The sequence below is a fragment of the Budorcas taxicolor genome, chromosome 24 (assembly GCF_023091745.1).
Source record: "Budorcas taxicolor isolate Tak-1 chromosome 24, Takin1.1, whole genome shotgun sequence".
NCBI classification, from domain to species: Eukaryota; Metazoa; Chordata; class Mammalia; order Artiodactyla; family Bovidae; genus Budorcas; species Budorcas taxicolor.
This window is the reverse complement of record NC_068933.1, coordinates 21063922-21136010: the sequence shown is the minus strand read 5'-3', so window position 1 is coordinate 21136010 and position 72089 is coordinate 21063922.

Genomic DNA, 72089 nt, shown 5'->3' with positions numbered 1-72089 from the left:
ACTGGGATGACCCTGAGGGATGGGATGGGGACGGAGGTGGGAGAGGGGTTCAGGGTGGGTAACACAACTACACCCATGGCTGATTCATGTATGGCCAAAAACCACTACAGTATTGTAAAGTAATTAGCCTCCAATGAAATAAATTAAAAAAAGAAAAACCTATCCTAATTTTCATGTGGAATCTCAAAGGACTCCAAATAGTCAAATATCCTTAAAAAAGAACAAAATCAGAAAACTCACATTTTCTGATTTCAAAGCTATAAAAGTTTACAAAAGTAAAAAACAAAAACAGTATATAGCATAAGGACAAATACATCAATAGAATAAAACAGAGGCCCCAAAATAACCTCATATTTAAGGCCAGTTGATTTTCAACTAGGCTATCAAGGCCATTCAATGGGGAAAGGATAATATTTTCATCAAACCGATTTCTTTTTTTAAGGCTGAATAATATTATATATATATAATTAGATTATTAAAGCTGCAAGTGAAAGTCGTTCAGTCATGTCCAACTCTTTGTGACCCCATGGACTATACAGTCCATGGAATTCTCCAGGCCAGAATACTGGAGTGGGTATCCTTTTCCTTCTCCAGGGGATCTTCCCAGCCCAGGGATCAAACCCAGGTCTCCTGCACTGCAGACAGATTATTTATCAGCTGAGCCACAAGAGAAGCCCAAGAATACTGGAGTGGGTAGCCTTTCCCTTTTCCAGCTGATCTTCCCAACCCAGGAATCAAACCAGGGTCTCCTGCATTGTAGGCGGATTCTTTACCAGCTAAGCTATCAGGGAAACCATATATATATATATATATTTCATCACATATATATTCAGTTGTAAATATGCATATATGTATGTATATATGCATGCATGTGTGCTGTCACTTGTGTCTAACTTTTTGCAACCCCATGGACTGTAGCCCCTCAGGCTTCTCCAGGCAAGAATACTGGAATGGGTTGCCATGCCCTCCTCCCGGGGATCTGCCCACCCAGGAATGGAACCCGTGCCTCCTGCACATAATGCATTGAATGAAGGTGAATTCTTTATTCACTGAGCCACAGGGGAAGCCCATGTATATATGCATGTATATGAAATGTATATGCTGTATATGTAGATCACATTTTTTTCATCCGTTCATTTGTTAACAGATCCTTTAGATTGTCTGGTGACTATGAATAATTTTGCAGTGAACATGGGAATATAGATATCTCTGATATACAAATTTTATTTCCTTTTGGTATGATTGTTGGACCATATAGTAATTCTACTTCTAATTTTTGGAGGAAATTCCATACTATTTTCCACAATGGCTGTACCAAGTCACATTTTCTCCAACAATGCACAAATGTTCCCTCTGCTCCACATACTTACCAACATTTTTCTTTTGATTTTTGATAATAACTATCTTAACAGGAGGAGGTAATATCTTATTGTGATTTTGATTTGCATTTCCCTGATGATTTGTGATGTTTAACATCTTTTTTATGTCTTTTTGGCTATTTGTATGTCTTTTTTGAAAAAAAAAAAAAAAAAAAGGCCTGTTCATCTCCTTTGCCTATTTTTATTTTTTGGCTGGGTGTTTTACTATTTTTTTTTATATGTTTTGGACTTTAACCTTTAGTCAGATATATGGTTTACAAATATTTTCTTCCAAGAAATGCTTAACTCTAGATAAATTTATTATGATTTAAGCCTGAGATCTATTTGAAAGTGTAGACCTTCATATATGATTTGTCATTAATCTTGTTCAAATACTGTAGTTGTGTATAGGATGACTATATAAGTTACTGTGCAAGCTCTAGATACTTTATGAATGAAAGAGAGGACTATTAATAATTATGCCAAGACATCTGGCAACAACCACAACTGTCTTGAGCAAACTTAAATATCTAGTTACCTAGTCATGTATCACATCTGGCACAGGTCTTTTTCCTTAGAAGAGCAGTTTCTCTTTGAATTAAATTATCAAGACTCCTAGTATGACTGGTCTTCCTAGAAAAATAGTGAAAACAAAAAAATTTCAGTGCACAAATTTGCTTGCTTCTATCACATATATTACTTAAATGCAAATATTATGCTGACTGGTAAGATAGATGCATATTCTCTTGCAGTACGTCACTAAGAAAATATTTACGGAGAAGTTCTAAGGACACAATTTGCAATTAAAATCATAGAGCAAAAACATTATTACCTACGAGAAAGGCTTGCAAATGAGTGGAAATTTACTATGTGTTATTAATGTTTTAGTGTGTAAGAACAAATCTTGCAAACTAAGCAAGGTAGAGGCTGTCCAAATGAGCTATGAGAGCTTTATGGTAAAGCACAGTTTTGAGGACAAAGTTTTTTGTTTTTAAATAAATGTTCCAATGAAACACCACCTTTTAATATTGTACCTTAACAGAGCCATTTGCTAGGTAATTATCCCAGAAAAAAAGAATTTTTACAAATACATATTACATGTACTTAATCACCCCATAAGTACTTTCAGAGTGGAAGTTTATGGAAAGGTATAAACAAGCAGAGAGTAAAAAATAATTTACAAATCATTATTACTACTGTGTTCAATAGTTGTGGAATTAGAAATCTGAAGCAGGGCAGAAGTCAATATTAAAAAGAGATGTTTCTTGTTTCACTCCTGGATATATATCTTTTTAAAAACTTCACTAATTTGAAAAAGTATGTGCACCTCTGTGTTCAGAGCAGCATTATTTACAATTGCCAAGATAAGGAACCAACCAATCCGATACATACAATGGGATGCTTCTCAGCCATAAAAAAGAACAAAATCTTGCCACCTGCAGCAACGTGGATGGGCTTGGAGGGCATTGTGCTAAGTGAAGTAAGTCAGACAGAGAAAGACAAATACGGTGATATCATTTATATGTGGAATCTACAAAATACAAGAAACTAGTGAGGATAATAAAAAAGAAGCAGACTCTCACATATATTGAGAACAAACCAGTGGTTTCCATTGGGAGAGGGATTGGAGGGGCAACACAGGTGCAGGGGAGTAAGAGGCAGGCTACGAGGATATATTATACAATACAACCAATGTAGCCAATATTTACAGTTCCTCAAAAATGGAAGAGCAGAATTTTAGTCACAAAAGAAAGAACTAAAAGATTCCCCCCTCAATCTTTTTTTTTTTGCTTTAATTTTTATTTTTTAATATAAATTTATTTATTTTAACTGGAGGTTAATTACTTTACAATATTGTATTGGTTTTGCCATACATCAACATGAATCCGCCACAGGTATACACATGTTCCCCATCCTGAACCCCCTCCCTCCTCCCTGCCCATAGCATCCCTCTGGGTCATCCCAGTGCACCAGCCCCAAGCATCCAGTATCACACATCGAGCCTGGACTGGTGATTCATTTCATATATGATATTATACATGTTTCAATGCCATTCTTCCAAATCATCCCACCCTTTCCCTCTCTCACAGAGTCCAAAAGACTGTTCTATACATCTGTGTCTCTTTTGCTATCTCGCATACAGGGTTATCATTACCATCTTTCTAAATTCCATATATATGCGTTAGTATACTGTCTTGGTGTTTTTCTTTCTGGCTTACTTCACTCTGTATAATCGGCTCCAGTTTCATCCACCTCATTAGAACTGATTCAAATGTATTCTTTTTAATGGCCGAGTAATACTCCATTGTGTATCTGTACCACAGCTTTCTTATCCATTCATCTGCTGATGGACATCTAGGTTGTTTCCATGTCCTGGCTATTATAAACAGTGTTGCAATGAACATTGGGGTACACGTGTCTCTTTCAATTCTGGTTTCCTCGGTGTGTATGCCCAGCAGTTGGATTGCTTGGTCATAAGGTAGTTCTATTTCCAGTTTTTTAAGGAATCTCCACACTGTTCTCCATAGTGGCTGTACTAGTTTGCATTCCCACCAACAGTGTAAGAGGGTTCCCTTTTCTCCACACCCTCCTCCCTCAATCTTAAGAGCATTTGTGGCCATCCTTACAGATATAGATACAAAAGTTCAAAAGTTCCTTTTGCCTTGAAAGTTCTTCAGCAGTTCTTCAGATAATTTTTTCAGCAAATGTTACTATCTAGAAGACTTACTTTTAATACCACAGTATAAAATAACTTCCTATGAAATTAAGAAATTTTCTAAACCAGCTTTATTTGGCAGCTTTTATGCTTCCAGAATATTTTTATTTTTTATCATTTGGTGAGTATTTAAAAACGTAATCTGTGGAAATGGGTATGGTCCATAAATAGAAGAAATTGACTAAAAAATAAATAATGGTTTATTGCATTTTAAAATCAAATAGATAATTGCTTGAATAAGTTCTATTTCGTGTAAAGTCTGCTACTGTTCTATTCCTCATTTGGAAACACTGAAGAGATAATTATAATTACCTCAAATATAATTTTTATGTAAAGAAATGAGGGTATGTTTCTTGATAGATTTGACATATTTATTAATAACCAAGGTTAAATGAATATGGACTATTGGTTAAATTCATTTAACCAAGGTTAAATAAATATGAACAAGAAGTTTTAGAGACAGATTCTCATTTATTTGTGTTCTTCACTCTTAAAAATAAAAATAATCAAAATAAGATCAGCAAGTGAAGTGTTTTTTAAATAAAATTTTTATAGACTATGCATCATTATAGGGCTTACAGAAAAAGAAAATTTGTGAAAATTTGAGTAGATGACATTTTTACTTAGGGAAGGGATTCTATTTTGGATAATAGATTTGGATATTGGAAAAGCAAAAGTGGAAAGAATATTATCATCTGGCTTTTCTTTAATTTGGGGTCCTAACACCCAAATACTTGTCCTTTGCTTCAGTTACCACATTTAAGTTAGAAATAATCCTGAGAAGATCTCAGGTCGTCTTTTCATCACATCATGATACTATATATGCTGTTTTTCTCTCCTTGTATTCCTCTTGTCACTTAATAAACTTCAACTTCCATATCACAGTAAAAACAAAGTTGAAAAACACCATAAGATAATTTGGGTATGTGGGGAGGCATACTTATCATAAATCAAGCTTTAATTACAGACTTAACATATCCAAGCCTAAGCTTAAGTGGGATACTATGTCATTTAACTAAATGCTGTCATGTTCTAAAATTTTTTCTGTTCTCTGAGAAATGATAGAACACCATAATTTTATCCCTAAGCCTGTCAATGCATCCAAATTCTGATTTAAAGACTTTCAAATAACAAATGAATTGAATTGTGAGTAGGTTTGAAATAGTGTTCTTTTATTTGATTGCATTAGAGCATCCCTTAGCAACCTATATGTACGACATTAGCAGAGTAAATTCTGCTCAGGCTAATGTCTGAGGTTTATTCTTTTTGTGTGCTTTCACATATATTATTTGGCTCAATTTAGATGTTAAGTATTCCTACTTATTCCTGAAGTACACACAGCAAGACTGTATTTAACCAAGTTTGCATAACTCTATATACATAAAGTTATGTATTAACTTACCCAAAACTTTTAAAAATTCTTTTTCCTTTTATAACTATATGCCTTATGAAACCCTTGATGTGGAAATAAACAAATAACGAACGTAATGTGAAATTATATATAATTGTCACTGAGCCTACAGGAGAAAAATTCTTTGCTGGTTATATCACTCACATGATGTGACTAACCACATAACAAATATCAAGCTATCTAATTATCAGATTATTGAGTATTTTCCTGATTTCTCTTTTATTTCCTAAAAGAAGGAAATGGTTGCCTTTCATGGGTGGCATTTCAAAAACAATCAAATAATCTCCAACTCATTGTGCTCTGGGATCTAAAATACTATTTCAGCGGGGCTCTTGGCATGTAGCATTGCCTCAGTTTTCATTTCATTTGTTTATTTATTCAACAGCCACTTATCAGATGGTTAACATATAAAAAGAAGCAATAAGAAACAACCCTTGCCCTTGATAAATTTACCGTTGATATACTGGGGTGGGGTGGGGGTTATGCAGAAATGATTTCTCTATTAGCAGCAGAACCAACAAACTGTGGTTCTTTCTGCTTCCTGCCAGATAGCATAATTCACATCAGTGGAATATATAAAGCCCTGTATGTCTTCCTTCCACTTCAGTGGACATAGGTGTGATAAAGAGAAACCTGAAATATCAAAGTCTTGCTGCTAAAGAGTAAAGTCTGAAACAATTGACTTTTTTTTCCTTTTGTTAAGTAGAGCACATTAGTTATTTTTTGGCTGTGTGATGTGAAACCCTTAACCAAGTAAGTGACAGAGGCAAAATTTAATTTTTATGAAGATGGAAAGGCAGGATTTTCTAAGATCTTGAGCATTGCAGATGAAATGGTTCAGGCTAACCTTCCTGTTGTAATTAGTACAGACAATATATCTTGAACAAATCAGGCATTAGAATAGATAACCCAGAGCAGTAAACCCAGCATTTGGAGCTGTTTTTCCTCCAGATAGTTCTATTGAATTTGAAGCAGATACCAAGAGACTAGACATGGACCTTAGATTTCAGAAGACCCATGGAACTATAAGAAGAAAAAGTAAATTTTAGCGTCACCAAAAAGATTTTGGTAAACCCAACAAGGCAGATGTTTAAGAAAAACAGATCTGGAAATTCAATAAGCAGAAATTTAAAGCTAATTTTGAAGCAATCACTTCAAGTATTGATTGGATTAAGATTATGTTGCAACTGTCCCTCAAGTAACAGTCAACCAGAAACAAACTCTGTTCCTCTCTGGAGAAAGATTACATCAACAAGAGCCTCAAATTATTTCAATTTTTTTTTCTTGTACCATGTTCAGCCCTCAATTAAAAATACTAGGCATATAAGATGATGAGATCGTGTTAGTGAAAACCAAAGGGAACAACAACATGACATATAATTGCATCTATACGCAGATGCAGATTTTGAGACAGTCTTGCTTGATATAACCAAGGGATTAAAATATGTGATTAAGAATTTTGACAGAGCACTGAAAGCTACAAAACTATAAAAACAAACCAAGGGTAAACTCAAAACTGAGAAATGTAAAAACTGAAATTAAAAGCTCATGGATAGGTTTAGTAGAAGGTTAGACAACTGAAGAGAAATTACGTTAACTGGAAGATTTATAAGATAAGCATATACAGAGTGAAACACAAAGAACAGAAATGATGCAAAAGATAGGAAGTATTTGAGTCATCTATGGATATGGTAAAAATGTCTTACCAATGTGCAGTTGGAGTCCCAGATTGAGGAAAAAGGTAAAAGATCAGAAATATTTGAAGAGAATGGCTTAGAATGTATTACATTTGACAAATCATTAAATTATAGTTTCAGGAGGTAACTTCACATCCCAACTAGAAAACACAACATATAAACAAATACAAACTCATTCTTAGAAACTGAATTATTTTCCTAGAACTGTCATTTAAAAATTACCACAAACTTAGTGTCTTCTGCCAACATAAATTTATTATCTCAGTCCAGCAGTGTGAAGTCAAGGTATCAGTAGGGCTATGCTCCATCTGAAGACCCTCTGGAAGAATCTCCCTCACCATTTCTTAGCTTCTAATGTCTCCCAGAAATTCTTGACATTCCTTAGCTCATAGCTTCATCATTACAATCTTTATCTCTGTTTTACATGGCCTTCTCTCTGCCTCTATATATCCTTTCTATTATAAGGACATTCTCATTAGATTTAGGGCCTACCCTGATCCATATGGGGCTTCCTATGTAGAACAGTGATAAAGAATCCATCTGCCAATGCAGGAGGCAAAGGAGATGTGAGTTTGAACCCTGGGTCAGGAAGATCTACAAATCAATAAGAAAAAAACAGACACACTGATAGAGGCATGGACAAGAGACAGGAACAGGCACTCCAAGTGGGCAGTGCTGCTACTGCTGCTAAGTCACGTCAGTCGTGTCCAACTCTGTGTGACCCCATAGACGGCAGCCCACCAGGCTCCCCAGTTCCTGGGATTCTCCAGGCAAGAACATTGGAGTGGGTTGCCATTTCCTTCTCCAATGCATGAAAGTGAAAAGTGAAAGTGAAGTTGCTCAGTCATGTCCGACTCTTAGCGACCACATGGACGACAGCCCACCAGGCTCCTCCATCCATGGGATTTTCCAGGCAAGAGTACTGCAGTGGGGTGCCATTGCCTTCTCCACAAGTGGACAATAAATACATGAAAAGCTACTCAGCCTCATTCGTTATCAGTCAGTCAGTCAGTTCAGTTCCTCAGTTGTGTCCAACTCTTTGTGACCCCATGAACTGTAGCACGCCAGGCCTCCCTGTCCACTATCAGTTGCCGGAGTCCAGCCAAACCCATGTCCATCGAGTTGGTGATGCCATCCAACCGTCTCATGCTCTGTCGTCCCCTTCTGCTCCTGCCCTCAATCTTTCCCAGCATCAGGGTCTTTTCAAATGAGTCAGCTCTTTGCATCAGGTGGCCAAAGTATTGGAGTTTCAGCTTCAACATCAGTCCTTCCAATAAACACCCAGGACTGATCTCCTTTAGAATGGACTGGTTGGATCTCCTTGCAGTCCAAGGGACTCTCAAGAGTCTTCTCAACACCACAGTTCAAAAGCATCAGTTCTTCGGCCCTCAGCATTTGTTATCAGGAATATACAAATTAAAACCACAAAGAGATACTACTGTATGCACCCTCACCCCAGAATAAATAAAGATGTTTGGGGAAATGCAGAGCAACTGGAAATCTCATCCATTATTGACAGGAGTAAACTTGTACAATGGCTTTGGGAACTGTTTAGTATTAGCTAAAACATATGAACCTGTACATACCATGTTGTCGCTGTTGTTGTTCAGTTGCCCAGCCGTGTGCTACTCTTTGCAACCCCATGGACCCACATGCCAGGCCTCTCTGTCCCTCACCATCTCCCAAAGTTTGACCAAGTTCATGTCCATTGCATCAGTGATGCCATCCAGCCATCTCATGTCCTTTTCTCCTTCTCCATATATACCAACTGGTCCAGGAATTCCATTTCTGAACTGAATTGCATGCATATGTGCACAAAAAGGGCTTCCCTGACAGCTCAGTTGGTAAAGAATCCACCTGCAATGCAGGAGACCTCAGTTCAATTCCTGGGTAGGGAAGATCTGCTGGAGAAGGGATAGGCTACCCACTCCAGTATTCTTGGGCTTCCACTGTTACTCAGCTGGTAAAGAATCCGACTGCAATGTGGGAGACCTGGGTTTGATCCCTGGGTTGGGAAGATCCCTTAGAGAAGGGAAAGATTACCCACTCCAGTGTTCTGGCCTGGAGAATTCCATGGACTATATAGTCCATGGGGTCACAAAGAGTTGGACACAACTGAGCGACTTTCACTTCACTCACATGCACCAAAAGATATGAAAATGAATGTCCACGTGTCTGTGGACTTCATAAAAGTTCTAAAGTGGCAACTACCCTAATATCTATCAACCGTGTAATGACTAAATAAATTATGTTTAGCAAAGAAAATGAAAGAACTAGAGCTGGTCAACAAAGAAAATGAAAGAACTACAACTTTGTAAAAAAGCATGGAATTATCTCACCAAAAGTATTGACCAAATCAATCCAGACACAACAGAATACAAAGTGGTGACTTCGGTATGACAAAGTAACAAGGGTAAATAAACGGATAAATCTTCCACAGGGGAGGAGGAAGGGTGGGGAACTTGAATATAATGAGGGCTTTCAGGGACTGATTACATTTTGGTTTTTCCCTTAAGTGGTGGTCACACAGATGTGTTCCTTTCCTGGTAACCTATTGAGCTATACTTTAAAGAACTATGCTGTTTTCTATATATTATATAGTACTTCAGTATTTTTAAAATTATGACTAAAATCAGACGTTGGGAAAAATTTTTAGAGGAAGTGCTTGTAGGATTCGGCCTGAAGGTACGTGTGTTAGTTGCTCAGTCGTGCCCGACTCTGCGACCCCATGGTCTGCAGCCCACCAGGCTCCTCTGTCTATGGGATTTTCCAGGCAAGAATACTGGAGTGGATTGCCATTTCCTTCTCCCTGAAGGTATGAGAACTTGAGAAGGCAGAAAGACCAGAAAGGATGTAAGGAAATTTATCTCAAAGTAAATTCCATTTAACAGAAACACCCAAAGGAGTTTTAAGAAGAGCAATAATGAATCTTCACTTTAAATTGGTTGGGCGTGACTTACCTATAAGTTAGTTCTAAAATCTGCTTTATGAAACTGCTTTGTGACTGTGATTTTGTGAAAATCAAAGAAATACATCCTTGCTCATCTGCCTCCACTTAGCAGAGTGAGAGCATAACACCAGGTGAAATACTTAACAGCCAGAGAATTCAGCATGAATAGGATACCAGAATAAAATGGAACTAGGGAAAATGTACTGCCAATGAGATTCCTAAGAGTTAGTGGCAAAAAAAAAAAAAAAAAAAATGCTAGGTTTCAGACCATATGTGTGAAGAGGAATCAGGATATTTTCATCTAAATGGAAAAGTGAAGATGTTCTAAATAAAGCTATAAAGAACCTAAGGACAAACACGTGGGTTACAGTTAGTCACATGCAGAGAAAAATTTTCTAGTAAGTTCAAAGTCAAATTTTGAAGTGACAAGTGAGTATAGACAAGCCAAAAAAAAAAATTTTTTTTTAAGGTGAGAAAGCTAGGATAGGCATTCAAAACAGTATGTCGGTTTGAATAAGTGCAAATAATGAATACAGAAAAATAACTAGAATGTAGAATGTGGTAAAGAAGGCTGAGCACTGAAGAACTGATGCTTTTGAACTATGATGTTGGGGAAGACTCTTGAGAGTCCCTTGGACTGCAAGGAGATCCAACCAGTCCATCCTAAAGGAAATCAATCCTGAATATTCATTGGAAGGACTGATGATGAAGCTGAAATCCCAATACTTTGGCCACCTTATGCAAAGAGCCAACTTACTGGAAAAGACCCTGATGCTGGGAAAGATTGAAGGCAGGAGGAGAAGGGGATGACAGAGGATGAGATGGTTGGATGGCATCCCCGACTCAATGGACATGAGTTTGAGCAAGGTCCAGGTGATGGTGAAGGACAGGGAAGTCTGGCGTGCTTCGGTCCATGGGGTCGCAAAGAGTTGGACACGAGTGAGTGACTGAACTGCCAAATTCAAATGGCCATAAAGAAGCCCCCAGTGTCTGAAAAACAATTGTATAGATTTCCCTGTTGAAATGGAGATTCAGAAATTTGAAAACAAAGATATATTGCATACCTCCAAGTCTCTATGAAATCATAGTGACTGTTAAATATTGCTAAGGAATTTTATAAATTATAGTAAATTATTTGCAAGATATACAAATAGTTATTTCTGACATATTGTTTAATATAGGCTGTGGATTTATACATCTTAATTTTATTGTGATAAAATATACATTTTAAATTTACCATCTTGATAATTTTTAAGTGTGTAGTTCGATAGTGTTTAGTATATTCACATTGTTACAACAGATTTGCAGAACCTTTTCATGTTGATAAACCTATACCTGTTTAGAACAGCTCTTCATTTTCCCCTTGTGTAGCCTCAGGAAACCCCCATTTTGCATTTTGTTTCTGATAATTTGACTATACTAGATAACTCATATAAGTGAAATCATATAATATTTCTGTGTGACTGGCTTTTTTAGCTCAGTTTAATGTCCTCAGGTTTCATCCATATTGTACCAGGTGTCAGAATCCCCTTCCTTTTTAAGGATGAATAATAGTCTTCATGTGTATATAACACATTTTGTCCATCAGTGGAAACTTGGGTAGCTCTTTCCTTTTGGATGTTGTATCTAATGCTTCTGTGAAGAAAGCTTTGCAAATATCTCTTTCAGTTCCTTTCCATACAATCCAGAAATGGAATTGCTAGGTCATACAATAACTCTATTTTTAATTTTTTGAAGAACTGCCGTAACTTTTCAATAGCAGCAGCACAATTTTACATTTCCAGCAGTACACAAATGTTCAATTATCCCACATCCTTGTCAACATTTGTTATTTTCTGTTTTTTTTAATAGCAGTTATGCAAATAGAAGTGAAGTAATATTCATTGTGATTTTGATTTGTATTTCCATAATGATTAGTAACCCTGAGCATCTTTTCATATGCTTGTTGACCATTTGTATGTCTTTTTCAGAGGAAAAAAAAAATCAGTTGATAATTTTTTACAAGGGATATTTGCTTTTGTTGTTGTTGAGTTATAGAAGTTCTATATATATTCAGGATATTAACTCCTTGTCAGGTACAGGAGTTATATGGAAGCAAATATGTCTCCCATTCTATAGATTTCCTTTCCACTCTGTTGATGGACCTTTGATTCACAGATTTTTTGTTTTGTTTTGTTTTGATGCAGTCCAGTTTATGTATTTTCACCTTTGTTGCCTGTGCTTTTGTGTCATATCCAAGAAATCATTAAAAATCCAATGTCATGAAGCTTTCTCCTATGTTTTTCCAAGAGTTTTATAGTTTTAGATTTTACCTTTGCATCTTTGATTCAGTTTTTGGTTAATTTTTATATAAGATAAGAGATAAATTTTTTTCCCCACATTTATATCTCATTTTCCTAGAACTACTTGTTGAAATGACTGCCCTTTCCTGCTGAATGATTTTGGCACCCTTGCCAAGACAGCTCTTGACCACGTATGTGAGGCTTTATCTAAGCTCTTAATTTTATTCTATTGTTCCGTATGTCTGTCTTTATGTTAGTTCCACACTTTTTTGATTACTGTAGATCTGTAATAAATTTTGGATTCAGGAAATGCGAAACTCTCAACTTTATACATCTTTTTCTAGATTGTTTTGGCTACTCAGGGTATCTTTGGATGGCATATGAAATTTAGAATAGATTTTTTCATGTCTATGAAAAAGGCCATTGGCATTTTATTATGGATTGCATTAAATCTGTGGGTTACTTTTGAAAGTATCAACAAGTTGACAGTATTAAGCTTTCTAATCCATGAGCATATAATGTCTTTACATTTGTGATGTCTTTCAGCAAAGTTTGTAGTTTTCAGTGTACAAGTCTTTTGTTTGTTGGCTAAAGCTTATTCTTCAGTAATTTATTATTTTTGATATTATAAATGGATGTCTTCTCTTAATTTCCTTTTAAGATTGCTCATTGCTAGTGTACAAAAATATAGTGAATTCAAGTGTGTTAACTTTGAACTCTGTTACTTTGTTGAATTTATTTATTAGTTCTAACAGTTTGTGTGTGTGTGATCTTGGATTTTCTACATGTAAGGCAATGTTATCTATGAATAGAAATAATTTTAATGCTTTTCCAATTTAGAATACATTTTTTTCTTCTCTAATTGTTCTGGTTAGGACCTCCAAATATTATGTAGAATAGAAGTGGCAAAAACAAAGATCTGTATATTCTTCCTGAAAGCTTTCAGTCTTTCACCATTGAGTATGATGTTAGTGGTAGACTTTTAATATATGGCATTTACTATGTTGAAGTAGTTTCTTTCTATTGCTAGTTTGTTGAGCACTCTTATCATGGAATACTGTTGAATTTTGTCAAATGCTTTATTTACATCAATTGAGGTGATCTTTTTTAAATTATTCTCTTAATGTGGTAATTTCATTGATTGATTTTTATATGTTGACCTATCCTTGCGTTCTGTCAATAAATCCCACTCATCATGGTGTATAATCCTTTTAATGGGTTATTGAGTTCAGTTTGCTAGTATTTTTGTTGAGGATTTTTGCATCATTTGTTCATAGGGATTTTGTTGTAGACTCTCTTCTGACTTTGTGCTCAGTCACTCAGTAGTGTTCAACTCTTTGTAATCCCATGAGCTATATAGCCTGCCATGCAGGCTCCTCTGTCCATGCAATTTTCCAGGCAAGAATACTAGACTGGGTTGCTATTTCCTATTGCAGGGGATCTTCCCGACTGAGGGATTGAACCTATGCCTCTTTCATCTCCTGCATTTGCAGGTGAATTCTTTACCACTGTGCCACCAAGGAAGCCCTTTTGGGCTTTAGAGGATAACTCTAGCTTCATAGAATGTGATTGTAAATATTCTCCACTTCAATTTATTGGGAGAGTTTGGGGAGGATTAGTAGTAATTCTTATTTATAAGCTTCATCTAGGTTATTTAATTTGGCATATGTTATTTCATAGTATTTCCTTATGATCCTTTACATTTCTCTAAAAAATCAACTGTAAAGGCACTATCTTTAATTTCTGATTTATTTTAGTCTGCTTTTTTTCTTAGTTAATGTAGTTAAATGTTTGTAGATATTTTCAAAAAATGACTCCTTGTTTTTGTTATTTTTTCTCTGTTGTTTATACTTTTTCTATTTTATTCATCTTAGCTCTATTATTTATTATGCCCTTCCTCTAAAAGCTCTGGGCTTAGTTTTTTTCTTCACAACTATTTTAAGATGTAAAGCTAGTTTGTTGATTTGAGACCTTTATTAATTCTTAATGTAATCATTTGCAGTTATAAATTTCCCTCTTGGCACTGCAGTCATTGCATTTTATGTTTTGATATGTTTCATATCATTTGTCTCAAGATATTTTCTAATTTCCTTTGTGATTTCTCCTTTCACCCAGTTATTGTTTGAGTGTGTATTGTATAATTTCCACATATTCATGGATTTTTCAGTTTTATTTCTCCCATTGATTTCTAGTTTCAATGCATTGTGATCAGGAAGGAAAGCTTACATGTTTTAGTGTCTTGAAGAATATTTCCTGTGCACTTGAGAAGACTGTATTCTGATGTTTTGTGAAGTGTTCTGTATATGTCTGTTGAGACTGAATTTGTCAAATCGATTTTCTTATCAATCTTCTGTCTGATTATTCTATCTATTTTGAAAGTGTAGCATTAAACTCTCTTACTATTATTGTGTTGCTGTCTATTTCTCCCTTCAATTATCTCAATGTTTGCCTCATATATTTAGAAACTCTAATGTTTGATACATACAGAGTTATAATTGTTATATCCTGTTTGTTAAGTGTCCCCTTTTCATTATATCATGTCCAGTCTATTGTAACAGTGTTTGACCATAAGTCCATGTTGTCTGATATTTGTATAGCCTCCCCTGCTCTCTTTTGGTTAATGTTTGCATGAAATATCATTTTCTGCCCTTTCACTTTCAACCTATGTGTATCCTTAGGTGTCAGGTGACTCCCTATAGAAAGCATTTAGTTAAATTCTGTTTTTGTAATTCATTTACTGAATGTTTAGTTTCTGACTGAGAACTTAAATCCACTTACATGTTAAGTTACTGCTAATAGGAAGGACTTGTGATAAATAAATATATGTGTGTTTTTTCTTGTGGTTTTCAGCTACTATGTATATTCTCTTGGGAATAAAAAAAAAGCTGCAGCTTTTTAACTGGTATCTAGAGCCCTCATAAAGGTGTTTTAGTCCATTTATTATTGTTCATTTAGAGTCTTCATGTGGGAACAACGGCCTGGAGCCTCCTACTTCACCATACAATTTTTTTTTAAGAAGATAAGGCTGAGTTTACATGAAACGTGTATCAAACTTATAAAATAAAGGCAATATTTAGAAAATAAGACAAAATTATTTTTAAATGCATTGTATTTGAAACAGAACATGATAAGGTTTCAATATATCAATGATTCTCAAGCAGCATGCTGTGGAATCCTAGGTTTTCCTGAAAATTCTCCATGAGTGACCCTAGGAGACAAACAGACCTGTTGATTCCCAATCTTAGATTCAGTTAGAGAAGCAATCTTATCCATTCCAATTTAGATATTCAGTTTTACCTTAAATATAACTTGGAAAAAATGAAGAATCAAAGACATTTCAATATTTTTTAATTCATACAATGTTTCCATAATTATAAAAATTAAAATAACTTGGGTTTTTAGTTATGTAAGGGAACCAATGATTTATTGATTATATGAGTTACTGACATTTTTATTCAGGTAGTCAGAAGGTAGTCAGAGTCCTCAATTTATTAAACCTAGAGAGACTCCTAATAAAAATCATGATAGATTTATGAAAGTATAATCACATTGAATAATAGTTTTACATCCCTAACTGCACGTTTCTCAATAACATGGATTTTCAATTATATAGAAAGAGTTTTTCTGAAGAATAATTTGGTACAACCAATAAATATGATTGTAGAGCTATTCACAGGATGCTATGAAAATATATGGGAGGAACACTCGTCTAAAAAGATCAGTGTCTTCCTGGAGAGGATGACATCTAAAAGGAAGAGTAAGAGGTGTCTAAGCACAGAGTTAGTAGAAAGGGAGCTGCAGATAGTGAACACCAGGGCAAGGATTTTAAAGTAGTATTGAACAAGAACTACTGACATTTCTCTTTTATTGAAGCGTGCAATATGAGAGAGTAGTTGTAAAGAGCCTTTTGGAATCTGCGTGTGGAAGTATGCCATGTGTAGAAGACTGAGCTTGATATTACAGAGATGTAGGAAAGGAAATGACATTTTTATGATTTGTATTTTAAATAGTGGCCCAGAGGTAAAGAATCTGCCTGTAGTGCCAGAGAAGTGGGTTCTTTCTCTGGGCCAGGAAGATCCCTTGCAAGAGGAAATGGCAACCCACTCCAGTACTTTTGACTAGGAAGTTCCATGGACAGAGGAGCCTGGCACGCTACAGTCCACAGGGTCACAAACAGTCAGACGTGACTTGGTGACCAAACAAAAACAACTCTATCAATACTTTTAGTGGTCGGTTTGCAGATGAAGACTGGATTTAGAAAGAACAGATAGGAAGCTATTGCATTACACAAGATGAAGTAAGATAACATCTAGCTAGCAGAATAGGAGAATAGGGGTTAACAACTTGCTGAGGAGATGAAAATAGATACGACCTAATTGTGTGTACCTGGAGGAAAGTAGAAGGAAGAATCTAGGATGACTTTCATTATCTAGATTGGCTGTGTTCATTAGCCTCTAGGACCCTCAATTTCCTGGTCTGTAAGATCAGATAATATTGTAGACACATCAAAGGATTAAACAATATTTCATATGCAAATCCCTTAGTGGTACCCTGGGATATACTAAGCAAAGATAAAGTAGTTTCCCTTTGCTTCATCTGTCTTCAAAAATATAAAAGTGAACATTGAAGATGTCTTTCTGGACGTTTATAGGCGTTTTCCTTTGTGTCTCAGTCTTACGGAAGGTAAGTTACAGGGAGATTACCGATTAGAGGCAAATGAGTGTGTGCATGCTCAGTCGTATCCAGCTCTTTGTGACCCCATGGACAGTAGCCCGCCAGACTCCTCTGTTCTTGGGATTTTCCAAGAATACTGGAGTGGGTTGCCATTTCCTCCTCCAGGGGATCTTCCCAAGCCAGGATCGAACTCTCGTCTCCTGCATTGGCAGGTGGATTCTTTACTACAGCACCACTGATATACTCCACTAAAGTTATTGAATTTACTGAAAATATCTCATTAATAAGTTAATACATATAGTCATTATTATCATTTAAATTGTATTGTGTAAAAAAAGGAACTTGTTGAGCACTCTTATTAAATGCTAAAATATGCGGGCCTCTTCTAGTGAGAGAAGGAATTGAGCCAAATTACTTTCCAACGAGTCTACACAAGAATTCCCAAATGTGTAATCCCAAGTATAATGCCTTTTTGTTATATCTCTGCACTTTGTTACTACCATGGTAAATATGTTAGGATTTAATTGCCAATTAGTTCATAGAATTTTATACAGCTTTGTTCTGAAGCTATTGTAAGTTTATAGAAAAATAATTTTTAAACATACAACTTAAAGTGCAAATGTGTCTTAAATAAAATAGCAGAATTATTGAGAGCTTTGCAAGAAACTCTTAAAATGAGAACATTATGTTAGCATTATAGTACAGCAATAACATCTCTATATTGTCCCTACAAAAGAAATATGTACATTTATAAGTTGCACTTTCTTCTCAGATTATACATTACCGGCATCTCGAATGGTTTGTATTCAAAATCATATTACATGTTGATAGTATGGTTATAATCTCCTATGATAACAACTTCTTGCAGTGTGTATATAAACTTTCTTTTGAATATGCCTATTGTAAATTTATTATTGTGTGATGAACATACAGTATTTTTAAATAAATCAAAGATTAAATCTCACGCTTTGGAAATAAGTACTTGTAAAATTTCTATTTATTACTAGTCTAAATTTTGTCTTTCTTTACTTAAGATCCAGTGTTTCCATATTCTTAAGCTTGCTCTTTAGTGTTATTTTTTTTGAAAAGGTGTTTCCAAATTTTATAAAATTACATATTTTTTATCCTTCTATTTTGCCCTACAAGCATGCAAGGAACAAATTATAAATAGTTAAAAGTTTAGTGCCTGTGTTACTTAGTTGTAGTTAAATAACCAGTAACTATTGAATTTAATCTAATTTGCATGAGCTTGTCTCACTGCAAACCAGTCATGAGTCTGTTTTTAAAAGAAAATGGAAACAGAAATGCAATCAGAAAAAAATAGAGAATTTTTTTATTTTGGGTTTCCTCGGAGGCTCAGAAGTAAAGAATCCACTTACCAATGCAGGAGATGCAAGAAATGGGGGTTGGATCCCTCAGTCAGTAAGATCCCCTGGAGAAGGAAATGACAACCCACTCCAGTTTCCTTGCCTAGGAAATCCCACGGACAGAGGAGTCTGGTGGGCTACTGTCCATGGGGTCGCAAAGGGTCAGACATGACTGAGTGACTAAACAGCAACCACCACAAAAATGATTTACTCATTTTTTTTTTAAGATAGAAAGTAGTTTTGCAACATTTAACAGGATTCCTGTTAAGATGATGAGCTGGGAACAAGCCTTCTTTCTCTCCGCACAGACATTTCTTTGCATTCTAGGGTAGTAAATCTAGACATGCCTCTCCTCCCGTTCCCTTAGAGCATATTTTCTTACAGTCCAAGGTATTGATTAATACTTTCCTCTCTCAGCCCCAGAAATCATTAGGGTCTGCCAATTTTAGGCCTTCTCCCCTAAACCTGGTATATCATATTACCCTGATGGGTATTAGAACTTGATAATTTGATGCAAGCTGTTGCTCTGCTGCTATTTTTGTTGTGAGTAATCATGGTCTTTTTCTCTGTATACTGAGGATAAACATGCCAAGAAGATAACTTTTAACTAAATCATCAATATATTTGCAGAAATCCTCCAAGCAGGATTTGCAATTTATTCATTCCTTCAAGCGGCCAAACATAGGTATAAATTATTCCCTTTTTAGAAAAAAGAATATTTTAATGCATTTAAAGATACTTATCATCACTTCACTCCTGTTTTGTACTATAATATTCCTTTTATTTTTCAATGTTTTTTGAAACTGGCACAGTTAGATAGTCACGTTCAAAATGAAAAAGACTTCATTGTTTATATTTGTTTCCAGCCATTATTATTTCTGCTTTTATTTCACTAGTATTGCTAAAATAATTTGTTGAGTAATAAAAAGGGTATATACAGTTTATCTGTTGCTGCATAACAAAGGATCCTGGAGTTTAGAAGCTTAAAAACATTAAGAATTTATCATCTCACAAAGTTTCAGAGTCAGAAATCCAGGCCCTGCTTCGTTGGTTGGTTCTAGTTCATGGTTTCTCACAAGGCTGCCTTGAAGCTGCTGGACTGGGCAGAGTCTCCGATAATCAGATTGGCTCTGGAGAATCTCATTCCAATCTCACTTCCAGGGCGCTTGGCAGGAGGCTCCAGTTTCCTCCCAGGTGGACCACTTCTTAGGATGCTCACGGCATGCCTTTTCCCAGAGCAAGTGCTCTACAACAAAGAGAATGTCCAAAACAGAAGCCTTTTATTTTTTTCACAAACTGATCTTAAACAGTGACTGCAGCCACAAAATTAAGAGACTTTCTCCTTGAAAGAAAAGGTACGACAAACCTAGACAGCATATTAAAAAGCAGAGACATCCCTTTGCCAACAAAGGTCCACAGAGACAAAGCTATGATTTTCCCAGTGGTTATATATGGATGACAGAGTTGGACCATAAAGAAGGCTGAGTGTCAAAGAATTAATGCTTTTGAATTGTGGTGTTGGAAGAGACTCCTGAGAGTCCCTTGGACAGCAAGGAGATCAAACCAGCCCATCCTAAAGGAAATCAGTCCTGAATATTCATTGGAAGGACTGATGCTGAAGCTGAACCTCCAGTACGTTGGCCACATGATGTGAAGACCTGACTCACTGAAAAAGACCCTGATGCTGGGAAAGACTGAGGGCCAGAAGAGAAGGGGATGACAGAGGATGAGATGGTTGGATGGCATCACCGACTCAATGGACATGAGTTTGAGTAAACTCCGAGAGATAGTGAAGGACAGGGAAGCCTGGCATGCTGCAGTACATGGGGTTGAAAATAGTCAGACATGACTTTAGCAACTGAACAACAGAAACAATCTTAGACATATATAACATCACTTCTATCATGTTCTACCGGTCACATGGACCATCCCTGGTACAAATAGGAGATTACACAGTGTATGAACACCAGGAGGGAGTGATTATTTATCTTACAGGCTGCCTACCATATGACAAATGCTGGCAAGTTATCTGCTCTGGGTTTCAAAATCCTAGGTATTTCACTGATTTATATTGTCTGGAATAATTACACGTTAGTTATCAACATTAGTAATTATTAGTACTTTTATCCTCCACTTTCCATTCTACGTTCCATTTGTCTTCAATTGCCATCATCTCTTCCAGTCAGTGTTGTTTCACAGAGTAACTCAAAATTTTATTTCTAAAAAATGTGAATTTGGGGCAGATTTGCTTGCTTGTGATTGTTCTAATTTTCATTCCCTGGGCATGAAAAATTAAAAAGCGACCCAGAGGATGCACTGCAACTAGACAGATGCCTTTCATTTCCCGTTATATAGACTCAAACCTATTTCTTTCTGCTAGTCAGAATTATACTCTTTGTTCTTCGTTCATTTAGTGCACAAGGGAGTCATCAAAGACATGGGGGTGGTAAGCATCCAATTCCCTGGACTGTTGTTGTGTAGCTGATGACAGTGTTCCTTTCTAGGAAATAAAGTCAGAGACCCCAGAAGAGTACAGGGCTGCAGGGAGAGAAAACAAAAATTCCCAATTAGCATATTTCTTATCAAGTGAGAGATGCCATTCACATGTATATCCCTTGTAAGCTTGTGTAAACATTGCTGCCCTTCCATCTATGACGCTTTCAAAAGTTGGTGGAAGTGAAAACTTCAGTGGGAGCCAGGGTGATCAAGAGGGCTCCAAAAGCAAAAACAGAAGAATGAAGTCTTCTGGATCCTCTGAAGGACAGCCGCAAATGCACCCCATGGCTCAAAAGAGAAAGTGTTTCTTGCTTAGGTGATGATTAATTTTCCAATTTAGGGGCACAGGAAAAAATTGCGTACGTGTCCTATACTAAAAGAAAATTATTCCCATGGGTCAAAAATAAGTCAAGAATACTGGCCCCTTTTACATTATTGCTTTTCTTAGGTTCCTGGGGAAAAGTAAGGACAGCATTAAATATCTTCTTTTTAAAGTCTCTGTTCAGTTCTCTGATACAGGTGTTTTTCCACTTTTTACCTCATTCCTTCACTATTTGAGAAGAATTCTAGGTCTATGATGAGACAGGAAAGAGACACTTGAAATCTAGCACACTCCCGGAGTTAACTTTGAATAGCTGCTTCTGTATCACTATCAGGGTCTTGGATTTATGATGTCTTTTCCACGTCAGTTCATTAATTATATGTTTAACAGCGTTTAGTGTTCTTATTTCTTTTCTCAACCAATTTTCTCTTGTTACGCAATTGCTTCCTTAGTGAACACACAGGATTACACTCTAAATTCATAACAACAGTGAAGACTAACTAGGGGTCAGTTCTTGTTAAAAACATTGATAAAAATCACATTTCTATTTAATTTCTTTTTTTTTCTATAAGGACTACATGAACTTATAAGTTTAAACCAGTGAGTAAATATAGTTCCAAAAGATAAAGTCACTAGTTCATTGTTCTTAGGGAATTTTGGCAGGCAGGAAAAAAAGCTGTTACCTCTAACAGAATACACAAATCTCCAGAAAACGTGGGGTGGGGCAGGGAGGACTTCCTGGGAGTTTAATCACTCAGAAGTTGATCAAAAAAATTATTGATTAAATTAAGTCATCTAGTCCCTGATAAAATGGCTTATTATCAAGTGGCTTCCCTGGTGTTGGTAAAGAATCTGCCCACAATGCAGGAGACCTGGGCTTGATCCCTGGGTCGGGAAGATCCCCTGGAGAAGGAAATGGCTACCCACTCCAGTATTTTTGCCTGGAGAATCCCATGGATGAGCCTGGTGGGCTCACAAAGAGTCAGACACAACAAAGTGACTAACTTTCACTTTTTCTTTCAGTCCCTGATAAAGAATAGCCTCCCCTTACCTGGAAATCTCAACATATAGCAAATATCTCAGGACATAACGCTTATCCTCCTCAGCGTCTGCTCCCAGCATTCCTCACTGCCTCTAGGAAAGTGACCAAGGTCAGGGCTCAGCATAGCCTGAGCAGGAAAACAATTTATAGTAGAGGAGGAAATGTTTATAACATGAAAGAAACATGGTAGTGGTGTTTAATCGCTAAGCATGGACTGTAGCCCACCAGGCTCCTCTGTCCACGGGACTCTCCAGGGAAGAATATTGCAGTCAGCTGCCATTTCCTTCTCCAGGGGGGATCTTCTTGACTCAGGGCTTGAATCTGCCTCTGCTGATTGCAGGCAGATTCTTAACCACTGAGCACCAGGGAAGCCCGATAGAAACATAGGATCTGGCTAATACATGCCAGCAGGATTCTTGGAAATGTATGTGAGATGGCTTTGAACTCGGAAGGTGTAGGATTTAGGATGGTTAATTGAAATAACTCAGTGTTCAACCTTACAGCAGGAATGCTTGCAGCATAGCCTAGTACACTGCTGCTGTGGCTTTTTGAACTTGGACGTGACAATGGGCTGTAGTAAATGATATAGAAGTTAGAGAATTGCTTAGCAGAGCTCTAAGAAACAAGTCAAGTCTTAGAGTGGTGGGGTTGTGAGAAGGGATTTATTATATGAAAGTGATGGAGTCTTCCTTCACTTATGTTTTGTGGGATGGCCCTTTGGTTGGGCAAAAGAAAAACTTATACTGGTCAAGTGGACACCAGTCTCTTTGAGATTCCAATAGGATATATGGTCATGAGACTGGACTCCCTAGAATCATTGGGGAGATCAGTCCTTGGAATGGGGAGATCATTCCAACTCCTTAAAGTCAAAATTTATTTGTATATCTTTTAATTTAGAAATAATTTTGTACTTACAGAAAAAGTGAAAATACCACAGGGAAATCTTTTCCACAAATGGCATTGGAACAATTGGATATCCACATGCAAAAGAATTAAATTGAACCCTTACTTCACACAATATATAAGAATTAACTTAAAATGAATTTCTGATCTAAATGTAATAGCTAAAACTATGGCACCCCACTCCAGTACTCTTGCCTAGAAAATCCCATGGACGGCAGAGCCTGGTAGGCTGCAGTCCATGGGGTCGCTAAGAGTCAGACACGACAGAGTGACTTCACTTTCACTTTTCACTTTCATGCATTGGAGAAGGAAATGGCAGCCCACTCCAATGTTCTTGCCTGGAGAATCCCAGTGGCGAGGGAGCCTGGTAGGCTGCCGTCTATGCGGTCGCACAGAGTCAGACACGACTGAAGTGACTTAACAGTAGGAGTATAAAACATTTAGGAGAAAACATAAAAGTATAGCCAGGACATGGAAACAACCTAGATGTCCATCAGCAGATGAATGGATAAGAAAGCTGTGGTACATATACACAATGGAGTATTACTCAGCCATTAAAAAGAATACATTTGAATCAGTTCTAATGAGATGGATGAAACTGGAGCCAATTATACAGAGTGAAGTAAAGCAGAAAGAAAAACACCAATACAGTATACTAACACATATATATGGAATTTAGAAAGATGGTAATGATGACCCTGTATGCGAGACAGCAAAAGAGACACAGATGTGTAGAGCGGACTTTTGGACTCTGAGGGAGAGGGAGAGGGTGGGATGATTTGGGAGAATGGCATTGAAACATGTATAATATCATGTAAGAAATGAATTGCCAGTCTATGTTTGATGCAGGATACAGGATGCTTGGGGCTGGTGCATGGGGATGATCCAGAGAGATGATATGGGGTGGGAGGTGGAAGGGGGGCTCATGTTTGGGAGGTCATGTACACCCGTGGTGGATTCATGTCAATGTTTTGCAAAACCAATACAGTATTGTAAAGTAAAATAAAGTAAAAATTAAAATTAAAATAAATAAATAAAACATGAAACAAACAAAAAAAGTAAATCTGCCTGACCTTGGATTAAGCAAATTTTTTAATATGACACCAAAATTCAAGTGAAAAAAAGGATAAATTAACATCAAAAATTAAAAACTTGTGTGATTCAAAAGGCATCATTAAGACAATTTTAGAAATTCACAGGAGAGAAAATATTTACAAGTCATATATCAGATAAAGAACTTTTGCTTTGAATATATAACAAATCCTTACAACTCAAAAACAGAAACATAAGTAATCCAGTTTTCTCTCTCTCTCTCTCTCTCTCTTTTGGCTGTGCTAGGTCTCCATCGCAGTGCGCAGGGCCGTCTTTCTGGTTGTGGCTCAGGGGCTTACTCGCCTCATGGCATGTGAGGCCTTCGTTCCCCAACCAGGGATCAAACCCATGTTCCCTGCATCGGAAGGCTAATTCCCAACCGCTGGACCACCAGGGAAGTCCCCAGTAATCCAGTTTTAAAATGGGCAAATGATTTAATAGCCATTACTCCATAAAAGATATGTACAAGGCCAAGAAGTACATGAAAAGATCATCATCATTAATCACTAGGGAAATGCAAGTCAAACCAACAATAAGACACCACTTCATACCCACTAGGATGGTTAAAATTAAAAAGAGAAAATAACAAATGCTTGGGAGGGTATTTAGAAATTGGCACTGCCATATTGCTGATGGAAATATGAAAATGAAGCCATTCTGGAATTGTTTGAAAGTTCTTCAAAGCATTAAACATAGAGTTACCACATGACCTACTATTCTACTTCTAGGTATATATTAATATGTTAAGAGAACAAAAAACATATCCACACAAAAACCTTCACATGAATGTTCATAGCAGCATTATTCATCATAGCTAAAAGAGAGGAAACAGCCCAGTGTCCATCAACTGATGAATAGATAAACAAACATAGTATATCCACACTGTGGGGTGTTGTTCAGCTGTGAAAAGAAATGAAATATTCAGACATGGTGCAAAAGTCTTATAAGCATTACACCAAGTGAAAGAAACCAGTCACAGAAAGACACATAGTATACGAATGTTGCTGCTGCTAAGCCACTTCAGTGTTGTTCCTCTCTGTGCGACCCCAGAGACGGCAGCCAACCAGGCTCCCCCGTCCCTGGGATTCTCCAGGCAAGAACACTGGAGTGGGTTGCCATTTCCTTCTCCAATGCATGAGAGTGAAAAGTGATGAAGTCGCTCAGTCGTGTCCAACTCTACGCGACCCCATGGACTGCAGCCCACCAGGCTCCTCCATTCATGGGATTTTCCAGGCAAGAGTACTGGAGTGGGGTGCCATTAACAACAGGCAAACCATAGAGACAGAAAGTAAATTCATGACAGGAGATGGGGCAGGGGGGAGGAGATAAGGAATGACTGCTAATGAGTATTGGATATCTCCCATCTTGGGGTAAGAAGAAGTTTCTAAAATCAGAGAGCAAACTAAAAAGTGAATCAGACACAATTCTGAAAGTATACATTTTCAGAGGGTGAATTTTATGGTATATGAAATACATCTCAAAAAGCTATTATTTTAAAAAAAATACAAACTCTAGTAGAGTCTCATTAGTTATCTATTTTATACATAGTAGTGGACACATTTGCCAGTCCCAGTTTAACACAGGGAACTCTATTCAGTGCTCTGTTGTAACCTAAAAAGGAAAGGAAATCCAAAAAAGAGGGGGTGTATGTATACATATAATGATTCATTTTGCTGTACAGCAGAAGCTAACACAACACTGTAAAACAACTATATACTCCAATAAAAATTTTTAAGAATACAAAATCTAATAGAAAAACACCTAAGCCTTACTTCTATCAAAGAAAGAAATTTAAAATAATACAGAAGTTTATATATAGTCTTCATTCAGCGTCCTCTAATGTTAACTACGTATGTAACTTTAGTACAACGATCAAAACCAGGAAAGTGTCATTGGTGTTACACTAGTAACTAAACGACAGAGCTTGTTCAAACTTCACCAGCTAAGACACTGTCGTCTTTTTTCTGTTCCAAGATCTAATCCAGTGGATGAGAAATATGTCTGCAACCAGAGGACACCCTGGGATATCTCTGCAATCTTTTAAAATACTTTTAAACTCAGAAATTAAGAATTATAAGGTTCTGTGAGGTAGATGAAAGGGAGGAAGGGAGATGGGCAAAGAGGGCAAGGAAAGCTCTCAAGATAGAGAAGCAGATGCTAAACGAAATAAGTCAGACAGAGAAAGACGAATATTGTATGATCTTACTTGGATGCTGAATAAAAAAAAAAAAAAATTAAACTCACAGAACAATTTGGTGGTTGCCAGAGGCAAGGGGTGGGAAATGAATAAAGTGGATGAAAGTGGTTAAAAGGTACAAACTTCCAGTTATAAAATAAATTAGTTCTGGAGATGTTCTGGGGCTGTACAACAGGGTGACTATTGTTAACAATATTGTTTTGTATATTTGAAAGTTCCTAAGAAGTAGATCTTACAAGTTCTTATCACAAGAAAAGAAAATTTTGTAACTGTACGATTAGAGATATTATTGTGATCATTGTTTGGCAATATGTACATATATCAATGTGGTACACCTAAAATTAATACAATGTTATATGTCTATTTTATCTTGGAAAAAAAAAAATCAGTGCTTCCCAAGGACCTGGGGTTAGGGGACAGGAGAGGATAAACCAGAAGAATAGTGGGAGAGCAGGGGACTTTTAGGGAAGTGAAATTATTCTGTGTGATACAATTAGGGTGGATACATGTCATTATACATCTGTCAGAAACCACGGAAGTTACATCACAAATGATGAACCGTAATATAAACTAAGACTTGTTGATAATGATGTATCAATGATGGTTCATTAATTGTAACAGACTTACTACACTGGAGAGAGATACTGGTGGGAGGTGGGCTCTAGGAGAGGGAAGAGGAGAGGCGGAACTCTGTGGGCTTTCTGCTCAACTTCGCTATGAGAGTAAACCTGCTCTAAAAATTAAAACTCGATTTTAAAATGCACTAGATGAGATTAACAGCAGATTAGAAATTACAGGATAATTATGAAACTGAAAGACATAGCAATGGAAACTCTCCAAAATGAAAGATAGATGGAAAAACTGAAGGACTGAGAAAAAATATAAACAGAGCTTTAGTGAGATGATGACCAACATTATAAACCAACTTGTCTTACTCTCTGTCCACAAATTTGATATTTGAATTTCAAATTCAGCTTCTTAAAAGACACAATCGACTAAAACTCAGATGAAATAGATGATCTGAATAAGCTTATTTTTATTAAAGAGATTAAATCAACACTTAGTAATCTTTCAAAACAGAAAGCACCAGGCCCTACTGGGTTCACTGATGAATTCTGTCTAGCATTTAGAGGAGAAATTATACCAGTCCTCTATAATCTCTTTCAGAGCATAGAAACACAGGGAATATATCCTACTGCATTCTATAAGGCTGCTGCTGCTGCTGCTAAGTCACTTCAGTCGTGTCCGACTCTGTGCGACCCCATCGACGGCAGCCCACCAGGCTCCCCCGTCCCTGGGACTCTCTATAAGGCTAGCAGCAGCCTAATGCCAAAACAAAACAAAGGCAGTATAAGGGAAGAACTGCATAAAATGTAGTTCTCATTGTCTCATGAGCACAGATGCAAAAATCAACAAAACATTAACAAATTGAATCCAAAAATAGTGTAATGAGATCTATACACTAAGAACAAGTGGGATTTATCTCAGGTATATAATGCTGGTTCATCATTCAAATATCAACTAATGTCACTCATTACATCAATAGAATAAAAATGAAAAATCCCACAATCATATCAATGGATGCAAAAAAAGCATTTGAAAAACAAGTTAAATGAATTAATAAATAACAAGCTAAAGGAGCAGGAAAGAAATGCCCTGAAAGTGTGGTGGAGAATGCAGACATTGAGTTTGAATCTCAGTCCACAAACTTGGTCATGCAAAAATGCATGGCATTTCTTAATTTTCTTTAATCATTCTAATTGTGTTTCATAGTCCACACCTTAATAGTTTGGCAAGAAGCTCGGTATAAGTCATTATTCTCATTCAGCTCTCCACCCCATCTCCAGAGGTAACCCTCTTGTCTATGTCTGGCCATGTGCACCAGGTCCCATTGGCTCGTTCCATGTGGTCCCCCACCTCCTGTCCTCCACTTTAATGTGTCTGTATTGCTCATCCTTTGGTCCTAGAATTTCAGATGAGGCTTGGAGTCCCTGTGTCTAGGAAGCAGTTTTTCTAGGTGTCTCAGTGTGAACCTCTGAAATTGGCACTTTCCTTGGATGCATTCAGAGAATAAGGAACAAGTTCTCACATCTTGGAGCGCACACAGAAGGAAATCTTCCTTTCCAAGCCTATCCTAAAGTCATTTCTATCTTAATCTCTTCAGTGAGTTTAGGTTTTACAGAAGATAAGCTTTTTCAGCCCTGAAAAATGGCCCAGACAAAGAATATGCAAAGGATCTGACTTCTTACTGGAAGAAGGGAAATGAAGCAAAGGAAATAAAAATCATAGTCATAAATATACAATTTATCCTATTCCAGAGACAGGCAATTCAAATAGAAGTAAACGCTTGTGGGGGAATTATCGAATGTTATAGAAGAGGTGTCTTTAATCCGGACTTGGGGAGGTCAGGGAAATTTCATGGATGAACTAATGTTCTAGATGAAATGTGAGAAGTGAAAAAGAGATGGCTAGGGAAAGAGGAATGGGGTGGGAAACTAGTGTGTGTAGTTTCTGAACAAAGCAAAAAGACATATTTGAAACAGTGAAATAAATTCAGTGGATCTGTAGGTCACAAAATGAAATAAAGAAACTATTAAAAGTTACGCACAGGTTAGATTAATGTAGAAGCTTATAAGTCATAGTAAGGAGTCTGGTTTTTACTCTGTGAGCATCAGGAAGTCAGTAGAATGAAGGGGAAGACAAAATTAAATTTTTACTTTAAAAGATTATTGTAGTCTCCAAGTAGACCATGGAGGTGAAGGGTAACCCTGGTGACTAGTGAGCAATACCAGAAGTGATGAGACTCTTGCAATAATCCTCAGAAGGAATGATAGTAGTGTGACCTTGAGAAGTGGCAGAGGAAATGGATAAAAGTAGGTATATTTCAAAGATATGAGGTTGTTCGATCTACTAGATATGACAATATTGTATTTCATGGAATCTACAACTCCATTGATTTAAAGTATATCATTTTATATAGCACTAGGAAGGAAAAACCTGCCAGTTAATAAAATACGATGCACCATTGATTGTAAGAAGCACAATTTCAGAGATGTAAGATGTGAGGGAAAATGTACATTGTGGGATCAATGAAACACGGTAGATTGGATAGGAAGGAGGCAAAGATGTCACTGGGGAGCTGAAAGAAATATGAATGAGTGGGTAACTGAAGAGAGAAATGTGAAAATTATCAAATAATTCTAAATAGCTAAATAAAACAGAAACTTGCTTGTTTCAACTGGATTAAAAATTAAAAATTGGTAGACACTGATTGTAGAAGCTGGGGATGAGTCCTCAATTGGAAAGCCAAGATAGATAAGCCACAATAAGACACTGGCAGAGGAACAAGTTTACTGGAGACACCAATGTTTAAAGAAGGTGCAAGAAGAGAAGAAGAACATTAGAAATCACTTTACCTAAGTCACAGATCCGTCAAGCCGGAGCCTTGTGAGCACAGCAATTATATAATCTAGGACATTAGCTTTATTTTCCTTCAGTAAAAATTCTGTTACATTTACTTCTTTAGTTTTATAATTTGCTAAAGAAAATTATGGAGTCATAAAGGGATAGAAAACTTATTGATGATCTCTTGTTTACATATATGTCATGGGCTGAATTATATCCCCCCACCCAAATTCATATAGTGAAGCCTTTACCCGCCATGTGACCAAATGTGGAGAACTGGCCTTTAAAGAGCTAATGAAGCTTGCATGAAGTCATAGGATAGGGCCCGAATCCAACAGGACTGATGTCCTTGAAGAAAGAGGAAGAGACACCATGGGTGCACGGGCACAGAGGCCAGGCCATGTGAGGACACAGCAAGAAGGCTGCCGTTAGCAGGCCAAGTAGAGAGGCCTCAGGAGCCCATCCTGGCAACACCATGGTCTTGGAATTTCGGCCTCCAGAACTGTGAGAAAATAAATCTCTGCTGTTGATGCTGTGTGTCTGTGCTCAGTCGCTCAGTAGTGCCCAACTCTTTGCGACTCTAGGGACTGTAGCCCTCCAGGCTCCTCTGTCCATGGGATTCTCCAGGGAAGGATACTGGAGTGGGGTACCGTTTCCTACTCCAGGGGATCTTCCCAACCTAGGGATCGAACTATTGCCTACCCCGCAAGGAAAAGTGTAGGAAGAAGAGAGTATGGCAGGGAGGGAGGGAAGAAAGGAGAAAAATTAATACTGCTAAATTTTCATTCATAGATCACAGTAATGGTCCAGCTTCACCAGCTCTTTCCCCTTAAGTTAGAATTTAATATTTAATTAAAACTTGAGTTTCAAATGTTCTGAGTTTCATTTAAACAGCTTTTATTAATATTTTAAAATCTAGTGTTTAAGTTGAGGAAAGTGTAACTAGAATTATTCTAATGAGACACACTAAAATATTCAACTTATTACCTAGAATATTTAGACACTGCTAGACATAACTTTTGGCAGAAAACTAGCATTGTTTTCCAAAATATTACAATATAGCAATATATTTTTAATTTTATTTGTATGAACTTTTCTTACCCTGATAGTCCCAAAACTATGCTGTTATGAAGCTCACTGGGCAATGAACTGGTCATGATATTTAAAGGTTGTCGCTGGTGGCTCAGATGGTAAAGCTTCTGCCTGCAGTGCGGGAGACCCGGGTTCGATTCCTGGGTCGGGAAGATCCCCTGGAGCAGGAAATGGCAATCCACTCCAGCACTCTTACCTGGAAAATCCCATGGACGGAGGAGCCTGATAGGCTACAGTCCATGGGTTTGCAAAGAGTCAGACACGACTGAGTGACTTCACTTTCACTGCCTCAGCATTTCTAGTCAGTATAACCTGGTAAGTAAAAGTTTCTGCCTTCTTTTTCCAAGCTTCAAGCAAACAAATCTTTAGAAGTATACAGAACAAGATGAGAAAGCAGATTTGAAATCATTAAGAATTTGATACCATAATCAAAGACATTGATTTTGTATATGAAACATAATAATTATAAGTGCATCAGTTTTAAATGCATACACCGCTGATCAGTCCAGTTGCATAGAATTCCCCTTAAAAGGTATTTTCATATAGCATAAATAAGAGGCACTTACACTTGGATATCTCTCAAATTTAAAATGTATGCCATCTTCACTCCAAATTTCCATATTATATAGTTACATAACCGATTCTATTTTTGACTGTTTTCTATTAGCATTGATGCTAATCCTTGTCTTGAGAATGGAAACCATTTTAGCAAGAAATCTGTGAATATAGACAGTATTTTTATTGAGTACCAAGATACCTGCAGAAAACTTTCCTTTTCCTTCTAAACTGTACCCTTGAACATTTTCACAAAGACATTAATTGTAGAGATTCTGCAGCTTGAACTGTCATTCCTGTCCTAGAATGTGAACCAAAATACACAGAAAGAGAATACTACCAAACTTTCAGGATAGATCCTGTATTTCGTGTTTCTGGAGTTCAGAAATAATGCAAGGCATGCTGGGGTGATAGAAAGGTTGAAATGGCAAATAAACTCCATCAAATGCTATTAGGTCAAGAATGTTAAAAAGATATCAGAAGCTTAGAAACTCTAGCCTCTCCAGAGAAGGCAGAGTATTGTATTTATGAAACGCCCATTGCAAATGATTCCAAGCTGGAAGAAAGTTCAGATGAAAAGAAACTGGATAAGGTAAAAGACTCTTTTTTCAGTTACATTCTTCAGACCATTTTTACTTTGGTGTGAGCGCTACTTATCTTTAGAAAACTACGGGAGTGTGCAGATGCTGAAGGAAATGCAGGACAAATAAGTTCAGAAAACAATAAGAAAGTCAGTTTGGTTCTTCGGGGACTTGTAAGAATAAAGGTGGTATCTTGGCCTGGCTTCCCTAGAAAAGCAGAACCTGAGCAAAGGCTTCCCTCAGGAGCTGTTTGGAGATTGATTTCAGAGAGCAATGAAAGTCACTCAGTCGTGCCCAACTCTTTGCGACCCCATGGACTATACAATCCATGTAATTCTCCAGGCCAGAATACTGGAGTGGGTAGGCTTTCCCTTCTCCAGGGGATCTCCCAACCCAGGAATTGAACCCAGGTCTCATGCATTGCAGGCAGATTCTTTACCAGCTGAGCCACAAGTGAAACCCAAGAATGCTGAAGTGGGTAGCCTATCCCTTCTTCCCAATCCAGGGATCAAACAGGGGTCTCCTGCATTGCAGGCAGATTCTTTACCAACTGAACTATGAGGGAAGCCCTTCAGAGAGCAATAGTAGAGGGCAAAGTGAGCAAAACAGGGAAGAATATGCCTGCAAGTTGGCCACTACTATGGGGCTCACCCTCAATCCTGAAAATTCTTCTGAGGAGTCTTCTGAAGTGCATCTCATAGGGGAAAATGAAAGGGAAAAGCATCTATCCATCAGTGCCCATGCCCACTGGTCGAGAGTGGCCTTGGGGCATTGACTGTCCTGCCTTGCTTGTTCGTGTGTGTCGGAGTGCTGTGTAGCTTGCTGTGATTATCTAAGCTGTAGCATCAAAGAAGCCACAAGGAGGTATCATGTTGTACCTACATGAAGCTGGGTAATACTGGTCCCCACAATGGTGGCAGATGTAAGAGAGAAGCTAAGAGGACTTGGTGGGTACATGCAAGAATGCATGACTTTCACTTCTCAGATCTACTGGTTCCCTCTGTTACACCCAAGCTTTTGGTGGTGGCCAGCCACAATCCCCAAAAGGTTATTAATGAGCCCTCTTGGCTAGCTGGTTTCAAAGCCATAACTGATATTAATCTCTTCCCTCCTCCAGCATTCTCTCTATGCTTCCATAACTCCAGGCCAGTTGAGCTGGTCTAGCACTTGTCTACCAAACTGATCCAGACCTTCATCTGCTGATGGCTTCTATCTGTGATGGTTAGTTTTATGTGTCAACTTGAGTGGGCCATTGGGTGCCTACATATTGGATCAAACATTATTCTAAGTGTTTCTCTGAGAGTGTTTGTTTTAAAAACTCAAACATATGTGTATATATATATGTTAAATGGAGGATAATTGCTTTACAGTGTGGTATTTCTGCTGTACAGCAGTGTGAATCAGCTATAAGTATATATATATCCCCTTCCTCTTGAGCCTCCCTCCCAGTCCTTCCATCCCACCTATGAAGGTGTTTGTAGATGTGTTTAACATGTAAACTGATAAGCTGAATAAAACAGAATGCTCTCCTTAATGTGGGTGGACCTCATCCGATCAGCTGAAGGCTGAAACATCAAATTTCCCTGCTGGCCTTCAGACTGAACCACATCACTGGCTGCCCTGGGTCTCTGGCTTGCTGTTGGCAGATTTTAAGGTTTGTTCTCTGGCGAACCCTGACTAATACAGTATCCTTTGTTGCCTTGCCCTCATGAATCACAGTTCCTGCATTGCCCATTCACAATAACCTCCAGACACAGAAGCGTGTCACTAAGACCCCTGCCCCTCACTTCACGTACCTCTTGTCCTTCTTCATGCCAACACCTCGCTACACCCTGAGTGACTGCCTTTCTCCACACTCTCAAGAAGTTGTTTAGCTTCTACCTAAAACATTTCAGAGACAAGCATCTCACTGCCTAATAAGAGAGGGTAACCTATCTCCCATAAGCTCTATTAGAAGTTGGTTCCTTACAGGATTCCAAACTCTGTTTTCCTGTTACTTGGACCTATTACTACTTGAACCTATCTAGGGCAACATAAGTCTAATCCTTGTATATCATCAGTTCAGTTCAGTTCAGTAGCTCAGTCATGTCGAACTCTTTGTGACCAAATGGACTGCAGCACAACAGGCCTCCCTATCCCTCACCAACTCCTGGAGCTTACTCAAACTCATGTCCATCGAGTTGGTGGGGCCATCCAACATCTCATCCTTTGTCGTCCCCTTCTCCTCCTACCTTCAATCCTTCCCAGCATGAGGGTATTTTCCAATGAGTCAGTTCTTCACATCAGGTGGCCAAAGAATTGGAGCTTCAGCTTCAGCATCAGTCCTTCCAATGAATATTCAGGACTCATTTCATTTAGAATGGACTGGTTGGATCTCCTTGCAGTCCAAGGGACTCTCAAGAGTCTTCTCCAACACCACAGTTCAAAAGCATCAATTTTTCGGCCCTCAGCTTTCTTTATAGCCCAACCTTCACATCCATACATGACCACTGGAAAAAAAATAGTTTTGACTAGACAGATCTTTGTTGGCAAAGTAATATCTCTGCTTTTTAATATGCTGTCTAGGTTGGTCATAACTTTTCTTCCAAGGAGCAAGCAGCTTTTAATTTCATGGCCACAATCACCATCTGCAGTGACTTTGGAGCCCAAGAAAATAAAGTCTGTCACTGTTTCCATTGTTTCCCTATCTATTTGGCATGAAGTAATGGGACTGGAACCAGTCTGTTGTTTTGTGTCCATTTCTAATTGTTGCTTTCTGACCTGCATATAGGTTTCTCAAGAGGCAGGTCAGATGGTCTGGTATTCCCATCACTTTCAGAATTTTCCAGAGTTTATTGTGGTACACACAGTCAAAGGCTTTGGCATAGTCAATAAAGCAGAAATAGATGTTTTTCTGGAACTCTTTTGCTTTTTCCATGATCCAGTGGACGTTGGCAATTTGATCTCTGGTTCCTCTGCCTTTTCTAAAACCAGCTTGAACATCAGGAAGTCCACGGTTCACATACTGCTGACCCTGGCTTGCAGAATTTTGAACATTACTAGCATGTGAGATGAGTGGAATTGTGCGGTAGTTTGAGCATTCTTTGGCATTTCCTTTCTTTGGGATTGGAATGAAAACTGACCTTTTCCAGTCCTGTGGCCACTGCTAAGTTTTCCAAATTTGCTGGCATATTGAGTGCAGCACTTTCACACCATCATCTTTCAGGATTTGAAATAGCTCAACTAGAATTCCATCACCTTCACTAGCTTTGTTCATAGTGATGCTTTCTAAGGCCCACTTGACTTCACATTTCAGGATGTCTGGCTCTAGGTAAGTGATCACACCATCGTGATTATCCGGGTCATGAAGATCTTTTTTGTACAGTTCTTCTGTGTATCCTTGCCACCTCTTAATATCTTCTGCTTCTGTTAGGTCCATACCATTTCTGTACTTTATCGAGCCCATCTTTGCATGTAATGTTCCCTTGGTATCTCTAATTTTCTTGAAGAGATCTCTAGTCTTTCCCATTCTGTTGTTTTCCTCTATTTCTTTGCACTGATCGCTGAAGAAGGCTTTCTTATCTCTTCTTGCTATTCTTTGGAACTCTGCATTCAGATGCTTATATCTTTCCTTTTCTCCTTTGCTTTTCGCTTCTCTTCTTTTCACAGCTATTTGTAAGGCCTCCCCAGACAGCCAAAAAAGAATTGCTTTTTTGCATTTATTTTCCATGGTGATGGTCTTGATCCCTGTCTCCTGCACAATGTCACGAACTTCATTCCATAGTTCATCAGGCACTCTATCTATCAGACCTAGACCGTTAAATCTATTCCTCACTTCCACTGTATAATCATAAGGGATTTGATTGAGGTCATACCTGAATGGTCTAGCGGTTTTCCCTACTTTCTTCAATTTAAGTCTAAATTTGGCAATAAGGAGTTCATGATCTGAGCCACAGTCAGCTCCTGGTCTTGTTTTTGCTGACTGTATAAAGCATCTCCATCTTTGGCTGCAAATAATATAATCAATCTGATTTCGGTGTTGACCACCTGGTGATGTCCATGTGTAGAGTCTTCTCTTGTGTTGTTGGAAGAGGGTGTTTGCTATGACCAGTGCTTTCTCTTGGCAAAACTCTATTAGCCTTTGCCCTGCTTCATTCCGTACTCCAAGGCCAAATTTGCCTGTTACTCCAGGTGTTTCTTGACTTCCTACTTTTGCATTCCAGTCCCCGATAATGAAAAGGACATCTTTGGGGGGTGTTAGTTCTAAAAGGTCTTGTAGGTCTTTATAGAACCATTCAACTTCAGCTTCTTCAGAATTACTGGTTGGGGCATAGACTTGGATTACTGTGATATTGAATAGTTTGCCTTGGAAACAAACAGAGATCATTCTGTCGTTTTTGAGACTGCATCCAAGTACTGCATTTTGGACTCTTTTGTTGACCATGATGGCTACTCCATTTCTTCTAAGGGATTCCTGCCTGCAGTAGTAGATGTAATGGTCATCTGAGTTAAATTCACCCATTCCAGTCCATTTTAGTTTGCTGATTCCTAGAATGGCGACACTCACTCTTGCCATCTCTTGTTTGACCACTTCCAATTTGCCTTGATTCATGAACCTGACATTCCAGGTTCCTATGCAATGTTGCTCTTTACAGCATTGGACCTTGCTTCTATCACCAGTCACATCCACAACTGGGTATTGTTTGTGCTTTGGCTCCATCCCTTCATTCTTTCTGGAGTTATTTCTCCACTGATCTCCAGCAGCATATTGGGCACCTCCTGACCCGGGGAGTTCCCCTTTCAGTATCCTATTATTTTGCCTTTTCATACTGTTCATTGGATTCTCAAGGCAAGAATGCTGATGTGGTTTGCCATTCCCTTCTCCAGTGGACCACATTCTGTCAGACCTCTCCACCATGACCCACCCGTCCTGGGTGGCCCCACAGGGCATGGCTTAGTTTCATTGAGTTAGACAAGGCTGTGGTCTGTGTGATCAGATCGGCTAGTTTTCTGTGATTATGGTTTCAGTGTGTCTGCCCTCTGATGCCCTCTCGCAACACCTGCCGTCTTACTTGGGTTTCTCTCACCTTGGACGAGGAGTATCTTCTCACAGCCACCCCTCCTGACCTTGAATGTGGAGTAGCTCCTCTCAGCCCTCCTGCGCCTGTGCAGCCACTGCTCCTTGGACGTTGGGTTGCTCCTCTCGTTCCAAATAGGAAAAGGCATATGTCAAGGCTGTATATTGTCACCCTGCTTATTTAACTTATATGCAGAGTACATCATGAGAAACGCTGTGCTGGAAGAAGCACAAGTTGGAATCAAGATTGCCAGGAGAAATATCAATAACCTCAGATATGCAGATGACACCACCCTTATGGCAGAAAGTGAAGAGGAGCTAAAAAGCTTCTTGATGAAAGTGAAAGAGGAGAGTGAAAATGTTGGCCTAAAGCTCAACATTCAGAAAACGAAGATCATGGCATCTGGTCCCATCACTTCATGGCTGATAGATGGGGAAACAGTGGAAACAGCGTCAGACTTTATTTTTGGGGGGCTCCAGAATCACTGCAGATAGTGATTGCAGCAATGAAATTAAAAGATGCTTACTCCCTGGAAGGAAAGTTATGATCAACCTAGATAGCATATTGAAAAGCAGAGACATTACTTTGCCAACAAAAGTCTGTCTAGTCAAGGCTATGGTTTTTCCAGTAGTCATGTATGGATGTGAGAGTTGGACTGTTAAGAAAGCTAAGTGCCAAAGAATTGATGCTTTTGAACTGTGCTGTTGGAGAAGATTCTTGAGAGTCCCTTGAACTGCAAGGAGATCCAACCAGTCCATCCTAAAGGAAACCAGTCCTGAATATTCATTGGAAGGACTGATGCTGAAGCAGAAACTCCAATACTTTGGCCACCTGATGCAAAGAGTTGACTCAATGGAAAAGACTCTGATGCTGGGAGGGATTGGGGGCAGGAGGAGAAGGGGACGATAGAGATGAGATGGCTGGATGGCATCACCAACTCGATGAACATGAGTTTGAGTGAACTCCAAGAGTTGGTGATGGACAGGGAGACCTGGCATGCTGTGATTCATGGGCTTGCAAAGAGTCAGAAACGACTGAGCGACTGAACTGAACTGAACTGAATAGGACTGGATGCCATGATGTTAGTTTTTTTTTAATGTTGAGTTTTAAGCTGGCTTTTTCACTCTCCGCTTTCACTTTCAGCAAGAAATCATCAGTTCCTTTCCACTTTCTGTCATAAGGGTGATGTCATCTGTGTATCTGAGGTTATTGATTTCTCCCAGCAATCTTGATTCCAGCTTGTGCTTCATCCAGCCCAGAATTTTGCATGATATAATCTGTGTAGGAGTTAAATTAGCAGGGAGACATACAGCCTTGGTGGTGGTGGTTTAGTTGCTAACACATGTCTGACTTTTGCGACCCCACCAGGCTCCTCTGTCCATGGGATTTTCCAATCAAGAATACTGGAGTGGCTTGCCATTTCCTTCTGCAGGGGATCTTCCTGACCCAGGAATCAAACCCAGGTCTCCTGCATTGTTGGCAGATTCTTTACCTACTGAGCTATGAGGGAAGCCCTATACAGCATTGACATACTCCTTTCTCAATTTGGAACCAGTCCATTGTTCCATGTCAGGTTCTAACTGTTGCTTCTTGATCTGCATACAGAATTCTCAGGAGGCAGGTCAGGTGGTCTGGTATTACCATCTCTTTAAGAATTTTCCACAGTTTGTTGTGATCCACACAGTACACCCAGGAGTTGGAATAGAATTGAATATCATAACAACTGTAAAAATCTTGAGAACAGAAACCATGCCTTTTCTTGCAAACTAAAGATGTCTCACATTTCCTCCTACAATATTGTGGTTCCTAGTCCTCTCATCTCTCCGTTTGCTTTCATTTAGTACAGATCATTGTGTCTATGACCTTTTTAAACAGTGTCGCCTTGATGCAAGCACAGCTATAGTCTGAGTGACAAAATGAAAAAAGACTCTTCTTGTATCTAAAGAATTCTGTACCACTTTGATCATCTTCTCGTGAGACTCACCATCTATTTGTGTATTTTCCCTCTGACATTTCCACTTCCTACATTGAAGCATCCTCAATCTCACTGTATGTCCTACACAGATATTCATTTTTCTAGGGATGTTTCAGTCCCCACAGTGACAACTAATAATAACAAACTCTAGCCACCTGGCTTGATCATTTCCTCCCAAACTCCTTGCAGTAGTTTGAGGAGACGGACTATCAGTTGAATTTGAAAATTGACAACATGCTTCAATATCCCTTCCTAGATAACAAAACAAAACAAAAACCTCCATCTGTTTGTGGTTTTGGTCCCACTGGCTGAATGTTTTTATTCAGAGGGTCTGGAGCCCATTGAAATATTTACTTCCAAACAATATTGCTAAGTCAATGAAGAGAAACTGAACTGACCCAATTTCTCCCAACCCAGGTATCACAGAGGCGCTCTAGGTGAAACATTCCCCCTCTCAGAAGGAGTGCATTTTGACCATGCCTTGACTGAATGAATTGTTTAATTTTGCTGACAAGAACCAGTGAGTGTTCTGTCCATTGCATTATAATGAAGTTTCAACTGGACTTCACCACAGCCAATCAAATAAATTACAAATAATGTCCAAACAACTCCCTGCTTTGGAAAATATGTCCAGTTATGGTCAATGCTTTCTGTGTAGTAAACCACCCCTCTGCAATGGGAGAAGTACTCATTTGTTCAGATATTCAGGGGGAAAAAAGGAACACATGGCAACTTAATAGTTTTCACTATTATTTTAGAACAATTTTAGGTTTATAGAAATATTCCAAATACAGAGTGTTCACATAAACTGCACATCCAGATTCTCCCATTGAAATACCCACATTAGTATGGTGCATTTGTCATATTCAATAAACCAGTATTGATACATTATTATCAATTAAAGCCCATGCTTTATTCAGATGTCATTCATTTTTCCCTGATGCCCTTGTCTCTGTTCCAGGATCTCATTCAGGAGATCACATTCCATTTAGACAATGTCTCTTCTTAGCCTAATGCTGGCTGTGACAGTTTCTCAGACTTTTCATGGTTTTATGACCCTAACAGGTCATATTGATAAGAGTGGTATTGAAAAGATATTTTATAGAATATCCTTTAATTAGGATTTATCTGATTTTTCATAGTTAGATTGGAATTATGAGTTTGTGGTAGGAAGTGCCATTCTCATCATATCCTATCAGGGGTGCATGCTATCCACATGACTTATTACTACTGATGTTGACCTTGATCACCAAGCTGAGGGATCAAATTCCTTGCTATATTAAAAGAACCAAAATTAAAACTACCTCTGATTTAAGCAATATTTTTAAACATTTGTGCACAGCACCTAAGGAATGGGAAGTTATCCTTACCCCCTGGAGGGTGGAGTAGCTGCATAAATTATTTGTAATTCTTCTAAAGGGGTTATTTTTCTATTCTCACTCATCGATTTATGTAATCATTCACTTATATGAGCATGGATCACAGATATGTACTTTATAATCAGGGTTATAGTTCAATACAGCTTTATTCTGTTGCTCAAATTGTTTTAGTTTGGCCATTGGGAGCTATTTCATTTGGTTCTTATATCCCTTTGACTTACCCCCATCATTGTGTGTTTGTGAGAGAGAGAGAGAGAGAGAGAATTTCCTTATGTTATGACTCTACAGGATATTCTAGGCTCATCTTATATATTTCCTACTTTGGTCCTATAATCATCCATTTCTGTAGGAACCCCTGGTTACTTTGTTGGAGAATGGCATTAAAGACCTTGATTACGGTGTTAGGTGTACTTACTGCTACAGAGGTGTCATTGCTTCTTGCTGTTCATTCGCTATGTTCTGTCTGACTCTTTGCAACCCCATGGACTGCAGCACGCCAGGCTCCGCTGTCCTCCACTATCTCCCAAAGTTTTCTCAAACTGATATCCATTGAGTCAATGATGCCATCCAACCATCTCATCCTCTGTTGCCCCCTTTTCCTCTTGCCCTGAATCTTTCCCATCATCAGAGTTTTTTCCAATGAGTCAACTCTTTGCATCAGGTGGCCAAAGTATTGGAGCTTCAGCTTCAGCATCAGTCCTTCCAGTGAATATTCAGGATTGATTTGCTTTAGGATTGGTAGTCATTGCTTCTAGTCCTCTCAATTGACAGAACATGGAAATATGTGTGTATACAATAAAATCATATACATGTCTATTAACATTTCTTTTACCTAACCACCTGTAGAGATGCAGATAGAATGCTAAGAAACATAGATTTTTAACTGATAAATATAACTTATTTGCAAAAAAGCAAAATGGCTGTCTAGGGAGGCCTTACAAATAGCTGTGAAAAAAAGAGAGGCAAAAAGCAAAGGAGAAAAGGAAAGATACAAGCATCTCAATGCAGAGTTCCAAAGAATAGCAAGAAGATATGAGAAAGCCTTCTTCAGCGATCAATGCAAAGAAATAGAGGAAAACAACAGGATGGGAAAGACTAGAGATCTCTTCAAGAAAATTAGAGATACCAAGGGAACATTTCATGAAAAGATGGGCTCGATCAAGGACAGAAATGGTCTGGACCTAACAGAAGCAGAAGATATTAAGAAGAGGTGGCAAGAATACACAGAAGAACTGTACAAAAAAGATCTTCATGACCCGGATAATCACCATGGTGTGATCACTCATCTAGAGCCAGACATCCTGGAATGTGGAGTCAAGTGGGCCCTAGAAAGCATCACTATGAACAAAGCTAGTGGAGGTGATGGAATTCCAGTTGAGCTATTTCAAATCCTGAAAGATGATGCTGTGAAAGTGGTGCACTCAATATGCCAGCAAATTTGGAAAACTCAGCAGTGGCCAGAGGACTGGAAAAGGTCAGTTTTCATTCCAATCCCAAAGAAAGGCAATGCCAAAAAATGCTCAAAGTACCGCACAATTGCACTCATCTCACACACTAGTAAAGTAATGCTCAAAATTCTCCAAGCCAGGCTTCAGCAATACGTGAACTGTGGACTTCCTGATGTTCAAGTTGGTTTTAGAAAAGGCAGAGGAACCAGAGATCAAATTGCCAACATCCGCTGGATCATGGGAAAAGCAAGAGAGTTCCAGAAAAACATCTATTTCTGCTTTATTGACTATGCCAAAGCCTTTGACTGTGTGGATCACAATAAACTGTGGAAAAATCTGAGAGAGATGGGAATACCAGACCACCTAACCTGCCTCTTGAGAAACCTATATGCAGGTCAGGAAGCAACAGTTAGAACTGGACATGGAACAACAGACTGGTTCCAAATAGGGAAAGGAGTATGTCAAGGCTGCATATTGTCACCCTGGTTATTTAACTTCTATGCAGAGTACATCATGAGAAACCCTGGACTGGAAGAAAGGCAAGCTGGAATCCAGATTGCCGGGAGAAATATCAATAACCTCAGATATGCAGATGACACCACCCTTATGGCAGAAAGTGAACAGGAACTAAGAAGCCTCTTGATGAAAGTGAAAGAGGAGAGTGAAAAACTTGGCTTAAAGCTCAACATTCAGAAAACGAAGATCATGGCATCTGGTCCCATCACTTCATGGCAAATAGATGGGGAAACAGTGTAAACAGTATCAGACTTTATTTTTTCGGGCTCCAAAATCACTGCAGATGGTTACTGCAGCCATGAAATTAGGAGACGCTTACTCCTTGGAAGAAAAGTTATGACCAACCTAGATAGCATATTCAAAAGCAGAGACATTATTTGCCGACTAAGGTCCGTCTAGTCAAGGCTATGGTTTTTCCAGTAGTCATGTATGGATGCGGGAGTTGGACTGTGAAGAAGGCTGAGTGCTGAAGAATTGATGCGTTTGAACTGTGGTGTTGGAGAAGACTCTTGAGAGTCCCTTGGACTGCAAGGAGATCCAACCCGTCCATTCTGAAGGAGATCAGTCCTGGGTGTTCTTTGGGTTCTTTGGAAGGAATGATGCTGAAGCTGAAACTCCAGTACATTGGTCACCTCATGCAAAGAGTTGACTCATTGGAAAAGACTCTGATGCTGGGAGGGATTGGTTGCAGGAGGAGAAGGGGACGACCGAGGATGAGATGGCTGGATGGCATCATGGACTCGATGGACGTGAGTCTGAGTGAACTCCGGGAGTTGGTGATGGACAGGGAGGCCTGGCGTGCTGCGATTCATGGGGTCCACTGAGCAACTGAACTGAACTGATACAAAATTGCTATTTTGTATATCAAATGATCAGTTTTACATAGCTCAATCTATTCGATACAGTTTAACAAATATCCATGTAACCCATACTCAGTTAAAAAAGAAAAAAAAGAGCATTGACAACACACATCCCCATCTTGGACTTGTTCTCGCTAGAGGCAAGTTCTTTCCTAGTGTTTAAAATTATTCTTTTTCTACCTACTTTATGTGTAATGTGAGCTTTGACAGCGTGTTCTGTAGACAGACGGTAGTTCCTATTTTTCTTTTACGAAAAAAGGAGCCGAAATACATGCAACACTGTCTTTGAGATTTATCATGTGGCATATATAGCTTTGATCTATCTATTTTCATTGCATACAGTAATTTGTGATATGAATGTGCGATAACTGATGTACCCATTTTACTGTTGATTGATATTAGGTAATATTGTTTTGAATAGCAAATGAAGAAGCAGCATGACTACATTTTGACTGATCTTCAGATTTCTTGTTTTCATGAAACTTCAAGTTTATTGCTATTTTAGAACAAAAATGAGGACTACCTCTGGTTTAAAGAGTGTCTTAAAACACATAATCACCAGGAAACCTTCTGATTGTAATGTGGCCTCTCAAGTAATTCTGCCCATTGAGAGAAAATTACATGATCCATTATAAGTATCTCAGTTTCAGCGACAATTGAACTTCTTTCTCATTGTGAACAAAATAAATTGGCAGTAGGTTTTCATACATCTGTCCCAGGGGTTTGCTTAATGAGTCCACCTAAGAGAGATGGATCTTCTTTTGGTATGTTGATAAAACCAGGTAATAAATTCTGATTCATGAGTCCTCCTGGGATGCAAGCCTTCCACAGACAGGCATATATTGCTCTCCTTCGACTGTGAACTTGATCAAGCAAGAGTCCACTTGAAGTTGTACAATATCTAACTCCTTGCTCCCAACTGTGGGAAAATTGAATAAGACAATTCAACAGAAATCCTGCCAGAAGTTTATTAATGTTTCTTACTTATAAGGATTTTAATAATAGTCTTTCAAGAACTTTCTACTTTCCATAATTTACGCATCATTTTTTACCTGTCTGAATTATACACTATTGTCTGTGACAGACGTTTTTTTTTCAGAGCACAAATTTCAACATATAGCATTTTAAGAAAAAGGCATTAAAGATTTTAAAGAAAGAAGATACTAACTGTATTTGTAAAAGTGCTACGTGTGTTCAAAATACCTTCAGGGGGTTGCATTTAATCAGAGAAAAGTAGGTCAAACCTTCTAAGATCAATTTCTAATCAAATAGCTACTCTGTACTCTTATAATATTTATTTTATAGCTCTTTCATTAATGTCATCTGTCTTTCCCAAACAAAATTACATGACTTTGATGTTAACTACTGTAATATTTTTCATTTGTTCTATGGATTTATAGTTAGAACAAAAGCAAAAACAATTTATATTTTAAATGAATCATACAGAAAGCTTTAATTTTAATCTTCCCTAAATATACTTTGATTATTTTTGTAACAAAATCTGGGAAATGAAAGAGTGGTAATCTATTTCTTTAATTCCCCTTTTTCATATTAGGCTCTTCAAATGCATGTCATCTTACAGATGTAAACAAAGTTTTATGAACCCTATCAGATGAGTTCAATATACTCCAAGCATTCAGTCAGTTTCTGAGATAATTTTATAGTCTTGCTAGAAAGCTGCCAAGTAGAAATGAAGGCTGAGAAATGGAAAGCTTGACTCAGATAGAACTGTCACTCACCATATATCGCCATCTGGTGGGAATATTGGGCACTGCAGTTGTGTACTGGACCACATTCACACAGCTTAGTGTAGCTGGAAGAAGGCAAAATAAATAAATCTGCAAGGATTAAATTTATTCGAAAATACCAAATGTGTTAAATTAATTCCATAACTGAATACTTTGTGTTATATTATTGCATTCTATTTTTAAAATAATTTTATTCATTGCCCTTTTAAAAATAAAAAAAGTCATTGCACTTTCCATGAAGGCAGATGCCTTGCCCTGCTATGCCTATTTTGTCACCAGAAGAGGACTTCTAGCCCTATAGTTTCCAGTAAAGTCTGTTGAATGATTGAATGAAGTTCAGTCACTCAGTCGTGTCCGATTATTTGCGACCCCATGGACTGCAGCACACCAGGCCTCCCTGTCCATCACCAACTCCTGGAGCTTACTCAAACTCATGTCCATAGAGTCAGTGATGCCATCCAACCATCTCATCTTCTGTCATCCCCTTCTCCTCCTGCCTTCAATCTTTCCCAGCATTAGGGTCTTTTCCAATGAGTCAGTTATTCGCATCAAGGGCCACATATTGGAGTTTCAGCTTTAGCATCAGTCTTTACAGTGAACAGTCAGGACTGATCACCTTTAGGATGAACTGGTTGGATTTCCTGGGACTGGTTGGGTCCAAGGGACCCTCAAGAGTCTTCTCCAATGCCACAGTTCAAAAGCATCAATTCTGGCAGCCCCTATATCCAAGGAGTGACTTGTTGACATATATCCTAAAGCACAAAATGATTTCTGTAAAGTGCAATTTGAACAGAAAGCATTACCTAACTGAAAACTCTCTTAATTTCTAATATCATGCTCTACAGATTAATTTTGGAGCAAATCCATATAAAATGGATATTACCAGAAATTTAATGGGACCTTATAAATATCTAAACACTATGAAACACTTTGAAATGACTAAAAGATTTTCATGAGATAAAAATGTTGCAAGTACATGACATCATGTGATTAATTGAAGTGTCAATTTGAATTATATCCGTGCCCAAAGACCTTTAGACATACTCAGAATATTATTAATGACTCACTTATGAGTTTGTAATTTTGACACTACTATAGATGAGAATATAAACAGAGAATATGACATATATGACATAAATGAGTTTAGAATTTTTAATTTCTAGTGTTAGTGCTTTGAATAAGAGCAAATTCAATAAATTCTTCTCCAGGCACCACTGTCTTTGTCACCCTGGCTCCTAACATAGTGCCTATCAGAAAGTAGACACTCAAGTTTTACTCATTATTTGAATTTAATTTAGGTACCATATGTAAATGTTCAATGCAAGCAATACGTAGAAAACTATTTATATGCCCTTTCCATCAGTAGAATAGACAAGCTTATTAAGAACAAAAAATATTCCTTCAATTGTTTTTTATATCCAACAGCCACTTAGTGCTTTTAAATAGTCAACCCTTCATAAAATGCTTGTAATTCACCGTTAATGAATGGAGACTGCAAAATACTTGAAGAAGTAAATATGAAATGGCAGTCGATGGGACTTGGCAACGTAATGAGCTTTCTTTGGAGTATATACTACTCTTACCTTTCTAGAAACCTACCATGTCTCATATTAGCGTTATGCAGCGAAGACTGAAAGTTAAGCTTAATCAAGGCCCTGCAACCAGGAAGGTTTAAGGCTCAGGTTCAAGCCTGTGTGCGGTTCTCCCCTCCCTCTCCGCCTCATTCCCTCTCTGCCTTATCATTGTGTATCCCACCACACTGAAATTGCAATCACTTCTTACCCAGTGGTTTCAGAGTGCTCTAAATCCCACAAGTTCTATTGCTCAGTCAAGTGCCTCTGTCTTTCTCTCTCCTCCCATTAGAGACTAGATTCATGCTAGAAATAGCTAAAAAAAAAAAAAAAGTCAGGATGGATGTTGTATAGGTAAGCAATCAGGCACAATGAACTTTTCTCTTAGAAGTGAAGAACCCAATCTCCTTTTATTTTTTTTAATATAAATTTATTTATTTTAATTGGAGGTTAATTAGTTTACAATATTGTATTGGTTTTGCCATATACCATATACCCGTGGCGGATTCATGTTGATGTACGGCAAAACCGATCTCCTTTTATGTAAAAAATATTCACAGGCTGCTAGAGAAAGAGGGCGGCGCCAGTGGTCAAGAACCACGGGTTAGATCCCGAGGCTGGGAAGATCCCCTGGAGGAGGGCATGGCAACCCACTTTGGTATTCTTGCCTGGAGAATTCCATAGACAGAGGAGCCTGGTGGGATACAATCCATAGAGTTGTCCAGAGTCAGACACGACTGAAGCAACTCAACAGGCATGCACACAGAGCAAGAGATTCTGCATTTCAAGGGGCTTGTGTATTCGCCTTTGCCCTTCAGCATATCCTTAGCAACACACCCCAATGTAATGTTACAGCATAATGTTTACAGCTGCCTGGAAGTGTTCATTGATTTACTGGTCAACTGAACAACTGCCACAGTTATACAATGAATTGTACCCCCCACCCCCCAATTCATATGTTCAAGCCCTAACCCCTATTACCTCAGAATGTGACTGCAGTTAGAGATGAGACTTTAAAGAGGTGACAAGGGCTAAATGAGCCACAAGGATTGAGCTCTAATCTGATGTGACTCAGGTTCTTATAAGAAGCAGAAGAAACACCAAGAATTTGCCCACTCAGGAGACGGGTCATGTGAGGACATAGGGAAAACCCAAACCTGCCAAAACCTTGGGCTTGGGCTTGAAGCCCTTAGAACTGTGAGAAAACACATTTCTATTGTTTAACCATCGTGGTGTTTCAGGACGGCAGCTCTGCTAAAACAACTAGGGAGATTCTAATTTCAGCACAATCTGTGGCCTTCTGTTACACAGGTGATGCAAAGTGTGTGTGTGTATGTGTGTGGGAGGAGGAGGTGACACTGGTTGGTTATTTCATTTCTACTGAATCTCTGGAAAAACACTGCTATGATTAGTATCCATTTTCATGATTTACATATTTTGTATATTAACTATCTGAGAATAACTCACGTTAATTTTATTACAGCTTACTATAAAGGAAACCCTTTAAAAACTTAGGAACATTACAAAACGGCCATCAGTCATGAGGTTATATGATCGTCTTGTGAAACGTGCTTGCTAGTGATTTGTTGGCCTATTCCTTGGCAACTGAATGGCTTCTGGAGCATCAAAGGATAAGGTGCAAGAAAAATAAGGTTTTGTTCAGACACAATGAAAGCTGAATCTATATCACAGCAAATGTGCATTGATGATTTCTTACTCACTCAGAAGCGCCATATCAAATTCTGGCAGACTGCATCATGCTATCAGATTTAACCTCTCCCTTGCCAGCACTGCTTCTGAACTTCTACGATCAAAGCTGTATGTCTCTTTAGTAATTTTCCCTGTCTCTTCTATATCAATGTATTTGTGGTAAGTCCAGGGCTCCAGGCAGAGGTAAGGATTGTCTTCTCCCAACCTCAGCTTATGCATAATATAATTCTGTGCACCCCTGAAGGCACTCAATAAATATTAGAAGAAATAATATGATGCAAGTGTTTTGAAATTGAGTTTCAGTTACTGAGACAAGTCCTATGAATATAGATAAAGTGAACTGAGAAAATTAAGCAATTTTGAAGTAACTTGATAAGGTGTGGCAGGGAGCAGCAGGTGAGGGAAAGTCAAGTTTTCTAGGAAAAATAGAGTCTTGGAGCTTTAATTACCTTAACGGAAGTAAGGAGACATCCTCTTAATTCTAGTGCGCATACAAAACTTACAACTATGAAAATTTACCCAAGATTGATGGTTTCTTTTTGTATCCTGATGGAAATTTGTTCATTCCTGTATTATTGCTGGTGTGAAGTGCTAAATTGTAACTATCATCGTTGGTTGGATGAGGAATATGATTAAACTTGATTCACGAGCAGTGTCATAGCATGAACCAAGAGGGCTGGAGGTTGTTTTTGGCTTGAACCCCAAGGAAAAAGTGACCTTCTTATTCAAAAGGAGCTAAATAAAACCTCCTTTTTTGAGAGTAAAAAAATCCAAGCTAGAATGAAAGGTGAACTCTCAGATTGTAGCTGACAAGAGAGGAACAGGGTTGACTACTCAGATTAGAAAAAGTTCTGTGGATTCAAACAGAAATGAAGCAGCACTTATGGACAACACATAGATCAGGCCACAGGCATCTCACCGAGCATTTCTTGGAGCAAGCCAGCCCGATGATAACTCAGGATGCACATTTCATTGCGTCTGCCTGTGGTGGTTATAGCTGGAAAAAAAACACACCAAAAACTAGAGAGATTTACTAGGAGTATGATAAGTTAAAATAGCATTTAAATAGCGTTGTTCTGGAGAAATGTATAAATTCTGATTTAAGGCGCATCTCCTGTTGTGACATTGTTTTCTCTGTGTGTCTTTTTAAGTCAAGGGTTCTCAGCAGAAGGGCTGCCTGCACTGGCTGCTCCGCTTAGTCGTAGAACACTCTTTCTCTCACACACCCCTTCACAGCTGACTTTTCATAGAAGCCATGGAGAGTTCTATGCCCCTGTCGCCATTATCCTTACCACCCTGCTAAGAAATAGTTGCAAGTTCAGAACTGTCCATGGTCAAGTTCTACACAAGCATTTCATCATAGCTGGATTTTTCCCTTCTTCTTCATCTTCTTTTCCTTTTTTTCTTTCTGGAATAGACTGGAGTTGTCACACTTCTGAAGCAAGGCTCAGGGATTTGTTTTGTCCTTTTTGAAGCAGACCGCTCCCGGAGATCTCTCTGATACACATGTCTGAAGTCAGAGTCCATTTCCTTTTTGATCTGCTAACACTGGTGAGAGTGAGGTTTTCTCTGAGCTGCCCTTTATTGTATCAAAGATCTCTGGTGAGCTCATTCTGCCTGACTGGTGTCAAAGCAGCGATTCGTCCAACTAGTATTTGAGGTCTTACTATCAGCTACACACCATGCTGAGATGTGCTCTAAGATTACACAAGGCTGTGCCTCACATACAATGAATTCAGAACTTCAAGTTTAATACTCAAAGTTTAGAGACACACAAAAGGTGACAGAAGGGGTTCCTTCTGCCCAAGGGAGCCAAGTAATGCTGGATGGAGTATTTGGTTCTCATTCTAGGTCTCAAAGGATGAAAGAGACTTTTATAAAACCTAACTCTAGAATTTAAACAAATGAAGGGGTAAATTCAGGTGAGGGAGGAAACCTGGGAGTGAGAACCACGGGCTTGCAGGAAAGTCAGTTTCTGTTGTGAGTAACGGGAATCCACAAACAGGAGCTGAAGCGAGTGTGCAGAGGCAAGCAGTCTAGATCAGCAGGTCAACAAGTTCTGTCCCTTAGAGTTCTCAGGGACTTTAGCTTCTTCTGTTGGGTTGCTTTGTTCTACGTCGAAGATATCATCAAGGTCACAGACAGGTCCAACATAGTTGGATGTTTCCGACCCAATACTGTGTTCTCATTCCAGCCAGAACAGGGACAAGAGCAATCTATGCCTCTCAATTTCTTAAATTTTCTTTTGATGATCACATCTCTCATTCTGACATCTACTCTCAGTCTGATGCGTATATTCAAGATCTAGTCTCTATAGATTCCTGCAACCAACCTGTAATCTCCATTGCCTCCCACTCACTGGCTTCCATTGCCAGACTGGTCCATGTACTTCTTTTAATACTTCACAAGTATTTCTGGTTCTCTAATCTTACCAGTTACCCTTAATTTCACATAAGCCTCCTTAATAAGCTTGAACTTTGCTGTCAAAAATTGTATTCATCCTTTGCATACACCTCTCTGTCAATCTGTCATGCTCCCTGAACAAAATCAAAACTCTGGTTAAATTCAGCTTTCTGCCTTTTGGATGCCTGCACCTATACGGCTGATGATTGTTAGAGAGAAACAACTACATCAGATATTCTCAGTAACGAACTGTAAGCAGGTCCCAGCAGTTACACTGTAGTTCCCTAGACCAGTTATTCTTTACATCTCCTAGACCTAACATATACCTTCTCCTGCATTGTCAAACCTCCAACACGTCCTCCTCCATCCTCTCTCTCACCTGATGACCTCTGTTGTTGTTCAGTAACTAAGTCATGTCCGACTCTTTGTGACCCCATGGACTGCAGCTCGCCAGGCTTCCCTACCATTCACTATTTCCCAGAGTTTGCTAAAATTCGTGTCCACTGAGTTGGTGATGCTATCTAACCATTTCATCCTCTGTTGCCCCCTTCCCTCCTGCTTGCAATCTTGCCCCACATCAGGGTCTTTTCCAGTAAATCAGCTCATCATATCAGATGGCCAAAGTATTAGAGCTTCAGCTTCAGCATCAGTCCTTCCAATGAATATTCAGGGTTGATTTCCTTTAAGATTGACTGGTTGGATCTCCTTGCAGTCCAAGGGACTCTTCAGGAGTCTTCTCCAACACAACAGTTCAAAAGCATCAATTGTTCAGCACTCAGCCTTCCCCTTCCACCTCTCTGCACCTATCCACTCTGCATTCCTATTTCATCTTCTGTCCAACACTGGTCTTTTCTCCCATTAACCAGACCCGATCCACTCCCTTCCCAGGAAGCAACTCTGTCCTTTTTCTTCTGTATTGTCAGTATTTCCTTCTAACGCTATTAATTTCCAGCAGTCTTTTCTTCATCCCAGTCTGCTCAGAGCTACTAAGCCCATCCCTCTGCCTGTTTATATAGAAACCTACCGCTCTTTGGCTATAGTAGACACGACTCTTTATAGAATGACTTTGGCTTTTTGCTTTGTCTAGCATTCTCTTCCTCCAGGTATCTTGCTGCCTAACCCTCACCTATTTCAAGTCTCTGTTTAATCACCCCCTCAGTGAGGCAAATTTATTGTGATTATGTTGGATTGACTATCTCCCCCAACTAAAATGTAAATTTAAAAAGGACACAGTTTTTGTTTTTAATCCTATGTACCTGGAATAGAGCCTGGAACATATTTGAAACTCAGTTAATAATTATCTGTTAAACATATTGAATTTACTTTCAATTTCCCAAGCCCTGGTGTTGAGATAACATGATGTGTTTATATCAGGTAGGACTCAATTTGAAGTCCCAGAGCCTATAATTCCAACCATCTTAAATAACAGAGGTTTGTCCATTTGTTCTGCTGTTTTGCTTTAATCTAGTTTGTTTGGGTTTATTTGGTTTGGTTTGGTTCATGTAGCGCAGTGGTCCAGGATTTGCCCTAGTTTCAGTCTCAGCTGAGTCCAGGTCCTCAAAGAGGCCAACCCGGTTCAGCCTGTATCTCATAACTCTCCTCTCCTCCCTTCTTCACTGCCTTGTTCAGGGAGCTCTCCCTTGGAGGAGCAGTGGCCACGGCAGCCTAAGGTCTACGTGATCTTTGGATCCCAGACATCGAAGGCTCACCTCAAGGCCCTGGGGTGGAGGGAGCACTGTATGGATCAATGGATGAGCCACGACGCTGGTAATAATCTAGTAGGGCAAACCTGGGTTACAGGCCCCTCTCCAAAAGCCCGGGGGGAGGCACGGTGGAAATGCATTAGGGTAACGTGATGTGGGGTGCTACCTCTAGCAAGAGGAAGACGTGATTTCCCTGAGATGGAATGCTGGATAGACAAATGTTTATCTACTCTAGAACTAAAGAAGACCTAAAAAACATTTTGTTTATTTCCTTGATATTTTCTTTAACATGAAATTCAGCCCCTGGAAAATCTAACATAAAAAAAAAAGAAGGAAAATATTTTCTTATTTGAGTAATTCCATTTTCAAATTAATGACAAGCCCCCAGAAATACTTCTAGAAGTTCTCAAACCAAATATAAATAATATTTTAAATAGTATTCTTTTTCAATTTTAGGAAAAAAAGTTAAGCATTGAAATTTATTAAGCAGAAGATGTAGCTTCTTTCCTTAGCAAAACTCCAAAATTACCCTAACAAAATATCTTACAAATTTTTATTAAAATTTTATTATTATATAATGTGATAAGATTATACGAGGCTTGGCTTTGTATCAAGTTCTATATACTCTAAAGATGTTTTTCATTTATATACGTGTCTTTGCCCACATGCAAGTAACTGAAATTTAGGTAATCATGTTAATAAATAAAATAAAATTTTAGAAAGCTCAAATGGAGTAATTATGCCTAAACTTACTTTGAGGAAATGTGTCTGAATTTTAAATTTTTTAAAAAATAATTATTCTCTGTATTTTACCATTATGTAACATAGAGAATGAGCTTCCCTGATGGCTCATTGGTAAAGAATCCATCTGCAGGAGACAGTGGTTCAATCCCTGGGTTGGGAAGATCCCCCGAAGTAGGGCTTGGCAACATACTCCAGTATTCTTGCTGGGAAAATCCCACGGACAGAGGAGCCTGGCAGGCTACAGTCCATGAGGGTCACAAAAAGTCAGAAAAGACTAAAGTGACTGAGCACACAATGTAAGGAGTACTGTCATAATTTATTAAAATAGCATATAATCTATTTTCTTAGTAGAGATTATCAATATGTATAGCAGAATCATTTGCAATTAGTATCACATTAGCCTTCTCTGATCTACAAAAACACCATTGCCTTAGAAGGCATTGACTTACTTCTATATACATGAGTATTTTATTTCTAATTAGTCAAGGCATTTATTTTTAAATACTTTTGGTTCTTCCCTCAAATATATAACCATTACAATACAGCAGAGATCATAATTTAGACTGTATTTATGAGGTTATCCCATTAATTAAAATTCTATCTATGACACAAAATAATTATAACTTTAAAATAGTCTAAGTAAGTTTCTGTGTCCTAAAGGCTAAATATAAATTATAATTGAATATATGCAAAATAATTACAGGGAAAAACCTAGTATGATGATGATATAGTCACTCTAAGTGACACATACTCTCTCAGAAAGTTGTGTGTAGATTAAACTATATTTGAAATGATATATAAGGGAAACTTACAATTGATTTCTCTCTAAAATTACTTTTTTGAGTTTTCAGTGTCTTTATGAAATGAATGAGTCTTAACTTCTTTCAAATTTCTGAATTTTGTAAATCTCATATGCATGAAGTGTTGTCACTAACCTAGAGCCAAACATCCCGGAATATGAAGTCAAGTGGGCCTTAGGAAGCATCACCATGGACAAAGCTAGTGGAAGCAATGGAATTCCAGCTGAGCTATTTCAAATCCTAAAAGATGATGCTGTGAAAGTGCTGCACTCAATATGCCAGCAAATTTGGAAAACTCAGCAGTGGCCACGGGGCTGGAAAAGGTCAGTTTTCATTCCAATCCCAAAGAAAGGCAATGCCAAAGAATGCTCAAAGTACCGCACAATTGCCCTCATCTCACACGCTAGTTAAGTAATGCCCCAAATTCTCCAAGTCAGGCTTCAGCAATATGTGAACCATGAAATTCCCAATGTTCAAGCTAGATTTAGAGAAGACAGAGGAACCAGAGATCAAATTGCCAACATCCATTGGATCATCAAAAACCCAAGAGAGTTCCAGAAAAACATCTACTTCTGCTTTATTGACTATGCCAAAGCCTTTGACTGTGTGGATCACAACAAACTGTGGAAAATTCTTAAAGAAAGGGGAATACCAGACCACCTTACCTGCCTCCTGAGAAATCTATATGCAGGTCAATAAGCAACAGTTAGAACTGGACATGGAACAGCAGACTGGTTCCAAATCAGGAAAGAAGTATGTCAAGGCTGTATATTGTCACCCTGCTTATTTAACTTTTATGCAAAGTACACCATGTGAAATGCAGGCTGGGTGAAGCACAAGCTGGAATCAAGATTGCTGGGAGAAATATCAATAACCTCAGATATGCAGATGACACCACCTTTAGGGCAGAAAGTGAGGAAGAACTAAAGAGCCTTTGATGAAAGTGAAAGAGGAGAGTGAAAAAGCTGGCTTAAAACTCAGCATGCAAAGAACTAAGATCATGGTATCCAGTCCCATCATTTTATGGCAAATAGATGGGGAAACAGTGGAAGCAGTGAGACTTTACTTTCTTGGGGTCCAAAACCACTGCAGAGTGACTGCAGCAATGAAATTAAAGGGCACTTGCTCTGTGGAAGAAAAGCTATGACCAACCTAGACAGCATATTAAAAAGCAAAGACATTGCTGACAAAGATCCATTTGGTCAAAGCTATGGTTTTTCCAGGAGTCATGTATGGATGTGAGAGTTGGACTATAAAGAAAGCTGAGCGCCGAAGAATTGATGCTTTGAACTGTGGTGTTGGAGAAGACTCTTGAGAGTCCCTTGGACTGCAAGGAGATCCAACCAGTCCATTCTAAAGGGGATCAGTCCTGAATATTCATTCGAAGGACTGATGCTGAAGCTGAAACTCTAATACTTTGGACACCTGATGTGAAGAGCTTACTCATTGAAAAAGACCCTGATGATGGGAAAGATTGAAAGTGGGAGGAGAAGGGGATGACAGAGGATGAGATGGTTGGATGGCATCACTGACTCAATGGATATGAGTTTGAGCAAGCTCTAGTAGCTGGTGAGGGACAGGGAAGCCTGGCTTATTGCGGTCCATGGGGTTGCAAAGAGTCAGACATAACTGAGCGACTGAACTGACTGAATTACCTACCTCCTGAGAAACCTTTATGCAGGTCAAGAAGCAACAGTTCGAACCTTACATGGAACAACTGACCAGTTGAAATTAAGGAAAGGAGTAAGACAAGGCTGTATATTGTCACCCTGTTTGTTTAACTTCTATGCCAAGCACCATGCGAAATGTCAGGCTGGATGAATCACAGGCTGGAATGAAGATTGCTGGGAGAAAGATCAACAAGCTCAGATATGCAGATTACACCACTCTAATGGCAGAAGTTGAAGAGGAACTAAAGAGCCTCTTGATGAAAGTGAAAGAGGAGAGTGAAAAAGCTGGCTTAAAACTCAATATTCAAAAAACTAGGATCGTGGTATCAAGTCCCATCCCTTAATGGTAAATAGAAGAGAAAAAAGTGGAAGCAGTGACAGACTTTATTTTCTTGAGCTCCAAAATCACTGCAGACAGTGACTGCTGCCGTGAAATTAGAAGGTGCTTGCTCCTTGGAAGAAAAGCTTTGACCCACCTAGACAGCATATTAAAAAGCAGAGACATTACTTTGCCAACAAAGGTCCATGTATTCAAAGCTATGGTTTTTCCAATAGGAAATCAGTCCTGAATATTCTTTGGAGGGACTGATGCTGAAGCTCCAGTACTTTGGCCACCTGATGCGAAGAACTGGCTCATTGGAAAAGACCCTGATGCTGGCAAAGACTGAAGGCAGGAGAAGGGGATAACAGAGGGTGAGATGGTTGGATGGCATCACTGACTCGATGGACTCAATTTAAGCAAACTCCGGGAGACAGTGGAGGCCAGGGAAGCCTGTTGTGCTACAGTCCGTGGAGGTCACAAAGAGTTGGACATGCCTTAATAACTGAACAACAACAGCAACAACAACTGTAACAAGTGACTCCATTTTAGCCTAATTACCTCTGAAAGTCTATCCCGAAATACAGTCACATCCCGATGTGGGCTTGGATATCAACATATGATTTGGAGAAGCACACGATTCAACACAAAACAAGCCACTACTTCATTGGATTGCCATATGTATTAAATAACATTTATATAAAATCCAGCATAAGGTCTAGGCTGTAGCAAGAACATATTAAAATTTGTTTGTTTTTTTTCTATTGGCCCAGACTGTTTTCATTTGAAAAATGTAGTGGTCTGAGATTTTCAAATGAAACTCAAGGTTCTTGGAAATAAGATAGCACACTGAGAAAAAAAATATGATAAATGATGTAATTTTGACCATAAGGAAATAGATTTTGAGGGGAAAAAGTGTCATTAGATTACCAAATGTGGCGATCATGAACTCATGCTGAAAATCATCTGTATTTTAACTGCAGCATCTTCCTAAAAGCAATTTGTAAAATGTGCAGTTCCTAAATCAATTGAAAGTATAATTTATACACACAAGTTTTTCCTTTTGCATAATCCTTAAAATTGTATGCTCGTATTGAGCTGGATTCTTCTAGTTATCAGTCTCCTGTTATAGTCAATGACTACATCAAAGAAGAAAATATGTGCAGTTTACCAGAAATGAGAATCACAAAGCGGGTACTGGAATTACTCCCTGAATGTTAAACACGGCTTCAGTATCACCTGAAGGGACAAAGTATAAATAGTAGCTAATGAAGAGGATTTTTTTTTAAGTATTAAAAGAAAGTTAAAGTAGATTCAATACTATGAGATAATTAGTAGGTGAGCATGAATTGAAGATCTAGAACTTTTAGCCTAAAAAGATATATAATTTGTCATTCTAATTATGAATGGGCTATGTCCCATTTTTGGTTCAGCTTAAAACACTTTTATGTTTTCATGACTTTCAATTTTGTAACAACTGGTGACTGACTAACATAGATATTGAGCTATGGAGGAAGAAATGTTTGTTACCAAGCTGACCAAGAAATCAACCAAAAGTGAGCAGCTGGTCTCTCATCCCAAATAGATTTTCATTTATGGTTATCGAAAAGGAAAGGAGTGGCAGGGGTAAATTAGGAGTTTGGGATTAGATATACACACTCCTATATGTAAAACAGACAGCCAACAAGGACCCACTGTATAGCCCAGGGAACTCTACTCAATATTTTGTAATAACCTATAAGGAAAAAAATCTGAAAAGAATATATATATATACACATGCATATTTATATATGAATCATTGTGCTGTACACTTGAAACTAACATGACATTGTAAGTCAACTATACTTCAGTAGAAAAAAATATGCTAACCAGACTAATTTATTATTAAAATATGTTGATGAAACTATCATACCCATACTCAGATGAATAACAATAGAACCTATACTTTTAACTTGAATATAAACAATTACATATGTTGTTAATTTAGCTTGTAAAATAGAGTTACACGTCCACTGCACATCTGTGCTGTGATATCGGAACTGCTACTTTGCAGTCGTCAAGAAGGGAATCCATTTTTCCACTACCTGAATACCTTCTGTTTTCTGACTGCACTGCCTTGATTCTGTTGGGTATTCTCCAGTGCTAAGATATTTCCAAGTACCATCCCAGTCTTTTCTATCCATTTTGCTGTCCACAACTGTCTAATTCTCACTCTCAGGACAGCGTGATCAAGTAAGACTGATGATAAGCTAGTAGAAGTTTAACAGCCCACTCTTGAGGAGGGGTCCTGATTTGTAGAGTTGTTGATTTCTGTGGTGTAACCTGGCTGATCTCCAGCTACCAGAGTGATATCAAACAATTTACCAAATTTCTGGCAGTCGCCTCTGGCCAGGCTGCACAAGCCAACTCTGCCATTCCTCCGAGGAGGGCAAAATTAGACTTTTCTCCATTTTCTGACAGAAGTGACTTAGGAGCCGAAGAATTTTAAACAAACTTTGAACTAGAATGGTCTGTGAGCGTCGCCACACCACCTTGCTTACTTTTTACAGGTGAGGAAATTGCCATCCAGAGAGGTTAATGGTTACATTTCCTTGCCCTGGATCTTTAATGGCTGTTGTCTTTATGCCAACATAGCTTCGCAGACAAAGTGGGCTCAGATGTTCTTTCTTCATGGTGCTGGATTAAAGATCAGCCTTTGACTTTGCAGCTATGGTCACTTTTTGTTGAGCTTTTGCTGTTTCTCACTTAAATTAATGAAATTATTAAATCTAAGTTCGCTGGGACTGGCAGAGTTTCTCTCTTGAGCAGGGCAGTCCTATCTATACCCTGTCAGGCACGTGGTCATCCATCTCTTATTTAAAGTACTCTACCTTCTTCATTATTGGTCATCCCTAACTGTGAGAAAATTCTTTCAAAAAAAAAAAGAGGTATGTCAATGTATGGCAAAATCAATACAATATTGTAAAGTAAGAATAAAAAAAGACAGGTAATAATAACAACCCAATTTTTAAAATGAGGCAGCAGAAATCCAGGCAGCCTAGGTCCCAAAGAAAGCCAGTAATATAACAGGAGTTAGAACCCTGAGTATAAATCTAAGCCAATAATCCCTCTCCTATGCCATGTAATACCTTACTTGTTCCTGCATATGATTTGAAGAGTAAGACAGAGATTGTGCTATAGAGATTGACTCCACAACAGGAATAACTTTTCAGAAGTACAAGGCAGTTTTCTAGTCACATATTTTTGTTCGGTTAACTATAATATGCCCCAAATTCTGGGTGCCACATGGCTCGCAAATAAAGATAAAAGGGGCTCTTTTGGAGGGACTGAAGCTGAAACTCCAGTACTTTGGCCACCTCATGCGAAGAGTTGACTCATTGGAAAAGACTCTGATGCTGGGAGGGATTGGGGGCAGGAGGAGAAGGGGACGACTGAGGATGAGATGGCTGGATGGCATCACGGACTCGATGGACATGAGTCTGAGTAAACTCCGGGAGATGGCGATGGACAGGGAGGCCTGGCGTGCTGTGATTCATGGGGTCGCAAAGAGTCAGGCACGACTGAGCGACTGAACTGAACTGAACTGAACTCTTTTTAAAAACACTTACAATCTAGTTGGAGAAATAACAAACAGATATGAAAAGATAGCTGATGGCAAAAGCTATAAATAATAAATGTTTATGAATAATACAGATACAAAATGTTAGTAGGGGTCAAAGGAAAAAATAAAATAAAAACAGTCTTAACCTCGGCAGCTACAAAATGCCCAGAAGATTTGGAATTAGACTTTACAGCCTGATCTCAACCTAATTTCCAAAATTATTGTTTCTTACTTTTCTACACAAACAGCTCAAAGGAAATGTATTATCATTTTGAGATGCCTGGCATTTTCCTTCCTCTGGGCAGGTACTTTATTCTCTTCTCTTCTCTGCTCTCCCTAGCCTAGCAATTTCCAAGCTCTGATCTAATTGTATCTCTTTATATTTACCATCATTATTTAACCAGAGGAAGTCATCCCCAAACATTTGCAATGCTATGGCACTCCTTCATAACATTTTTAAGGTAATTTTCCTTGAAACAAAACATTGTATTTGCATATGCAATAAATACTTTAAAAGTAAAACCTAGGGAGTATCTACATATTTATTATAATGTAGTTACCATTGCTAAAAATGTTTTTAAGAATTCTACTTGGGAATTAATCAGAACTAATTTTAAAACCAAAGGAAGGTTTTTTTGTTTTTGTTTTTTTTAAATTTTACGGCCAATTGTCTTTTGGTTGTTCTTTCTTTCTTTTTTCAATCTAAGTTTTAAATTTTTTTAATTGTAGTATAATTGCTTTACAATGTTGTGTTATTTTCTGCTGTACAACAACATGAATCAGTTCTAAGTATACATATAGCCCTTCCCTCTTGAGCGTCCGCCTCACGCCCCATCGGACCCCTTCTAGGTCATCACAGAGCACTGAGCTGGGCTCCTTGTGCAGTACAGAAACTTCCCACTAGCTGTCTATTTTATACATGGTAGTGTATGTATTTCAACACTACTCTCTCAATTCATCCCACCCTCTCCTTCAACCACTGTGTCCACAAGGGCACTCTCTACATCTACAATTCTATTCCTACCCTGCAGATAGGTTCATCAGTACCATTCTTCCAGTCATCTTATTACTTGAGGACTACAGTAGACCGTTGTCTTCCTGAATTCAACGTCATCATTTCAACTATTATAAGAGACACAGAGAAGTAATGACTCACGTGAGATGCAGTTTCTCTAAAGTAATACATCGAGTAGTATAGGATAGAAGAGGGCTGTGCAGAAGCATATTACTTAGCTAATGAGCAAACTTACATAACTGTCCAGCATCCATATCTCAATTCAAGATTTTGTGTTCTCCACCCATCACTTTATATATATAAACAGGTGTGAAGTGATTTTTTTTTTAATGATTTTGAAAATAAAGCAAATTCTTTGCGCCAGTTTAACTTGAGTTGAGATCTTTGAACTAAAACATGAAATGTTTCAACTGATTGTGAATCAAATCGATAATGTGGTTAGGGTACTGTAAACTTTGTATGGAAATAAGTAACAGATTTTTGAAACTCTATAGTGATTGCTCCAACCAGAACAATACGCACATAACAACTGATGGATATAACTGGAAAGAAAATTGAGGTTGTGAATTTTTTTTATTACTTTGACAGAGTGTTGCTTTGAGTTCTCAGTCATTAAGTCATGTCCGACTCTTTGCGACCCCATAGACTATAGCCCACCGGGCTCCTCTGTCCACGTGATTCTCCAGGCAAGAATACTGGAGTGGGTTGCCATTTCCTTCTCCAGGGGATCTTCCCGACTCAGGGGTTGAACCCATGTCTCCTGCATTGCAAGAGAGTTCTTTACCACTGAGCCCCCTATGAAGCCCTGACAGAAGTGTTATTCAACAGAAGATTCTTGCATTTGTTATTTTAATTAGTTTAGATTCATATTTATATATTCAGCATGAAAGAATCATTTCCTGTGTTTTATGAAGGAAATGATATATCTAATTCAGTAGTTATCAACCCCTTTGAAATTAAAAACACTTAAGCGAATTAAGAAAAGTTTGGTGAATTAAGAACACTTTGTCCTCATCTCAGAAACATGTTTTTATATGTAAACAAAATTTTGCACACAAGTTCAAGATTTTACAGATCCCTGAGGATCACCCAGGGACCCAAGATAAGAAAACCAGCCATCACCAAAATTAAAGTTTATATAGAAGCAGAATAAATACCTCAAGAGTATGAAGGAGTTTGCTGTAGTTTATATTTCTTGTCATACTTAGCACATTGCTTTGTAGTTGTCTGTGTCCAGGAATATTGCAAACATTCTCAACTGTGACAGCTTTTGAGTCTAAGCAAGAGTTATCGACAGGTTATTTCCAACCAGTTTTATTCCTTTTATTTAGCTAGTATACCAAGTATGATCCTATTAAAATTTATCATTGCTCATATGGTTACAAGTAGACAAATAATGGTAACCCATCATTTCTTTCTCTTTCAAATGATGAGAACCTCCAGCATGAATTCATGACCATAAGATGAAGTGAGGCAGAGCCCACAAGACACGATGAGCAGCATGCTATTCTGTATTAAGTGATCTTCACCATTTGTTATCTACTTGACATGCAGTAACAACACATCAAAGTTATTAAGATTAATGGCCTAATGATTAATGCTGGAGTGCACATTTATAATCAGTCTGAATTAAGATTGCTGTGAGGCATATGGAAAATATCTGAAACCCAAATTCACTGGAGGGGTATTTGTACCATTGAGTATCTCACACCTAGTTAATGTAAAAATGAGATCATGTACTGATATGAAATATAAAATAAGGATTCTTATCATTATTGCTTTCTCACTAATTTAGGGGAAATATATAAGTAGCAGAATAAAATTTAAAAGAGTTTAAATAAATTCTTTAAGAAATGGGGGAGTTTCATTCATTCACCCATTCTTTCATTCAACAAAATTAATACACATAAAGAAGTGTGCTCTGGTTTCAAGATCATGATCATAGACAGTAATCTATGGATGCTTATCAATAAATTGCTTTTCCATTGCAGTTTAGGGGTAAAGGTGTCATCAGAGAGCAAGCATGTAACACTTGCTCAGCTGGTACATGTTTTTAGAAATTCCTTTCCTGACTTATTCATTGAAATTCTTTAGACAGAAAACTACTGATTTTTAAAATCCACACTAATTTGTTTTCATCGACTAAGCAAAGTCTTCACAATTATGTCCCTTGACTTCTGAAACAGCTCAAGTTATAGCACCCAGCACATTCAGGTCAAAAAGTCTTGATTTGGATTGAAATAAATTGGTGGAGATCACTTTTAAAACATGGAGACCATGAAACAGATTTACATGTCTTTCAAAATAGCCTGGAAAAGAATAATTGGAATTCACTAGAGAAGAGTTTATCACTAGCAGACCCACAGTACCAATGCATTTGCACTGTAAATATTTCACCTGGTTGAGAATGGAGCAAGTTTCCTTCTGGAAAAAAGATACATAAGGTAACTATGAAATAGCCTTTCCTATAACTGCTTGTAGTAAGTCCCCTAGTCAGTAATTTGATTCTGGCAACAATTCTTTATCATTTTTAATCTATATAGGACAGATGAGTTAACTTAGCATTAGGATGAATATGAATTTTAAGCAAAAAAATGATAATAGTAGTTAAAACTATATTTATATTCTTACGTAAGTCCACTCTAAAAGACCTGTACTTAGATAAGCCTTTCTTTTATTTGAAACAGGAAATCATTTGAGGTTTATCCCTGTAGGTTTGAGGATAACTTTCGCCTTGAAGAACTCATCTGAACTCACAGGATCTTTTTGAAGACAGTTATTCAGTTACTGCTGCTGATGGAATACAAAAGAAAAAGAACTCTGAGTTGCAGACTTTCTATATGAAAACAAGAAATGATTCACCTCCAAAAATATTACATGCATATCCTTGATTAATATTCTGCATTATTCTTATTTCAGCAATTGAATATTCCAGTGCTTTAAATAGCTGTGTCCTCTGACAAAGCCACAGACAAGCCGGCCACTGTCCAGTCACTGGGGGTAATTCTAGCTCCCCATCCTGAAGCAGTGCCATGGTTAGGGGCTGAGGCCAGCGTGAGATCCAGTTCAGTAGCTTCAAATGCCCATTGGGTCTTCATTCCCTTGAATATCCCACTATTAGCTCAATGTCATTATTGAAACCAAAAATTAAAGCCAGCTGCTCACCCACCCTTTATCCCATCCTCCTCTTTGTCAATTACTCTTCATTTGGCAATGAAGTTCATCATCAACTTCAACTTCTTTCCAATTCTGGTTTGAGATATTAATTGTCTCTTTTATCTCCCCCACCAACCATCTTTAGTCATAAAATCCTGTCCGTTTTTCTTCTGAAGTATGTTTAACATCTGACCCCTCTTACATTGTTTATTATGATAGTGATAGTCATAGCCTCACTGATAATCCTAACAGCCAACTAACTGGTCTCCCAGACTATGGTGTCTTCCTTTTACAATCCAACAAATAAAATGACTTCATCTTTCTTATTATTCAAATGGTGGGATTACAGCCCATTGTAGCCACTGATTCTCCCCCACACAGATCATGAACTCATCCATTTTGTGTAGATCCGTTTTGTGTGTGTGTGTGTGTGTGTGTGTGTGTGTGTATGAAACTTTTTATCTTATATTGGAGTATAGCTGATTAACGATGTTGTGATAGTTTCAGGTGGACAGCAAAGGGACTTGGCCATATATATACATGTATTCATTCTCCCTCAAACTCCTCTCCCATCCAGGTTGCCACATAACACTGAGCAGAGTTCCCTGTGCTATACAGTAGGACTTCGTTGGTTATCCATTTAAATATACCAGTGTGGACATGTCGATCCCCAGCTCCCTAACTGTCCCTTCCTCCCATCCTTTCCCCCCCAGCAACCATAAGTTTATTTTCTAAGTCTGTGAGTCTGTTTTCTGTTTTGTAGACATGTTAATCTGTACAATTTCTTTTCAGATCCCTCATATAAGGGATGTCATGTGGTATTTCTTTTTCTCTATCTGAGTAACTTCACTCAGTATGAAAACCTCTGGTCCATCCATGTTGCTGTAAATGGCATGGTTCATCCTTTTTAATGGCTGAGTAATATTCCATCGTATATATGTACCATCATTGAATATATGTACCATCCCATTGTTTATATGTCCATTCCTCTGTTGATGGACATTTAGATTGCTTCCATGTCTTGGCTATTATAAGCAGTGATGCAATGAACATTGGGGTGCATGTACCTTTCAAACCAAAAGCCCATCTGTTTTAAGCACAAATTTGTTTTCTTCAAGCACAGACATAAGAGACAGTAAATGGAAGTGGAAATGTTTTGTCCTTCCAGAATCATTGTATCACCTTATTTTAAAAACTTAGGAGTAATCTCAAACTCTTCTGTCCCCATCCCTTCACCTTGTATCAATTCCTAGTCCTCTTCCCAAATACCCCTAGAATTAAGCTCTCCTTGCTAAACCCTCTCATCTAGAGAGGTCAAACTTCCCTCTCTTCTTGAACAGCTGGAGTCAATTTCAGTCTCCCTCCCAACTGCCTCATTTCCAGCTTCTCATAATCTACCTTCCAAATTGTTACCAGAATTTTCATTCTAAAACAGAAATTTAATTGAGTTTTCTTATAGAAGTTCCTTCAATAACTCACCATCACCTAATCAACGTCTCAAAACATAACCAAAGATCGCCTGTATCTGAAGAATCGGGGCATTTTGTTTAAAGCATAGATTCCCAGATCCTGCTTTAGACTACTGGACCAGAATTTCTGAAAGACTCTGAAATGATAATACGGGCCTTTATGTTAATGTCTAACTCACGTGCTATAATGATCTTGTTGCTGTCTACCTTCTAATTTTACATCCTCCTGCACCTTCAACCTATACTTGTATTATAGCCCTTAGGAATCATTTGAGTCCCTTTAAAATGTGTGCTCTTTCCTACATCTGAATTTTCAAGCATAATGTTTCTTCTCTTCTGGCTACCTTGCCACCATATCTGTATAATAAATATGTCATCTCTCAAAACTCAGTAGACACACCATCTTTACTTGGGAAGCTCTTACTGTCCTCAACCTTCTAGTTCAATCTGGTAACTCATTTCTTATTTATCTGATGGTCCCTGTAACACTGTGTGTGCAGGCTGTCGCTTCAGTCATGTCCAACTCTGTAACCCCATGGATGGTAGCCCTCCAGTCTCCTCTGTCCAAGGGATTCTCCAGGCAAGAATACTGCTGTGGGTTGCCGAGCCTTCCTCCAGGCCTTATAACACCACTGGGCCACTGTTTGCTTGCACACTTGTTTAAAAGACTGTGGGCTTCTTAAGAACTGCTAATATATCTTAGCTAAGGTTTTATTTTTAGTACCTACCACAATGCTAAATAAACATTTGTCAAAGGGATGAAATGAGCAAATTCATAAATAAGTGAAGGAGAAAGGGAAGATGAGAGTGTGTGAGTGATCTGTCTCTGAAATAGTATCTTACCAAAATATCCATTATAAATTTTCTTGTATGGTATTTAAATTGAATAGTAAATATCCATGTATTTCAGGACTATCAAACCCATGCTTCTTTTATATTCTCTCCCCAATTTCTTTTTTCCCATCTGCTACTCTGGCATAATTACAATTTCTACCTCAGGGTAGTGAAAATTAATTGGCTTGTAAATAATGATAAATTAGTCAATGTTCATAAAATGCTCTCCAGATGAAAAGTACTCCATCACCTCTAAGCATTTTTATTTATTATAAAATAAACTGATGCATTATCAATACTTAGACCACCCTTGTGATATATGCCCTAAATACAATGAAGCATTTTCTCTATCTAGTTCTAAAATCTGCTCTACCTTTCATTCTGGTCGGGCCTTACATCACTGTCACTGAGGTAAGACATACGATGAAATTAGATACCATTTTGCAGAGCCTGCAACAATATTGTGGATTGGAGAGTTTATGATGCTCAGCATATTCAGGCTTTTATTCCAACTCTGGCACTGGTTTAAATTTTATCTCCAACCTTGGAAGGCCTTGGGCTGGTTGGGTTGCTTATGACTAGTTTGGGAAGCATGTTACCTCAAGTTCAGGATCTCTCAGGAGATACAGAAACCCACAGGTCTTGGCAAGCTCAAAAACCATGCTGAAGTGGTAACTAGGGTTTATAGAGTATCCTTTCTCTAAAGAGAACCAGAAGCATGTTTCAAATTAGACCCCATTCAAGGGACTCCTGACTATACATATGCTTCCCTGATGGCGCTAGTGGTAAGGAATCCACCTGCCTATGCAGGAGACGCAGGAGACACAAGTTCGATCTCTGGGTCTGGAAGATCCCCTGGAGTAGAAAGTGGCAACCCACTCCAATATCCTTGCCTGGAAAATTCCATGGACAGAAGAGCCTTGTGGGCTGCAAGGAATCAGACATGACTGATTGACTGAGCATGTATACACGTGTGCAAAATGAGAAAAGCACTGCTACTTCTAGAAGTAAAAGGTTAAGATCTGGAAAGCATGCCAGCATCCACTGCAAGCTAACTCTAGACCTTCTTATCTTTATGTTCAAGCCTACCCCTTCAGCTTGGTTTCCTTGTTTTGACCTTACATATTTTCTTGAACACCAGTCAGGTTCCATCCTCTGGTTCTTCCTTCTCTTTGCTGTTCTAGATTACAAGATACACTTGCCTAAGGAGGAGCTAGAATATTATGGCTAGGATTAAGACAGGAAAAAAAAAAAAACAGAATTGAGGCACACTTGTCAATCCTACCACAAAGTAATTCCTCCACAGTCTGCTTCAAGAATGATGATACATAGTTAAGTTGAGGGCATGTGACTTTCCTGTCTCTGTGTACCTGCCCTTCTGGTTTTGTTTTTTTTTTTTTTTTTTTCACTCTCTGTGCAACTAAACCAGCATCTAAGCTTCGAGGTCTTTCCTGGAGCTTTTACTTTCATGATGAATGATGATGTCCTTCTCCTGTATGTATGTCTAAATCCAATGCCAAGCTTGAGTTTTACCTCTGTCTCAAATATTTCTCCAGCGTTCTTGCCTCCTTCAGACTCTTTAAGCACGCATCACCTCTGTCACTTACAGTAGCGTCTGTGTCAGGCGCTCAGTCGTGTCCGACTCTGTGCGACACCATGGACTGTAGCCCTCCAGGCTCCTCTGTCCATGGGATTCTCCAGGCAAGAATGCCAGAGTGGGTTGCCATTCCCTTTTCCAGTGGATCTTCCCAACCCGGGGATCAAACCCAGGTCTCCTGCACTGCAGGCAGCTTCTGTACAGTCTGAGCTACAGGGAAGCCCATGTCACTTACAGAGTATTTGATAATAACCTTTGCCATTTTTACACTAGTTGTTGTTCATGTTACTAGCCATGTATTTCTTACACTTTTTTAATATCAGTGCTTAGCACGGTATCTTGCCTATTGCAGATTTTGTTTGGTTGGTTGATAGCTTCCTTTTTCTTTCTAAGGTTCTTAATGTTGTCAGTTGTATTCCCTTACTCCTGTCAGGAACCATCCAATCTATTGGTTTCTGTAAAAGAAATGGATAATCATTAGCTTTAAATTTATATTTCTCCAGCTTAATTGTGAAATACTTGACATATGTGTAAGTGTAAGGTGTACAGTGTGATGGTTTGATACACAAATATGTTTCGAGACATTTACCACAATACAGTTGGTCAACACCTCTGTCACCTCACATAATTACCATTTCTGGTGTCTACTGATAACATATAAGATCTACCGTCTTAGCCACTCCTTATTATTTTTCATAGTGAATGTAGCTATTTATATAGCCATCAACACTTTTCAAAGTTTCTCTTTTCTCCACATCCTCAACCACATTTGTTATATTTTGTCTTTTCGGTGATAGGCATTCTTACAAGCGTGAGGTGATATCTCGTGATTTTGATTTGCATTTCCCTGACAGTTAGTGATGTTGAATATCTTTCCATGTGCCTGTTGGCCATTTGTCTGTCTTCCCAGGGAAAATGTCAGTTCAAAACCTCACCTGTCAACCTACCTCACCTTTCATAAAGATACACTCCTTGACAACCCATCCAAAGTAACTCCAAACCACAGCCAGCTGTTTCACCATAACTCTTGATTCCTTGGTCATGAGGCCCCTTCCACACAGCCTGCTGCCTACCCCCTATAGTACTGCTAGTGTCAATTAGTGCACATAGTATATACTAAATACAATAAATATTTATTGAATGGATGAAATCACTCATTAACTAATATTTATCATCTCTTTTCTGTGTGGTGCAGTGTTGTTTGCTGGAAATATGATGAATGGTGCAACCATCATCCCTGCCTTCATGTGGCTTGTGTTCCAATAATCAGAATAAACAGTTATTAAAAATCACACAAAGAAACATAGGAAGCCTATACATTATTTAGATGATGCTTCAGTGCACTTGTAAATCAGTCAGTTTTGCAAGTAAACAGGATAGAATTCCAATGATCCAAAAGATTTATCTAAAAGGAATACTTACAGAGGCAAGGACAGTACTAAGGGAATGAACAGAACCAGTGGTGCTCAGAGACCAAGAGGATAAAGCCACTGCTACCTTCAGAAGTAAACAGTTAAAGAGAAGAAATAATATTACTGGAATCCAGTGAGTGCTGAAGCCCCAGAAAGGGACCAAACAACAGGTATTGCAAAAAAACAAGAGGTGATGGCCACCGCCAGGAGTACAACCAGATGAAATAATGACCAGGAAAACGTATCCCAATGTCTTGCTCATCCTCTCCTCTGACCGGCCTATGTTTACCATTGGCCAATCCAACTGGAATCCAGGTGGCAAGACAGTCCCTACCTGTCAGCCTTCTAGGACACAGGCTGAAGCAGGGAAAGGTGGAGATTGGATTTGGGAGTGAGTACACTGAGGGATGAAGGGTAGAAAGGAATCAGGAACAGAGAACAGCCAGGAAGGATTCAGTTCAGTTCAGTTGCTCAGTCGTGTCTGACTCTATGCGACCTCATGAATCGCAGCACACCAGGCCTCCCTGTCCATCACCAACTCCCGGAGTTCACTCAGACTCACATGAATCGAGTCAGTGATGCCATCCAGCCATCTCATCCTCTGTTGTCCCCTTCTCCTCCTGCCCTCAATCCCTCCCAGCATCAGAGTCTAGAAGGGCTAGAAACTGAAAACTTCTCTTCCCCAGATACTTCAAGGGGAGAAAATTTACTAATTATGATTCTGTGGGAAAGGTAATAAACTAGTCCCCAAACAGTAAGTATATGAAGTGATCAATTCATTAACATGTGTTTATTATAGAAGTTCCAGGTGTGCAGCATCGTAGTCCAAGTTCTATATGCATTACAGAGTGGTTCACCACCACAAATCTAGTTTCCATCCATTGTATAAAATTGACCCCTTACCATTTTGCCCACCCCATCCTCCTTCCCCTTTGGTAGCCACTAATTGTCCTTTGTGTCTATGAACTTGTTTTTGTTTTGTTTTGTTTACCGGTTTTTTTTTTAATGCCACCTTTGAGTAAAATCACATGGTATTTATCTTTCTCCATGTGACTGTTTCACTTAACATAATACCCTCAAGATCCATCCATGTTGTCATCAATTGCAGAATTTCACTTTTTATGGCTGAATTGTTTCTGGTGGCTCAGAGGTTAAAGTGTCTGCCTGGAATACAGGAGACCAAGGTTTGATCCCTGGGTCGGGAAGATCCCCTGGAGAAGGAAATGGCAACCCACTCCAGTACTCTTACCTGGAGAATCCCATGGAGGGAGGAGCCTGGTAGACTACAGTCCATGGGGTCGCAAAGAGTCAGACACGACTGAGCAACTTCACTTTCACTTTCACTTTCAGGGTTCCATTGTACACAAGATATGCATCACATCTTCTTTATCTATTCAACTAGTTCTATCAATGGATACTTAGGTTGTTCCCACGTCAGAGTGATCTATTTTAAAACTAGCTAATAAAACGGTCATTTTAAAAAAATCCTGAATTATCTTTTAAATAAAAATTACTGTGTTACATATGTCTTGCCAAATATTTGCACTGCTGGCAATTTACTGTAACAGGAGTTGTCATTCTTCCTCTCGCCTCCTGGGTCAGTTTTGAAGCTCTTGTCTTCCAACTCTAAGCCTCCCCATCTATACTCTGTTCTGTGATATTGGAGCTGGGACACAGGCACGTGCTTCCTTTTTCACCTGTTAATTTCTGCCATTGGGATGAGACTGGAAGGCAGGCCGAGGGAGAGGAAACCTGATGGATGCTCTCTGTTCTTATCAGTGTTGCCTCAGCAGCAGCTGGCTGTTCCAGGAGTAGTTGGTGCCAGTTTCAACCTTTTTCTCACCCAGAACAAGCCTCCTTGTGACCTGTCTGGGGAACCAGCACCAGCTGAGCTGCATACTCTGAGTCCCTGCCCCACAGAGTACCCTCTCCAAGCTTCTAAATCCTAATGGTCTCACCTTCTCTCTTTGTTTCCAACCCTGAAGATGGTGATTGTTGCCTATGTTTGCTATCTCTATGCTTTCGCTTGGGCTTCCCAGGTGGCTCAGTGGTAAAGAACCCACCTGCCAATGCAAGAGATACAAGAGACAGGAGTTTGGTCCATGAATTGGAAAGATTTCCTGGAGTAGGAAATGGCACTGCCTCCAGTATTCTTGTCTGGAAAATTTCATGGGCAGAAGAACCTGACGGGCTACGGTCCATGGTGTCACAAAGAGTCGGACATGACTGAGCACGCACGCGTGCTTTCTCTGGGTCCCCCTTTTCAGTTTTTTGTACTTTTTTAACCAAGTCCCTGTATTCAGTTATTTGTTAAAATAACGGGTGTGCTTTATGTTTTCCTGACTAGAATTAGACAGATAAGTTCTTTCTCACCATGCTATATCCCCATTCTTCTTCCCTAACCCAACCCAATCCATTTTTTAAAAAGAGTGGAATAGTTATCCTTGTAGCCGTAAATAGATGGCTTCATATAGCTAGAGACAGAGTCTCAGAGATTCCAGCTAGATCAGATTTATCTGTGCATCTTCCATGTGTCAGATGCTGTGCTTAGCATGGTGGGAAGTATTTCTGTGTCATCATGAACCTACAGTCCATTAGGGAAGACAAATCTCACAGATGTGGGAGAAAACCTACCATAAATGCAAGGTGTGTGTAGCCATGATACATGAAATTTGAAGAAAAAAGGAATTAGGTGAGGACTGAATAGTTACACATCATTTCATAGCACTTCCCGGATGGTCCAGTGAATAAGACTTCATTCTTCCACTGCAGGGGGCGTGGGTTCAATCCCCGGTGGGGGAACTAAGATCCTACATACCATGTGGTGCAACCAAAATAAAATAAAAACAAGTAAAACTACTCTCCTCTCTTCTCCACCATCCTTTAAAAAAGAAAAATCACTTCATGCAGGAGCTGGGATTTGAACTCTCTCAGATGATGAGAAGAAGGTAACAAAAATACC